This window comes from Arachis duranensis, chromosome 5, assembly GCF_000817695.3.
Source record: "Arachis duranensis cultivar V14167 chromosome 5, aradu.V14167.gnm2.J7QH, whole genome shotgun sequence".
Lineage (NCBI taxonomy): Eukaryota > Viridiplantae > Streptophyta > Magnoliopsida > Fabales > Fabaceae > Arachis > Arachis duranensis.
The window spans coordinates 99,112,107-99,169,350 of NC_029776.3; the positions used below are offsets into that span (position 1 = coordinate 99,112,107).

Below are 57,244 nucleotides of genomic sequence, written 5' to 3' on the forward strand. Positions count from 1 at the left end.
TCTTACAAAAGGTATTTTAATACTTAAATTAGTATTCTGTATTTAATGTGTTATATGTCGAAGATAAAATATCATAGAAACAAATTGAGTAATTTTTTACTATTGTTTTTATTGAAGAGCAGTTATAACAGATTAGGGCGTTACGATATCTAGTCGAATATTTGATTGCGAATTGTATTGTTGGGGTGAATTATAATTCATTAAACTGAATTATAATGTATGATGTCGAATTATTATTTTTGAGTTGGATTATAACAGTGATATCATTAAAAATCGCTATAAAATTGTATATTCAATTAAAAATGAGCAAACTAATTAATTTGGTTATTACTAGGTTTACATCATTTGACTAAGCTAGTTTTTTGTTTTCTAGAACTACCTGGTGAAAAAATTAGTTATAGTAGCATTATGTTTCTAATTGATGTGGTAAACTTTTTTTTGCAGTCAATGTTATTCTCCTTGTTTTTAATTGGATGTTATTAAAGAAAAATGAGTAATTTTTTTTATTAGATAAATTAATCTTATACTTGTGTCTTATTTTGTTTTTAATTTACAAACAGTCTTCTTTAAAAGATTGAATTGGTGTTTAAAAGATTGAATTGGTGTTTAAATAAATGGATGACATTCATAATTCACGAGAAATTGAAATAGATAAACATGACGGTATGGGTGTGCTATGCAGTTAAGTATAGAAATCCATTATGACGTTGTCATTGAATGGATGAAGAGAACGACATCTAGATTAGTTTTAGTTGAGATTTAGGTTATAAGAAAATAAAATGACATGGATTAAGATTTTTAATGGTCTTTGCTGAAATGAAAAGATTGTTTGTGTACTCTATTGATGATGGATTCAAGATCGTAAGTAATAGAAACTACAATAAATAAGGATTTTTAAAATGGTCAAAATTGTTGTTATAAATCGAAAAATTGTTTCTAAAATTTTAGGCAATATTTTGGCAACAATTTTTAAAATGTTGTATATACGGAATAATTTTTTACTTAAGGTAACAACAATAAAAAAAATTATTACCTTTATTACTGTAATAAGCAAGAGTTTTAACAATAATTTTTAAAGAATAATTTTTATTGTTGTCTGTCATTATACAATGGTTGAAAACCGTAATAAGATAAGTAACGATTTTTTGTCGTTGTAGTTTTGTTATTAATTTAGATAACGGTTTAAAAATAATTACTTTTTGTTAATGACTTTAACAACGATATACAAACTGTTGCCTTTTGTAATTTTGTTTATTTTCATAATAATAAATATTAATAAAATTAAAAAATTAACAATAATATTTAAAAGTAATAAAAATAATATCGACAATAACAATAACTTCATAATAATGTTAGAAGATAATAATAATAGCAATAAGGATAATATAACAATAATAATAACTATAGTAAATTATCAACAACTATTACTACTAGTAGTTAAAGGTATACGGTTTATAAGTTATAGTTTAATATAGATTCAGAGTATAGAATAGATTGTTTATATAATTCATAGTGTTAGGATATATATGTTATGATTTAGGGTGGGTGGGTGCATGATCTAAGTGTTTGAGTTTTAATATTTAGGGGTTAGGGTATATAGTTTAGGGTTATTTGACAATAAAATAAAATTAATAATATAAAATAGGGTGGGATATGAACTGAGTATTTGGAATTAATTTATTATTTATAATTTAAGATTTAAGAGTTAATCCTTAAGATATATATTTTATTATTTATAGCTTATAATTTAGTGTTTACATTTTAGGGTTGAGTTTTGGAAGTTTAATTAGAGGTTAATGAAGATGAAAAAGGGTAAATCATTTAGCGTTTAGGGTTAAGGTTATTATAAGGGTTATGGTTTAAGACTTAGTGTCTAGGTCTAAGAATAAAGGTCTAGTATTTAGGGTTTTGGTTTCAGGGGTTAGTGTTGAAGGTAAATGGTGTGGGTTTAAAATTTTGGACATAAAATTTAAGATTAATGAGCATGTGCTATTAGGTTTATGGGTTAATGTGTAGAGTTGATAGTTTGGGATTTAGCATTTGGGGTTGAGTGATGATGGTTTAAGGTTTAGGGTTTGAGGTTTACGATTTATGGTTTAGGGTTTAAAATTGAAGGCTTTATTGTGCAGTGCCGAGTGATAGGGTTTTAGGGGTTCGAGTGTAGCACTGAAAATTGTGCTTAGGTGTCAAGAAGTACAATAATAAATTGGGGGCCTGTTCTTGCTGTTTAGGGTTTAGGATTTAAAAGTGAAATTACGTTAATACTTCGTATATATTATATGTAAATTAAAGTATGTATTATTTAAATAAAAAATAGTAGTAATAAATTTATCTTTATCATAAGCTAAAGAGCAAGTTACTTAATTAAATTGTTTGGAATCCAAAATTACCAGAATATAACTTTTATACTGTAGACATATTTGCAACATTTACATATCTATAGAAATCGTTATAGGGTGTAGTGGTTTTAAAATTGAATGTAAACCGCTACACTCTGTAGTGGTTTATGTGGGATTGCGTAATAACGGTAGCCTCTCGTGGTTTCTTTATAATCCATGTTCTTAAAAAACCGCTACACCATGTAGTAATTTTTGGTTATCACTCAATCCCACATGAACCGTTACACTTCAAATTTAACACCACTACACCGTGTAACGGTTTTTATAGATATGTAAATGTTGCAAATACATTTGCAGCGTTGAAAATTTATATTCTGGTAATTTTAGATTCCAAACAATTTAATTAAGTAACTTGTCCAAAGATATAAGTATTAATATTCTTATTTAATTATTTTTTGTTGTATTTTATATATAACTATTGGTCAAAGTAATTAAATTCGAAGAAGGGAGTTATTCGAAATTTAATGAGTGAGCTTTTGGAAGGAAGTTTATATCGAAGTCTTGCGTTAAGGGACATCGAGTTAAATTTCGATTAACCTAGCAAGTCGAGAAGTTATTTGAAGAAGTGGATCGAAGGTTAAAGGTTTTTTTCAGCCGTTACATGGTCAAGCAAAAAAGCGAAAACAGTTACTCACGTTTTTACACACGTGGAAGTTACGTTTTAATTCAATCGGTTAAGAAATGGCTATAAATAGAAGAAGGCTTGAAGATACAAGGGTTGGAACTTTGTTTCAGAAATTACTCACACACACTCACATCCCAGCGACTTTCTGAGTCTGCTTCGAGTCAAATTTCTGTAGGGTTCCTTCCACTTGTTTTTATTTTCCATTTACATTTTCTGCAAACTTTACTTTTCTTGCAAATTTATCTTTGAAGCAACACTTAATTTATTTGTTCAAATTTACATTCTCGCATTGTTATTTTCGAATTCAAAGTCCTTTGATCTAATCGAAGACATTTTATTGCTCTATTTAAATTCAATGCAAACTATTTCAAATTCAGTCAAGTTTATTTTCAAAGTCTTTATTTGTGTTTTTTTAGTCTTTTCTTTAAATCTTGTTTAATTTGCGGGTCTTTGATGCACTTTTAGAAAATTGGTACTCGCAAAAGAGGAGTAGGTTTTGCTCCAAAACCATTAGAATCGAACCACCTTCGATTTGCTAAAAATCGATAAAACAAATTGGCACACCCGGTGGAATAGTTTTAAATTTAAGTGTGTCAAATGATTTTGGTGTTGCTTAATGTATGCAATTAAGGAGTGGAAGAATTATTCGCATGGCTGATGAAGTTTTGCATGTGAATAGTGGTTTGTCCGCAAATGATAATGCACCAGTAGTAGTACAACCTTCAGACGGTACTTCACGTTCGGAAGGTGTTATTGTAAGTAAAAGTGTAGTGGTTACAAGTGTACAGGCTGGTAATAATGGGCGTAATATTCGCCCACGTGGTAATTCAATACCAATACTGCCCCAAGTAACTGTTGGTTGGCCTCCTTATGGTCTTCATCCAGGTTATACGCCACCTGTAAGTGGTTTTGGCCCTTCGATCCGATTTGGAAGTGCAAGTGGAATACATAATGTTCAAATTCCACAACCACATTTTGAGTATTCTCGAGATGTTAATATGGGTTCTACATCGAATGCTTCTAATTCAATAGTAGCATTTCGACAATATGTAGAAGAAAGTCATCATGATTTAGTCAATTTATTGACTCAACAAATGACTACAATTCTGAATTCTATGATAGCTAATCATGAGACGAAGTTTGATTGTCTTGCAATGCAAGTCAAGCGAATTGCTCGAATTGTTGATTATGATGAAGGAAAAAGGCAAGACACAAAAGGAAATAATGAGGGATTTGAAAATTTATTTCAAAATAAAAATGATGCTTTTAGAAACAGAGAAAACCCTCAATTAATTCCTCAGGTCAAAAAATAGATGACGCTCTGGCTCGATTACGTGCTAATCAAGTCAGTGAACATTATCAGGTTACAAGAATTGTAGAAGATGTTCTTAATAGAGTTGGATTTAATATAGGGTTCATAAATCGACTCCACTTTGTGTCAGCTTTTTCTCATAATGTTCAAATGGCTGAGGTGCCGACAGGAGTAAAAAATTCCAAAATAATTACAAAGTTTACAGGAGAAGTTGGGGAATCGACTACTGAACATGTTGCTTGATATTTGGTTGAGATTGGAAATCTAGCCAATGATGAAAACTTGAAAATGAAGTTTTTTCCTTCTTCGTTAACGAAGAATGCATTTACTTGGTTTTCGAATCTTAGACCAAATTCCATAACAACATGGGCTCAGTTAGAAACAGCTTTTCATGCCCAATTCTACCGAGGAGAAATGAATGTGGCAGTTATTGATCTAGTGGCTTTGAAACGTGAAGATGGTGAAACCATTGATGATTATATGATTCATTTCAAAAATGCTAGGAGTAGATACTGTGTCTCTCCCTGAAAGTGAAGTGGTAAAAATAGCGGTTATGGGATTAGGATTTTACATGCAACGAAAATTGCTTAATGTTCATATACCTGACTTGGCTCATTTGGTTGAGAGAGGTCGTCAGGTTGAAATTCTGAGGAAAGAAAAAGAGAAATATAAGAATGATAAAAGGAGTTTGAAGAGTAAAATTTTTCCTAAAAAAAAAAAAGTCTCTTATGTGGCAATGGAGTCCTCCAATGAGGAGTTCAATTTAGAGGCAAAAGTTGATTTGGCCGAATTTAGGAAAGGCCGTCTTATGTTTGTTCTTTACTTAAGAAAATCCCTAATAGTGAGAAGTCGAATGATTTAAAACAGAAAAGTGGAAAGAGATATAGTTTTAATATTTTAAAATTTGATCAGATTTTTTATGTGTTGCTTAAAGATAAATAGTTAATTTTACCTGAAGACAGAACTTTGTTTTCGGTAAAAGATTTAAAAGAGAAACCTTATTATAAGTTTCATCAAGCAACTAGCCATTCGATTAATAACTGTGTCCATTTCAGGGACTTGATACAAGAGGCTATCATGGAAAGGCAATTGAAATTTGGTGATGGGAAAAAAGAGATGAAGGTTGATTCTGATCCCTTTGGTAGTGAGGCTAGTTTCGCTGAGCCATATTTCAGTGTGAATATGGTGGGAATTTCTTATGACTTCGATATGGCCCTGGGAAATTTCAAATTGGATGTCCGACCTGTTTATCCTGGGGCAGGAGATGGATTGTTGATTTCTTAGTGCAGCAGAATGAAAGATCGAGACGTATCTCTGTGTCCTTGATGTAATGCAGTTTTCGATGCTGAAGCTGCAACAACTTTTGAAAAAGAAAGGATAAGGAAGGAATTGGCACACAGAGAAGAGCAAGCACGTCAAAAACTTCCCATTCGATGAATGGAAGGACAAAGTTGTAATGGCTCTCAGAGAAACGCGACTGCACCTATAAGCCGTTCTCAAGCTTTGGGTATACAGTGGATTCGAAACTGTCAAGAGTTTCAGATAGGGATGCTTATTATAATCGTAACCCACAGTGGGGACATAGAAGTCCTCCTCGAGGTCGATATCCTTACTTCCGTGGCCAAGCCAGAGGGTGTCAAAGGGGTAGAGGAAGAAAGGGACGACAGCCATCCAAAGTATCTCTAGTTGACAAAGTCAAGGGGGCAACACCTTTCGTGCACTCTCGAATAGTCTTCCTGACTGATGGGGAGAAGTATCCAAAGGGAGTTCCCTCCCCTGTGAAGTTGGATAAAGGAAAAGCAGTTGTCACTGTTTCTGATGGTGATAATGATAAGGTTGCTAGTTCAGATGAAGAGTACTTCAAAGAAGGAGAAAATGAAATTATTAGTACCATTTCGATTATCCCAACTGAGTATCTGGGAGAATATGAGGGTAATCTAGTGGAGGATTATGATGTTGATGATGAGGAAGCCTTTTTGTTCGTTCGATATGAGGATGAACCTGGTTATTTTCAAAGGCCCTCCGAGAAGCAAAAATCTCATTTGCACCCACTACACATTGCCGCAACTATGAGTAGGATCAAAATAAATAAAGTCCTGACTGATGGAGGAGCAGCTATTAGCCTCCTGCCAGAGAGGATTTTGATGAAGGTAAAAAAATATCCTGATGATTTAATCCCTACTAATATTTCAGTAATAGACTTTAGTGGTGCTTCGACCCCTGCTAAAGGTTTGTTTACTTTAGAAGTGAAGGTTGGATCCTCTAATTGAAACATTGTCTTTGTTGTGGTATCCTCAAAGGCTAGTTATAACGTCTTACTAGGACGTGATTGGATCCATGAAGTTGGGGCTGTGCCATCCACTATTCATCAAAGTATCCTCCTTTAGACAGATGATGAAAAACCTGAAGTAGTCAAGGTTGATTCAAATCTGTATGTCGAGCAGTTACACGTCGACATAAGCGTGTATAGTTCTAAATTGAAACCTTTGAATGTTGACAGGGTCCTTAATTCTTTCAATTGTGAAGGGTGCTATCTAACTTCAGAGGGTTTAAGTGTGAAGCTTCGTTATCCATAACTCAGTATTCCTCTGACTGGGTGGGATTGTTCAGCATAAGTGGTGGTTCGAGGACGTTTTTCGATGGCAGGAGAACAAGACGTCTCAAATTATTTGGTAAATTTAAATAAATATTTAAGTAATTTTCTTTCAGTTGAAAATAAAGGTTATTTTTCTGATGAAGTCGAATCATTTAGGAATGTAATTTCATCTTCTTTTTATAGTGTAGATTCGATTCCTTCAATCGAATTTAGTCTTGGTTTAAATTCCTTTTGTTTTTATGATTTTAATAACGATGTTAATCAAATTGTTGCCGATATAGTAGAAGTACATTGTATTGAGAACAAGGTTGATGTTAATTCAGTAAGTAATCAAGTGTGTTTCGATCCCAGTGAATCTGTTGATTTGTCTTTTGATTGCATCTATGATTTAGAACCTTTGGATTTTGAAAAATATTCGGTAAAAGGTTATGAGTATGCAAAAGGGTTGAAGTCGCAGGAACCCTTAAAAGAGATTAATTTGGGATCTGTTGATGATGTTCAAATTACTTACACATGTAAGGACCTTACAGCCCCGTTTCGAACAGAATTATTCCATCCTTTACATGAATTTAAAGACTGCTTTGCTTGGGATTATCATGAAATTCCTGGTCTCGATCATTCTTTTGTGCAACATTGATTAGCGTTAAAACCGAATGCTCGACCTGTAAAGCAAACCCCTCGACGATTTGCTCCTGAAATTAATCAAAGGATTATAGAAGAGATCGAACGCTTGATCAAAGCAAAATTTATTCAAACTGCATGTTATGTATAATGGGTTTCAAATATTATTCCTGTAATGAAGAAAAATGAAAAATTAAGAGTATGCATTGATTTTCGAGACTTGAATAATGCTACTCTAAAAAATGAATATTTTATGCCCATACTAGATATGTTAATCGATTCTACTACAGGTAATAAAATTTTAAGTTTTATGGACAGTTATTTGGGGTATAACTAGATTTTCATTTCGGAAGATGATGTGTCTAAAACTGCTTTTCAATACCCTGGAGCATTAGGGATGTATGAATGGGTAGTTATGCCGTTTGGTTTAAAAAATGCCGGTGCTACATAACAACGCACCATGAATACTATTTTCCATGAGTATATTAGAAAATTTATGGAAGTGTATATTGATGACGTTATGGTTAAGTCGATTTCAGTAGCCCAACACATTGACTATTTGAGAATTGTTTTCAGTACAATGTGGAAGAAGGGATTAAAAATGAATCCTTTAAAATGCGCATTTGGCATTTTAGCAGATATTACGGTTTGAGCTGATGAATAGGATTCTTGTTGCTCTGGTCTTTGTTGGTCTTGTTGTATTGATTGACCGGAAGCAAATGGAAAAGTATATGTGGATTGAGCAGTTGCTTCAGCCTGAAATAAAACATTTAGCAGGTCAGGTTTTTCCAATTAATTTATCATATTCGAAATTGAAATGGAATTACCTGGGTTGGTTTTTTCCAAATTAGTGGAGGAATTATTTCATTTGTTAAGTCATTGTCTGAATCGGAAGAAGCAGCAAAAATATTTTGTGCTGACTACTCACTTTCTTTTAGGGAGCTTTCACTTGATGATTGAACCTGGTAATAAAGAAAGATTTGAAATCAAGGTATGTCCAAACAAAAATGATTGAAAGAGGTTTAGAAAAGTGTGATTGAAAGATTACCCATTTAGAGGTTCTTGTAGGAGCCTTTCGAATTTTCTTTTGTGGTTGTCTTGGTTGTGCTACAGCCTCAATTCTTTTCTTCGAATTTCCTTTTGGTGAACTTTCAATAGTTGGAATGGTCTTGATTGGCAGTGTTTTTAATCTCATCGAAGGTGCGACTATATTTGGAAAAATATGTAGTTCACCAGTCGAAGTAAGATTTGGTTATGTATGAACTATGCTCATAAATAAGGTGAGTGTAGTTTTATTTTTGCTGTTGGTTGGTGGAAAGACAGAGTTCGAGTTATTCTTTCGAAACCAACTCGACATGACGAAAAGGTTGTCTGTTTCGACAAAGAGGAATTGGAATGGTTTGGGAGAAACCAAATTGCCTGGCAATATAATGAGGAGCATAGATAGTTGCTTTGAATTGTTCTTTTTTGTATTAAGGCAATCCAGTGGGGATTATCTAAACAGCAAGCAAGTTTGCCCACTTTTTGTTGGCAATCTCGCTTTCTTGATCATCATTGGGAAATAGAAAATGTTCGAGCCATGAAGGACCAAAGTTTTGACGCAAAAAGGGGGTGAAATTGAGATCATTATTGTTGAAGCTTTTACAAGAGTGAAAGAGAGAAAAAAATAGCCCAGAAATGGTCTTCAGTCGACTGAGCATTTTGAAAATTTGGTTGAAAAGGGGCCAGATGGAATCCTTCAATATGTTATTTACTGGATGAACTGTCCCCATCCTTTTGCATGAATTTCTCAAAAGTTGCATTCAACCAAAGCTGGAGAAGCCAGAGGGGACCTCCTACATTAATCGGAGAGTTGTTTCGAAGGCGATTGACTAGGTGGCCAAGTTCTTCGGATAAGTGTCCCAAGATTAGCTTGGCCAAATTGAATGTATATCCTTCATGTAAAAGTCTGATTAACCTAACAAGTCGAGAAGTTATTCGAAGAAATGCATCGAAGGTATTGAGATTTAAAGGTTGTTTTCAGCCGTTACATGGTCAAGCAAAAAAGTGGGAACAATTTCTCAACTTTTCACACACGTGGAAGTTACGTTTTAATTCAATCGGTTAAGAAATGGCTATAAATAGAAGAAGGCTCGAAGATACAAGGTTGGAACTTTGTTTCAGAAATTACTCACGCACACTCACATCCTAGCGACTTTTTGAGTCTGCTTCGAGTCAAATTTTTGTAGGGTTCCTTCCACTTGTTTTTATTTTCCATTTACATTTTCTGCAAACTTTACTTTTCTTACAAATTTATCCTTCAAGCAACACTTAATTTATTTGTTCAAATTTACATTCTCGCATTGTTATTTTCGAATTCAAAGTCCTTTTATCTAACCGAAGGAATTTTATTGCTCTATTTAAATTCAATGCAAACCATTTCAAATTCAATCAAGTTTATTTTCAAAGTCTTTATTTATGTTTTTTCAATCTTTTCTTTAAATCTTGTCTAATTAGAGGGTCTTTGATGCAATTTTAGAAAACTGGTACTTGCAAAAGAGGAGTAGGTTTTGCTCCCAGACCATTAGAATCGAACCACCTTCGATTTGCTAAAAATCGATAAAAGAATAACATACCTTGTTATAATTTTATATATGTTATTTAAATATTTTATGTAATACATATAATGTTTAAATGTGCATCTCTGTTATTATAATATATTAAAGTTATTGAAAGTAATTTTATATTGATAATAAATTTACGAAGGTTTAAAATTTTAATTTCTTTCACGAATAATAAGGCATAATACATGTAAACTTAGTTGTATGCATATTTTTTGTAAAGCCTAACAAAGAGTACCCCCAGCAACCCCAGTCATGTAACCCAAATTGCCTTCTTCATCCTTTCCATAATCCCTCTTGTGCACGCCAAATCCATAACATCTGCCATATTTACTGTAAAATTCATACGCTCGTTCCTCACTTCGAAAGATCTTTCTCATCCGATACTACATTTGCACTGTTACTGCCACATGCATCATCCAATTCCTCATCAGACCTACACCCTTCATCCCTTTGGCTTCCTTCCATCGTGTTGCAAGCCTAATTTCCATTTGTGAATTCCATCTGATAAAAATCAATTGCAAGAACATAAAAACCAATTTCAAAGTCTTTGCAATTTGCTATACACTCATCATGCACAAATTATTCTTAAGTGAAAACCACACAAATACGCTACTTCACACATGGAAAAACTCAGCTACCCATGCCACAATATTTCTCAGCAAACCACCCCTTACTCAATGGAACATTATCCAACCCCTTCAGCAACACATCATTTTAATTTAATCATTCATATTTTAGAAGTTCCAAATAAAAAAGCAATTATGCTATGAAAGTCTAATTATTCTGTCCAGATTAAAAGCATAAATGGTTTAAATAGTTAAATGTTATATATTCCTAATTATTATGAGACAATCAATTTTACAAGATACACATACAAATGTCACATAAATTAATAATTGATCTGGTCATTATAACTCAGTGGCAACAAGCTATAATTCGGAAACTAGGTCAATACGTTAGAATTTTTATGACTCACAAATTATCAACACATAACTCGGTCGTTATATCTATAACTCATTCATTATACCTCAAGCTCGGCCGTTACAGTATTATCCATTTCATATTACTCGCGGTAACTTTCACCTATTACTCAGAGAACAAGTCTTGATCCATTACCTATAACTCGGCCAACTAAGCCTATACCTCGGCCCAAATTTACCCATTGATCTATTAGCTATAGTTTGACCCATATTTACCTCTTGATCCGTTAGCTATAACTCGATCTAATTATACCTATAAATCAAAATCCAAGTGAGATAATAAAGGTGACTTATCTTCAGTTAGAGAGAATCTCGACTATAATAGAATTATTTAAATATGTTCAGGAGTAATTACCACAAAATCGGGCTAACATCCTTAACAGCTCCGCAATACTAGAACTGATGAGTAATCGCCTATTACACAACATCTCTATAAATACAAAACCCTAATTACGTAAAAAGGTACGCTATTCACTATGAATAACATGCACCTCATCGTATACTTTTTCTTACTTGAGCATTTGAGTCTCTTTGCAGGTCCCAACCCCCTCCGATGTTCCTCGACACTGAAGTATAGATCGGCGTCTGTGCTCTTAGGATAGAAAACTCCATACAAATGGAAAAACAAGTTATACCTCAGCACTAGAAGGAGTTATACCTAGGCTCAAATTATTGTGCAGGAACATTTAGCATCCACCATGGGGACGAGTTTACTTAACCCCACTACCATCTTTCCACCCGATTATTTACCCTATTTTGTAGGTTATAATCAATGGCTGATGAGCAAACTCTACCTCCTCCTCTACCAACTTAGGCTGAGTTATTAGCTAAGAACGTTGCGCTCGAGACCGAGGTCCAAAGGTTAACTAAGTTGTTAACATAACAGCAAAAGAACCTGAATAATAAGAAAGATCGCAAGGATGCTCATAACGATGATGAGCATGTGTTAGGAACTTATACTCTAGTAGAAGTCACACATCCAAAGGCACTGAAAAGACATATAAACCCTTTTTCAAGGAAATCATGAAGTTTCAGATGCCAAAGAACTTCAACCTACCAACCACTCTAAAGCCATACGAGGGGACTGGGGACCCGAACATACATGTCACTAAGTTTTACTCAATGATGTTTCTTAACAGTGCTTCTAACCCAATATTATGTCGTTATTTCCCCACATTTTTAGATGGTGCTACTTTACTCTGGTTTTCATCTTTACCTGCAGGTTCTATCTCTATTTTTCAGGAATTGGCCGACCTCTTCACCAACAATTTTACAGCATCCAAGTTCTATGTTCATGATTCTGACTACCTTAGCACAATCAAACAAGGTCAACATGAAAGTCTTCATGACTACATGATGATGTTCAATAAGATAGCAATGGAAATCCCTAACCTCAACCCTGACATCCACCTCTATGTTCTTAAGAGTGGTCTTCACCCTAGCAAGTTCCACGAGACTATTACTGTCGCCAAGCCAAAGACTTTAGCGGAATTCCGAGAAAAAATAGTCGGACAGATGAAAATAGAAGAACTTAGACAAGTTTGGCGGATCAATAAACCAACTCAATCAAAAGAAGACGACCAGAAGGACCTTTGTGAATCAATAAATTGATCGGCAAGGAATTTATACCCTTCAAGCACTACTAGGTAAAGAACTATGACTCGAAGATGTACTCTTTTTTCCACTCACAAAAATTTGTCTACACTAAATTTTGCTTGGAGGGATTTTAATAAGGCACTTCATCCTATACTTTCTATGTTAAGAAAGTAGTCCTCAATAAATAGTACATTATTTTTAACTTCATCATTCTTTATTTTTATTCATGCCTTTAGTTTGACTACTGTTTTTGCTACGCTCTACACATATTATGGAAAACCAATATTATAGTCGGCATACAAAAACAAATAAACAGCTATAAGTTGGAATCAAATAAACAAACTGACAACTATAAGTCAGAACCAATCCTACAAACTGGCAATCATAAGTCAGAATCAATGCAACAAACCAGCAACTATAAATCAGAATCAATCCAAGCAAACCAACACATATAAGTCGAAATCACTTCAAACAAACTAATAATTATAAGTTTGAATCAATCAAAGCAAACCGATACTTATACGTCAATGTTAGTCTAACAAACAATCACCTATAAGCTCATTTAAAAATATATTGAAATAAGCAACACATTTTCCAATGACAAGCTTGTCCAATTTTATTTTCAAGGTTATCAGTTGATCTTATGGGCTAATCCTCATATCTCTAAATTATAACACAACCGCATCTCTTTTATATCCTGCCGAGTTATAACTTAATTTTCATAAAAACTCAACCTGCTTCTCTTAAAAATAAACAAGTCAAGCTTAAGGGCTATGATCTGGTCATTATAATTCGGTGGCTACAAGCTATAATTCGGATATTAGGTCAAGACGTTAGGATTTTTATGACTCACAAATTACCAACACATAACTCGGTTGTTATATCTATAACTAATTCATTATACCTCAAGCTCGGCCGTTACAGTTTGGTCCATTCCATATTACTCGCGGTAACTGCCACCTATTACTCAGAGAACAAGTCTTGATCCATTACCTATAACTCGGCCAATGAAACCTATACCTTGGCCTAAATTTACCCATTGATCTATTAGCTATAGCTCAACCTAATTATACCTATAAATTAGAATCTAAGTGAAATAATAAAGGTGACTTATCTTCAGTTAGAGAGAATCTCGGCTATAATAGAATCATTTAAATATGTTACATAGCAATTATCTCAAAATCAGGCTAACATCCTTAATAGCTCCGCAACACTAGGCCTGCTGAGTAACCGTCTATTACACAACATCTCTATAAATACAAAATCATAACGACGTGAAAAGGTACGCTATTCACTCTGAATATCATATACCTCATCTTATACTTTTTCTTATGATTGAGCAGTTAAGAAGTCGAAGCCAAGAGCCAAGCCACGAGCCGGCTTGCGTAGCGGCTAGGCCATGATCTCCGATGGTGCGCACGCGTACATTACGCGTCCGTGCACATTACAAGATGCCCCGTAGACGCGCACTCGTACATTGCGCGTGCGCGCCGATGTTCGAATATGATTTTTTTTAAGAGTCACGTGACTTGGGCGTGGAGGCAGTTGGGAATCCCATTTTGGGGAAGTGCTCTGGCGGGAAAAGCTTAAGAAGACCAAGGGAACAAGGGTTAAGGACCTTTTAGCTCATTTTCTAGATTCTAGATTTTTGGAGAGATAGTTAGTTACACTTGTGGAGAAGGAGAGAGATTCAAAGCTCTCACTAGGGTTCATCTTCATCCAATTTCTGAATTTTCATTCACTCTTTGGTGAGATCCATTGCAATTCTCACTTCATTTTGTTCATGTCATAGATCTTCTTCTCCAATCTCAATTAGTGTTTGTAATTGCTTAATTCTCATAGATTTTGTAGTTTGGATTTAATCAATTCCTTTAGAATCTCATTTCCATTGTTGTTCTTTGTTAAGTGTTGTTAGTTCCTTGTGTTGAAATACTTTTAATTCTACTTTCTTCTCAATTTTACTATGGCTTTCACTCTTGCTCACCAAATGTTCGACGAAATGCCAACACTAGTTATGGAGTAAAAGTTTCTTACTTGGCATAGGGTTTGGGCCATTAGAAGAAGTTGAATAGTTGTGTCAATTGTTGATTTGGAATTAGGGATTGCTAATTGACTTGGAGTACACTAAAGCTAGATTTCCATAAGGAAAAGCTAGGACTTGTGACTCAAGTTGATTACTCTCATTTGACTTTCCTCTATGCCTAGGGGTTAACTAAATGAAGCAAGGCCTAATTGTTGTCATCATTGAAAGAACTATAAGGATAGAATTTCTAATGCCAACCCTAAGCCAAGTCTTCTAAGGATTGATTGTTTATTTTCTATTTTGCTAAAACCTTCAGAGAATCATAACAAGGCTTTCTAATCAATAAGGTGCACACTCTAGCAATTCCAAGGGAGGACGACTCGGGAGACTAATACTCTCGGTTATAGATTGTAGGATGGTTTGGTGCGAAGTTTAAGTGTCGATTAGGCTATACTCACGATCATACTCATCATTGAATTCTAAATCGATATGCTAAATTTCGTTTATCACAAGCCACGACACTTTATCCAGGGAATCTCGTATCTCAGATCATTCAAATTCATAAGCCATGTAAATAATTCAATTATAATTCATCACATCCACATCATTCTCAATTGCATCTCGTTCATCATCATACATTAAACATATTCAATCCTTATCCTTCATTATCACACCTCTCATTCCGTCCATCAATAGTTCCAATTCAAAATATAATTCATTCTTTTCTAACAATCAAACTTCAAACTTAAAACATACTCATTTTCTTAATAACTCTAAATCAAACCATATAACCTTTGAATCTAAATCTTTTTAGATAATCATATAAACAAAATCTCTAACTTTTATAAAATTTTGGCAGCACCTCCTCTAAAACAACTCGGACTTTGCCACCATTTTCGGGTCCAAACCTGCTTTCTTTTCAATTCAACATACCCTTCCTCATCATCATAACAGTCACCACAATAAATCTACCTTAGATCAACAATTATACTCATCCAATATTCAAATCCAACAACCAAAATTCAACTAAGGATCATAGTTCACTAATCCTAGGCTTCTAACACAAAATACCTCAAATCAATAATTCACCAAATTATTAGTTAATCAACAAGCACCAAACCAACCATGTTCATCAACAATAACATTCAACCATAATTCTCTCTAAATTAACATAACAACATTCACCATCCAAAATTAATAACTAATTATCCAATAAACTTCAACCAAATATATTCATCGACAAATTACTAAACATTAAACATACACCTGCATTCCAACTTATCCTATGGTCGTCTAGCCTAAGTTTTCACAGAACATTATATATTAAATACAAGAAACCTAAACCATATCTTGGCCGATTTTCACGTAACGACCAAAGCAAATTATTTAAAACCAAGGCAGCCTCTTCAAAATTCAACTAATCAGCTTCCTCCAAGTTCCAATATTCATAATTTCAAGCTCCAATTATTTATTCACAACATAATACACATTCATAACACATATATATCCAATTTAATACTCAAAGCTCAAATTCAAAGAAAATAAAATAGAATTATCGTATCCTCACCTTACCCAAACTTCACATAAGCAAGAGTGAACGTTTTTCTCAAGCTAATTGGATCCTGAAACATCAGAAATCAAAGAAATTCAACATTCCCACTTAAAATTTGAAAATTGGGGGAAGAGAAGAATGAGAGTGATTAAACAAGTTACCAATGAAATTGTTCTGGTAGAAACGTAGAGCTCGGTGCGGTGAACACGTGGCCGCAAACGGTGCGGCAATTGGAGCTTGGACGGAGAAGTTACGGGGATCAGAAATTTACCGTAAGGTTACGGAAGCTTTCTCCCCTCCCTGAAAGTGTTTCACGCTGCTGCATCCAAATGAGGGAGAGAAAGAAGTTCGGCTTCATTTATGAGTTGGTCCGGTTGAACCGATGGCCCGGTTCGGATCCGGTTCAACCGGTTCAACCTGTTCAGTCCAATCTTGGACCGTTTTCTTTGAAATTGGTGTCAAAATTCTTGTTTCGATGAGTTCTATCCTAATTTAATATAATTTTCACATTTATAATCTTCCTTATTAAAAAAATAATTTATTGACTAATTATCTACTAATTTAACCAGAGTTTACATCCTACCCACCTAACAAAGAATTTTGCCCTCAAAATTCAAATCTAGTTACCTGAAAAGAGATGTGGATAGTCCTTTCGCATATTTGATTCGAGCTCCCAGGTATGTTCCTCGATACCAGCTCGACTCCAAGCTAATTTTACCAATGATACTTCCCTTCCTCGTAATCGTTTAACCCTGGTGTCATCAATTCTTACCTGGGCTACTGGAAGTGTTAGATCTTCTCTCACTTGGATTGGTTCTGGTCCTAGAATATGACTTGCGTCAGGAGTGTACTTCCTAAGCTGAGACACATGAAACACATCGTGCAAATTCGAAAGATATGGCAGTAAGGCAATTCTATAAGCCACTGGCCCAATCCTCTTCAGAATTTCAAAGGGTCCAATATAACGGGGATTCAGTTTCTTAGTCTTAATAGCTCTTCCCACTCTAGTGGTTGGTGTAACTTTCAGAAAGACATGTTCTCCTGCTTCGAATTCCAAAGGCTTTCACCTCTGATCAGCATAACTCTTCTGGCGGCTCTGGGTTATAAGCATTCGACTACGAATCTTCTTTATCTGTTCAGTAGTTTCAGCTATCATCTCAGGCCCTAACAAACTTCTTTCTCCAGTTTCATACCAACATAGTGGAGATTGACATTTTCTGCCACACAGAGCTTCATATGGAGCCATTCCAATGCTCGCATGATAGCTATTATTATAAGCAAATTCCACTAATGACATATACCGATCCCAGCTCGCCGGCTGGTCCAAAACACAAGCCCTTAGCATATCCTCCAAGGTCTGAATAGTTCTCTCTGACTGACCATCTGTCTGAGGGTGATACGCAGTACTCAAGCTTAATTGAGTCCCAAATGCACGCTAAAAAGCTCCCAGAACCTTGATGTAAAACGAGGATCCCTGTCAGATATAATGGTAGAAGGCACGCCATGTAACCTGACAATCTCTTTGATATACATTCGAGCCAATTCTTCCATTGTGCAACTTATTTGGATAGGAAGAAAATGTGCTGATTTCGTCAGTCGATCCATAACTACCCAAATAGCATCACAACCAGATCGGGTTCTAGGCAAACTTATCACCAAATCCATTGCGATACTCTCTCATTTCCATTGTGGAATTTCCAAAGGCTGAAGGGTCCCTGATGATCTCTGATGCTCGATCTTAACCTTCTGACATGTTAAACATTTAGATACGTGCAATGCCACACATTCTTCATCCCTGGCCACCAGAACATCGCTTTCAGATCTTGATACATTTTGGTACTCCCTGGATGAATTGAGAACCCACTCTTATGAGCTTCCTTCAAGATACTTTGTCACAGGTCTCCAACATTAGGCACAATAATCCGGTTATTGAACCTCCATAAACCATCCTGACCTTCTGACACTCTCCACTATTTTCCCTGTTCAATTGCTGGTAATACCTTACGTAACGCCTCACTATCTCGATGAGCCTTCAGAAGTTCTAATTTTAAAATCACTTGAAATCTGCAACTGACTCAAACACAGGATTCCAGATTATTTTCTAATTCCCAAATTCAAAACCTTGAAATGCCTTTAGTAATTCTTCTTCTTGTAGCATCATCCAAGCTACATATAAAGATTTCCGACTCAAAGCGTCTGCCACAATGTTTGCTTTTCCTGGATGATAATTCAATTCAAAATCATAATCTTTCAGAAGCTCCATCCATCTCCTCCGACGCATATTCAACTCTTTCTGCTCAAAAAGATACTTTAAACTCTTATGGTCTGAGAAAACATGAAACTTAACGCCATAAAGATAATGCCTCCAAATCTTTAAAGCAAACACAACAGCAGCAAGTTCCAAATTATGTGTCGGATAGTTTATTTCATGCGGCCTTAATTGCCGTGAGGCGTATGCTACAACATTCTGGTGCTACATCAGAATGTACCCCAAACCTTTCAGAGATGCATCACAATACACTTCAAACGGTTCACTTGGTTCAGGTAATACCAATACAGGTGCAGTAGTCAACCTGTGCTTCAATGCTTGGAAACTCTCTTCACATTCCGGAGTCCAGATAAAAAGCGTATCCTTCCTAGTCTGTGAAAATTTCTTAATGAATCTACGATAATACCCCGCCAAACCTAGGAAACTTCTTATCTCTGTCACTGACGTTGGTCACTCCCAATTCATCACTGCTTCCACCTTAGCAGGATCCACAGCTATTCCCTGCTTACTCACCACGTGGCCAAGAAACTTCACCTCACTCTTCCAGAACTCACATTTAGATAACTTAGCGTACAACTTTCTGTCTCTCAGAATTTGCAGCACAGTTCACAAGTGATCAGCATGCTCTTCTTCAGTCTTAGAATATTAGAATAAACAAGAATGTCATCAATGAAGATAATAACAAACTTGTCCAGATACGGTCGGAAAATCTTGTTCACATAATCCATAAATACTGCCAGGGCATTAGTTAACCTGAAAGACATCACTGTATACTCATAATGACCATAACGGGTTCTGAAATCAGTTTTCGGAATATCCTCATCTCTAACCCTTATCTGATGATATCCGGATCGCAGATCAATCTTAGAAAACACACCGGCACCCTGTAACTGATCCATTAGATCATCGATTCTAGGCAACGGATATTTGTTCTTCACAGTGATCTTATTCAACTGCCGATAGTCGACACACAATTGCATACTCCCATCCTTCTTCTTTACTAGTAACACTGGTGCTCCCCACAGAGAAACACTTGGTTAGATGAAATGCTTACCTAACAGATCTTCCAGCTGAGCTTTCAATTCAGCCATTTCTAAAGGTGACATCCTATAAGGAGTAATCGAAATTGGACCGGCTCCAGGCACCAACTCAATTGCGAATTCCACTTCCCGGTTAGGTGGAAATTCATTAATATCATCCGGAAACACATCTGGAAATTCACATACAACCAGAATCTGCTCTAAACTTTGATCATCACCTGATACTCCTGCAGTTAATAACATAATACTCTGACATTCAGTTCCTGAACAGTTTACTATCATAGAATTCAAATAGTAACTATTCACCACAACCGGTGCTTCTGACCCTTCCGGCATAAACTATACTAACTTCTCAGAACAATCAAACAAAACATGATTCTTGGATAACCAATCTATTCCCAAAATGAAATCAAGACCAGTCATATGCAAACAAATCAAATCATGCACAAATTCACGCTGTTGTACTCGAAAGGAAACTTGTGGAAATTCAACATTCCCACTTAAAATTTGAAAATTGGGGAAAGAGAAGGCTAAGAGTGATTAAACAAGTTACCAGTGAAATTGTTCCGGTAGAAACGTAGAGCTCGGCGCGGTGAACGCGTGGCCGCCAACGGTACGGCGATTGGAGCTCGGACAGAGAAGTTACGGGGATCGGAAATTTACCGTAAGGTTACGGAAGCTTTCTCCCCTCCCTGGAAGTGTTTCACGCTGCTGCATCCAAATGAGGGAGAGAAAGGAGTTCGGCTTCATTTAATGAGTTGGTCCAATTGAACCGATGGCTCGGTTTGGATCCGGTTCAACCCGTTCGATCCAATCTTGGACCGTTTTCTTCGAAATTGGTGTCAAAATTCTCGTTTTGACGAGATCTATCCTAATTTAATATAATTTTCACATTTCTAATCCTCCTTATTAAAAAAATAATTTATTGACTAATTATCTACTAATTTAACCGAGGTTTACAGGTAACATAACTAAGACAACAACTTTCACACTAATTCTTAGAAGCATCATTTTTTGAAAGACTGGTTCAACCCTCGTGTTAGAATGAATTTGAACAACTTAGATACTATGCCACTGGTTGCAGCTGATATTGTCTCAACACTAACACTCTCCGAATTCTTTATCCTAATTACTGTCTCTTTTGGACATCTAAAAGAAAGCTGAGCTTGGAATAAACAGTATTGTTATCACCATGTTTCACACAAAATTTCAGTATTGCTGAAACATGGTGATAACAATACTGTTTATTCCAAGTTCAACTTTCTTTTAGACGTCCAAAGGAGACAGTAATTAGGGCCAAGAATTCGGGGAGTGTTAGTGCTGAGACAATATCAGCTGCAACCAATGGCACAGTATCTAAGTTATTCAAATTCATTCCAACACGAGGGTTGAATCAGTCTTTCAAAAAATGATGCTTCTAATAATAAGTGTGAAAGTTGTTGTCTTAGTTATGTTACCACCTTTTGTTATGTTGGAGGAAGAAGACGTTATGTTATTTAGAATGGTTTCGTTTAGTTTGTGTTGAAGAAAATAAACCTTCTTTTGACTTTATTTGGTTTGTGTTGCTATTGAAGCCAAATATTTGTGTGGTTAACATGTTCGGGTTCTCAGGTTTATGTTACCATTTTGATAAATGAACAGACCAATGTCAATGTGTTTTTAAGGTTTGCGTTAAAGTAAATATAGCTTCTTTTAACATCACGAATTATAGGTCAAATAGGTCCCCTAAGATACTATTATAAGGCAAATAGGTCCCCACATGAAAACGGCGCCGTTTGCATTCTTTGTCTAAGTGAGGACAAATTTGTCCTCCCCGAAACGACGTCGTTTTGCCCCTGGTTCCAATACGACGTCGTTTTGCCCCTGGTTCCAATACGACGTCGTTTTGTCCAGCGTGGATGGGGACCCAAATGTCCTAAAAGTGACATGTCACAGTTAACCTGAAACGTCACCACTTTAACCGGATCAAACGGTTTTAGGGACGTATCTGGGGGATATCTGAGAACCTCAAGGTCGAACTCTTAGTTAAATTTTGTGGGGGACAAAATTGTCGGATGATAAATTTCTTGGGGACCTATTTGGGGTATTACTCAAAAAAAAAAGGGGAGAAGAGAGAACGGGGAGAGCAAATGAGAAGGAGGAAGAAGAGAAGGGAGGGAACTGCACTGCTACCGTGTGGCCGCCATCCCGTGGAGGATGGAACCCAAAGAAACTGGTGTATTTTTTAGTACATCCACACAAAGAAAAGATGAATCGATTAGAACATCAAAAGCTTAATAATATTATTTTCGTTCGTTATAACTTGAAACAACAATAAAAGTATTTTTTCAATTATTTACCTACTTTGATATGCATAGCTCTTTTAAAAAGTATCGTTCATTAAGTTTTAATCTTTAGTTTAGTAACTAGATAAATTGATAACATAGGAACCAAATGAGAAAATAAAACTATGATCTAATTTATCTCGATGCATTTGATAACCATTCATATTGAATATTATTAGAAGATTCACCATCATTTTTAATTCCTTAAGATCAGAGGTTGATGCTCTACGAAATAATTTGACAAATATGTCCATTCAACCAACTTTAAATGATCTTGGTATGTTTTTTAATTGTTTGAATATTTTAATTGTTAGTTGCTATTATAAATTATTCTTGATATTAATTTGTTAAAAATACCTAAATGTAGATCAATTAAATTTAGAAGATGATTAAGATAATGATGGACCGAATAATAATATTATGGAAGATATAAATGCAAATTAAAATGAAAAAAATATTGGTCAAATTTTAAATTTGTTCTATGAAGATATAGATGCCGACTTTAAGATTATCCTTTGGATTTAATTTATCAATTGTATTAGCTTTTGTTTGTTTTTGTTCATTTAAATTGAGAAAAAGTATTTTGTATTAGTGACTAGTTTATTTTTTTTACATCATTAATTATATTTAAAAATTAATATTTGATAATTATTAATATATTTATAAACACATAACATGTACTTTAATTTTTTATTTTAATTTTATTGTTATAATTTTATAATTTTATATTTTTATTTAATTATAATCGAATTAGTCGAACAAATCAATGACTGACTGGTTAAATTAATAATTTAATGGTATAACCGAATTAATTATGTTTAACTATGTTTTAAAGAATCTTTTACCAACTTTAATTTAATTTTGATACAAATATTTTTATTATTATCTTAAAAGTAAAGAGGGTGCGTGTATATGTACGGTGTATTGTTCAGTATTTGGAAGAGTACATGCTTTGGTGTCCCAATATGATGTTGCTCAAATGCCTCAAATGCCTCTCTCCTCCAGTCTTTGATAAAAGATTAAATTTTAATTTATTTACATAGTAGCTAGCCCCGGAAAAGAGTATGTTGTGGACTATTATTTGAACCACGACTCACCACTCAGCATATCTCTGACATCATGCACGTACCTGTCAACATGGGAAGGAATGAAACTTCCTTATGCAATTTCATCGGATTAGGTTTGACTAATTTTCTTGGCAAATGCTTATATCTGTTGAAACACATCTTCTAGTAGATCTCTCTCTCACTTTGGAATATTATTGAAATTTGAGGATATTGCTTTCGTAATTACACTTGGCTCAGAGGATGCATGGAATATGAGTTTAATTTTGAACTATAAAAAATTGAGTTGTAATATTAGAAAAAAATATTATTTATTTTATTTAATAGTTAAATAAATGATTATTTATATTTATAAAAAATAAAAATATTTTATATTAAATCAAAATTAAATTTGTATTTACACAAAATATTTTTTGTGTGACAAAAATATTCTATATTTAAAGAATTGAAGTGTCATGTCACACAAAAAACCTCTTAATAGATACAAATTTATTTTCAATATAGTATGAATATATATATCAAATTTTTTTTTATGAAAATAAATGATCATTTATTCATTAAACATTTTAAAAAATGGAGCATAATCGACAATAAATAACTAAGTTAATTTTGTTTTAATTTATTTTTGTTCCTTTTCATCACCCTTTATTCCTCTCACCACCAACAATATCACAGCCCGTGGTTGCCGATAACCATTACTGACCACCATCGGCCAAAATTTTAAATGTAGGAACATCGAAAGGAAAAGATGACAGATCTGTAACAAAAAGTAAAAAGTAAATTGTCTTATTCAAATTTATTTAAAAATACATACATTTACGACTTTTAGATATTATAAATAAGAGATCAATTATATTTTTATCCATATCTATGTTTCGGGTGTTTAGTATAAGGTACTTACTCACACAAGAAAAGTCATATCTAGCAACTCCAAACACAAACCGACATCCGGTGAGAAAAACAGAGGAAAAATGGATTCAGTCTTAAATTACCTAAACCCCACCGCCATAATCGGAATCCTTTCTCTAATAATAGTCTTGCTCTATATACTTCTCTTTCGTCCCTTCAAACCTGGTGGTAACCTCAAAGAACCTCCCATGGCAGCTGGTGCGTGGCCTATACTGGGTCACCTTCCATTGTTGCGCGGTTCACAGCCACTCCACACGACTTTAGGCACCATGGCTGATAAATATGGACCTCTTTTCACCATCAAGTTCGGCGCTACAAAGACCATAGTACTCAGCAACTGGGAAATGGCCAAAGAGTGTTTCACCATAAACGACATGGTCGTTTCGTCTCGCCCCAAAACCGTTGCAATTGAGAACCTTTCTTACAACTTCGCCGTTTTCGGTTTAGGACCGTACGGTCCATACTGGCGCGAGCTTCGAAAGATCGTAACGCTAGAGCTACTCTCGAACCGCCGCATAGAGCTACTAGGCCACGTTCGCGTCTCTGAAGTTCAAGCTTCCATTAACGAGCTCTATAGTCTTTGGTCCAGAAAGAAAAACAAGGAGTCTTATAACTCTGATGATGACGGTTATGTGTCGGTGGAGATGAAAGAATGGTTTTCGCAACTGACCTTCAACTCGGTTCTTAGAATGATTGCTGGAAAGAGATACTCTGATGATGACGGCCGGCGGCGAGGAAAAGGCGAAGAAGTGTTTAAAATTAATTGAAGATTTTATGCATCTTTTGGGGTTATTTACTGTGGGAGACGCTATTCCTGCGCTCAGGTGGATGGATTTGGGAGGCCATGAGAGAGCCATGAAAAGAACTGCTAAGGAATTGGACAGTGTTTTGAATGAATGGTTAGAGGAGCATAGAAGAAGTTTCGGTGAAAAGGCTACCAGTGAACGTGACTTCATGGATGTTATGATTTCCATTATCGGAGAAAAAAAGATTCATGGGTTTGATGCTGATACTATAATTAAAGCCACAACAATGGTATGAGTTTATTTTTAAGTTGTGTACGATTTTATTAGGAGTTAATAATCAACTGATATAAGTTCAATATATTAAAAATTAAAAATGTACTTTAAAAATTTAGAAATACGTCCTTAAAATTGGATAAAGTATATTTTTTGTTGTTTAAGTTTGTTAAAAATTTTAAAAATATTCTTAAGTTTTATTTTGTTTTAATTTTGTCCAAAAAATTTTCGACTTGTATCAAATATATTTCTAAAAGCTAATTTTTCAAAAAATTTAGGATCAATTAGCAACAATTTTATAAAAATAATCATCAACACAAGTAAATTAGAGATAGTTGTTATGCATTATTGTTGGATTAGTCTTAATTTTTTTGAAAATTTGGCTGTCAGCAGTATATTTAATGCAAATAAAAATTTTTTGAAAAAAACTAAAAAAAACTTAGGAATATTTTTAAATTTTTTCGCAAACTTAAAAAACAAGAGACATATTTTACCCTTTAAAATTTATGTTAACTTATATCTTATGGCTTATTGTTATTGTTTGTCTATATTTATTTAAAAAATGTTATGTGCAGATTTTAAATTAGTCACCAAATTAATTATTATATATTTATATATAAATATATGTATTTTATATTTTAATATGCATTTACACTGAATTATTTTGGTAGCTAATTTTTTTAGGTATGCATAGCATAGTTGATATTTATTGTTTATTCTGTTGCTTGTTGATTATAGTATAGCTTACATACAACTCTAGTCAAACATAGTGTCAAAAGTTAGTTTTATTTTTATTCTAGTGTTATCTCTTACTTCTATTTTTCTAAATTAGAAAATAAGTAAAGGAAATTATCAATATATTGAAATTTGAGAATCAGTACAAAGTTGTGTAATTCAATTAAAAATGAGTAAACTAATATGGCTATTGTTGGTTTTACACAATTCGACTAAGTGTCCTGTTTTTCAGAACAATCATGTTGAGAAAATTAATTAATTATAGCAGCATTTTTTTCTGATTAATTTGGTAAACCTTTTTTGCAGGCAATGATCGTGGGAGGAACTGATACAACTGGTGTTACTCTTACATGGGCACTAAGTTTGTTATTAAGAAATCCTCGTACACTAAAAAAAGTAAAAGAAGAACTCGATAGTCAAATTGGAAAAGAGAGATGCATAACGGAGTCAGATTTAAACAAATTGGTGTATCTTCAAGCCATAGTGAAAGAGACACTAAGATTATATCCAGCAGGTCCTCTTGGAGGACCACGTGAATTCACAGAGAGTTGCACTTTAGGTGGATTTTATGTTACAAAAGGATCTCGACTAATTACAAATATATGGAAGATTCAAACTGATCCTAGTATTTGGTCAGATCCCTTGGAATTCAAGCCAGAGAGGTTCCTCACAACTCACAGAGACACAGACCTTAAGGGTCAGCATTTCGAGTTTTTGCCATTTGGAAGTGGTAGAAGGATGTGTCCTGGAATGTCGTTTGCACTTCAAATGGTTCACTTTGCTTTGGCCAGGTTCTTGCACTCGTTTGAGATTTTGAAACCATCTTCTGATGAAGCAATTGATATGACTGGTATCCTTGGACTGTCTTATGCTAAAGCTACTCCAATTGAGATTCTCATCAAGCCATGTTTGGCTCAAGCTTGTTATGAAACCATGTAATCTTTAGTACTTAGTAGTATATGCCGGTGTTCGTGTGGTACAACTATATGAAGCTATGAAGTATAGTGCAGAAGATTTGATTTGGATTCCAGAAAATGATCTGATACCAGACAATGTTATAGCCTACACCTTAGCTTGTGAAGTTGGATGATGATCTATTGAAATATCTTAGTGTGGTTAGTGGTCTAATAAGTAGCAAGTGCTTTTGGTTATGTTTGTTAAATTTTGGCTTGACTTTATACTGAGTTAATATGATTGTACTCTATCATATTACTATTATACTCCACTTTGATGAGTATTAATATACAAAAGTATAGCTATCGATAAAATTTCTTTTGCAATTGTTGAAACATTGGTAGCTGTTGAATAATGGTAATTAGCCAAGTAACTTCTCACTACATAGCTGTTTATCACTTTATTGCATTGTTCAATGCTAACAAGTTAGCAACATAGGATTAAAACCCTTCATATAGGCTATAACAGGATGGTACCAAAGTAATGGAAATTACATTCCTCAATCATCATTTCAAGTTACAAGATTAGCAGCTGCAGAATTTATAAGTTCTACTAATTGTGGGTTTGAAAAATTTATCTGTTCTATATAACATTTTGGAGGTGCATTTACAAACCAAAATCAGTGTTGTTAAGATATAGTACTAGTTTAAGAGGAATCACCAGTGTTGATATTGGCATTAGGTTCCTTATTTAAAAAGATTGAGACATACTGCACGATGGACAACCAAATAGAATATAAAGTTGATAAGATTACAGAACAATTAGTAAGGCATGCAAATTTTAACTGTAAACTAATGGATTTTAACCTGGTCTGTACATAGTGTTTTCCATTTACTAGCCAATGGTTGAGGACAGTATCATCCTGCCTACATGAGTCATATGTTAGCTAAATCTGAATGCAATTTAGCTAAATTTTACACACTCTTTTTATTTTTTAAAGAAACAGCACCTTATGCACTTACTAGCACGTATCTTCATAAGTCCTAAGTGTTCTCTTCCAAGTTACAGAAGTAAAGGAAATTGGTTCATATAAATGAATTTGAACTTACAATTGTCTCAATTAATCAACACTGCATAAAAGGAATGGCTTGTATTTGAAAATTGAAATTTTACAAAGGAACACGACATAGAAGAAAAAAAAATATAAATAAAAAACTTACGAAAGGGTAAATTAAATTGTTCTTTTGTTGCTTGCTTATGTAAATAAATTGGAATATAATTATACAAAATTGGGGATTTCTTTTAAATAAATAAATTAAATTCCATATTTATATGTGTTCATGCTCTGACCCATCGCTTAGCCAAGCCCAAAACGAATAAGGTTGAATCAATAAATATTTACTTGGATCGACACCTACCCGACCTCATAGCTTCTACAATCTGAATCATTAACTAGCTCCTACAATATTTTCTATTTATTTAAAAATGAGATTTCAACAACTTCTCTATCAAAACAGAGTAACTAACCCACCATTAAAGGTGGAACTACTCAAAAGATAGTTATTAACTCTACGATGATGACGAGCAGGATCAGTAGTTGCTTATTTATATTTAGTTTTATGTACTTATGAGTATGTTATTTATGTTTATTTATGTTTAGTTTCATGTATGCTGGCTTCATTATGTGTATGACTTTGTCAGTTTGCTTATTCAGATTTTCACTATTTCATGTTTGGATGACACATCATACATTGAATGACAAATATTATAAAATTAGCTTCATGTACTCAAGAGAATCACAAACATAATGAAATTAACTTTACTCAAGAAAATGACAAACATAATGACATTAACTTTACTCAAGAGAATCATAACTACATAGAGAAACACAAAACATAAAAGGCAGAACAATAAAGCTTGATCACAAGGATGACATGGACTAAAATAGAGACAACAAAAATACAAAAGGAGCAACAGAAACAAAACCAACAACATCATGACAGCTATCCATCACATCCGGCCATGGAGCCTCGTGAGGCCAACTCCTACGAGTGTGTCCTAGCTATCTGCAGAGACCACAATAGTCGGACTGTCATAAGATGGCCAAAGTCCATCTGGAATAGGCGACAAAAATCCCATCCAGTATACACTAAACACCTTACTCATGGTATAAACTTCATGATGTAGCCCAGTTCAGTCGAGACTGAGCACAGCATGCGATCGCATGGCAGCACAGGTAATGGAGAGCCTGAAAGTACCTGCAATCACATGTGTGATCGCTGAGAGAAATCCAATACTTACCGAGCGAGAAGTTATTGGTAGGAGTCGTCTTAGCCACAGTATACTCAGATTGATGCTTATCAAACAGAGTGACGATGAAGCATCTCAAATCTCTCAAGTTGCACTCTATTGCCTTCACTAGAGCTTGGCAAAACTGGTGCCCAGTTTCCAATTGCGCCTCTGCCGTCTGTCCTCGAATGACAAAAAGTTCTGCAAGCCTTCCGTATGTGGACTTCACCAATACAGTGACCGGCAGATTTCGTGTGCCCTTCAATACATAATTAACGCACTCGGATATGTTTGTCGTCATGTGGCCGAACCGTCTGCCTCCATCCTGGTGCTAGATCCACTTATCGTACTCCATCCTGTTCGCCCAATCGCACATGGCTGGATTCTCAGTCCTCATAATATCAAAACTAATAGTCAAATTCTGCCTCAGTCTTAGCATAAGCTGCATTCAAAAGTAGCCATCTCGCATCCTGACCCTTGAAACTGAGGGTGAAATCAGCTGCAACATGACGAATGCAAAACGCTCTATATGCATGAAGTGGTAGCCAACCACTGTCAGGTGCCTCCACTGCAGCCTTAATGTCATTGTGCCTGTCAGAGATCACCAAAATATCTTCTTGTGGGATCACATGTTGACGCAAGTTAGATAAGAAAAAAGCTCAGGACTCCGCATTCTCGCCTTCCACAAGTGCAAAGACAATGGGCAAGATATTCAAGTTACCATCTTGTGCAATAGCTAGAAGCAAAGTGCCGCCATACTTTCCACACAAATGAGTCTCGTCGATGCTGACTAGTGGCTTGCAATGTATAAATACCTCAATGCATGGAGGAAATGTCCAAAAAAGACGATGAAAGTACACTGTAGACTCATCAACCTGATCACCGACATGTACCAGAAAAGTCTTCAACAACGTTACGGTTCCATCCATCGTGGATTGCACACCAAGGATCCAACAGGACAACTCGACATACGACTCTTTCTAATCCCCGTAGATCTGTGCAACTGCCTTCTGTTTTACCATCCACACCTTCCTGTAACTAGGCTTGAATCCGTAGGTTGCCTCAATAGCTTCTTGCAACACTTTTATCGTAACCGCTGCATTGGGTCCAACCAACGAAAAGATCCTTGCACAAATGAGATGATGATCGAGCTATCAGTGATCGCTCAAAATCGATGTGGCCAAGCAAGTGTGAGGTCCGTTGTACCTTCTAACCTCCCAAGTACTCTTTCGCTGCCGAAGTATGATGCGAATCATCCACGTGCAACCTTTCTCGAACTCCTTGCATCTCCCATGATACTTCAGATGATCTGACTCTATCACCCGGTACTCAACTCTACGACGGATGCTATAATTCTTTATGCTCAACACAGCTCCCTCTTTAGTCTAGAAAGATTGTCCAATCTGAAATTCCCCAGAAGGATTTTTTTTGTGTAATCCTTGACCTTCAAAGATAGGATCTATGTCCGATTGCTAGCAGACGGCTTACATGTTCAGCGTTGAGAAATGTGGAGGGTATTGTTGTGACCCAGAACTGGATGACCCCTGATGTGTAGGTAAGTTTCTAGGAGTATCCTCGTCACTATCCCCCACGATGTGAGCTGGCTCATCGTCTGAATCATCCTCTCGCATCGCATTTTCAACCCGATCCGATTCACCGTCACCTAAAATACCCAAAATCATACGGGGTGACCTAGCTATCCCAACTATAATAGATGGAAGATCAGCCAACAGACAACCAGGTGCAATGATATGCATCAAGGTAGAAGCACCCCCACCGTCGTCAACTGAGGATTCAGCGTTGATGCCCCGTAACTATCGACACCATCTTCCAACTTGGCATACAGCTTGTCTATTCTCACTTCTGGAAAACTGCGCCAACAATGAAATAAAACCTGCATGTCTTCGTCTGGCCCTATCACAAACGTTTCATATTGCACACCAGTTGACACAACCACAATTAGAATCTTTTAGAAATACCTTCTTCACCCACTTAACTCCACACAACCACGCCTTTTGCAATATACTCGTCTTTAGTTCTGACAAAATATTTGTTGGCTGGATAAAAACATTCACTGGTTCGCTATTAGTGAACTTAACACCGTGTCTTTTATTTTTTTTTAATTTTTCAGAACAATGGATTAGAACAAAAAAACTTTTCTCACTATTCATTTGTAAATTTGTGAAAATGACCCTCTACCATCACACCACTTCCTCCTACTTACTATTTATAGGCATTTTTGTGTAGGCATAAACCATTATATCCCTCCCGCGATTTATGCATTGTTGGACTTCGAAAAAAACTGCTGGAAGGAGTGTCGCAATTTTTTCTTTTTTTTTTATTTAAACGTAAACAGTTATACCCTCTGGTGGTTTATGTGTATTGACAATCGACAAATCCCTTATCACGATTTCCATAATAATATAAAAGTTTCATTTGCCTATGCAATATTTAAATATTATAATTTGATAAAATTAAAATGTAAATGATTTATTCTGATAATTTACCCAAAAAAAAAATCCAATGTTAGTCCCAAAATAATTGGTACCAACAAATCAGCCCCCTATAGCACCGACAGACACTCACTCTCAGAGTCGAGATAAGCCTCAATGTAATCCATGAAATTGCACTCGAGTCTCATAGTAGTCTCTGAACTTAAAAGTTCCTCAGAGTCATCCCCGAACTTGCACTCTGGGACTCAAAGTGGTCCTTCCGGCAATTTCAACACACGTGGCGCAACCGGAAAACCTAGCTGGCAGCGTTGGTGACACGTGGGACTCACAACGGCTAGCTGATGTGGCAGAGTAAACTCTTCCGACTCAATTTGGTCCCTCAGGTGAAGTTAAAACCCTAATCCCCTTTTTTGAAGGGCACATTGTTCACTCTGCTGTCTCCTCGTCGGTGCTGTGTTCTTCTGTTCTCCCTCTCTGAAGCCCGAAGGTTATGGCTAGCACGAGCAATGCAGCTGGGAGCTCGAACAACCCACGATCGTTTGGAAGCATCATGAGGAGAATGAATAGAAACAGAGAAGCTCGTTTGTCAAAAATGAAAAAAAAAATCATGGGAAGCCTGGTTTCTCTAAAAGAGGTAAGCCAAAAATGAAAAAAAATGTGGTTCCTCTGTTTTTTTTATATTGTTGTTAATCTAATATTTACAAAAGTTCAGGCCCTTTTTTTCAATTGTAATTGGTGGGTATGAACGCCTCTGTTCTGTTCTCTGTGCTAGGGTTTGATCACTACTGGCTTTCGTAGTGGTTTGGCCAAGAAAATTGTAAAGTAAGAGTGTTTCTTGTGTTTTGATGATATGAAAATGTGTTCTTTATGTGTTAGGGTTTACTGCTCTTAGTGGAGGAGTTTTCAAACTATTAATGTGTTTCAGGACAATGACTCTGATCAATGAATTTGTTAAACAGAGTTTGCATGATCACAGTAGAAGTAAAGATCTTTTGGGAGTTGAAATTTTTTGTAATTCTGATAATGGATTCTGAATTTGACTAATTTACCTAATTGCCTTTCTTTGTATTGGGTTGGTTTAGTTAAACTGAATGTAATATGTAATGCTGTTTAGTTAAACTGAGTGTGTGATCATAAAGGATTCTTGCATACATAAGTTAGAGTAATATAAAGTAAGTTTTTCAATTGCTAATGAAGTTAACTTAGCTATTGGAATAGTCAAATTGTTTGATGAATTTGGTCTGGACTAGTGGATTAGTTGTGGAAAAGGGTATGTAAATTTGAATGGTTTGATCCACCAAGATTGAAGTTAGTGTCTCGAGAACTGCTATCCTTAGTTACACCAAAATAATGTTCTTGATTTCACACTTTCTTATGTTCACATGACACAAATCATTAGCAACATGATCAAAATAAAGGTGAAATATCATATAATTTAACAGTTAACAACTAACAAAGTTAGGCACTCTATTCAATATCCCGGTCCACAATAACATTTTCTAATAAAAATTTTGAAAAAGAAAACCACAAAATAATAGAAGACTTAACTTATATTGTTAATTTGAATATAGTGATAATATAGCATAGTAAAATATTAGAGGAAGAAGGAGAAGTAGAAAAGTAAGGGAGTCGTGCTTTTGTTGCCAACTGTCAAGTAATGAAAAGGAGAGAGTGAGAGTGATGATGAAAATGGTAGAAGAAGATTAGGACTGAATCAATGCTATGATATGAAGAAGATAACAGATGCTATTTAATGAGCTTTCATTAACTACTATTTACCATTACTATTTCTAGATGGTTTTTTTTTTGTTTCATCTCCACCTTCAGTGTTGTATATTATTTTATTGTTTTTTAACCTCTCTAGTTAGTGATTAGTTTAGTTCCAAATTTGGCAGATTTTCTTTATTTCTGTGTGTCTTTTTTTGTTGGTAATAAGTTGTAGTTGTATATATATTTCCTTCAATTGCAAAAGAAAAAAAAGGGTATTGATCTTGGGTTTTGTGGGAACTACATGGAGAGTGAAGTTTGGTGCCTGTCCTTGTGATTTATTTGCCAGTTTGATTTAAGGCATATATTGCTGATTATATATGCTGAATTAATCCTGGACTGATTATATGATGTTAATACACTGGGTTACTGTCTATATATGTAGAATTAATCCTGAACTGATTATATGCTGCATGATGTTCTGTCAATCTATTGTTACTCATTTATCCTGTTCTGCATAATGTTCTGTAACAGTGCTGTGTAGGGACTAGTTTGATGTCACTTACATAAGTCTAGGGACTAGTTTGATGTCACTTGAACAACTCTAGGGACTATTTTGATGTCACTTATATAACTGTAGGGACAGTTTTGCTGCCCGAAAACAACTATCTGACCCCTTCTTTGGTATCTAAAACAGGGCCTTATAAATATAGTTAAGGAGGTTTTTTCAGATGTCCATCACAGATTCTGTGTTTGGCATCTGTGGAAGAACTTCAATAAGCAATGGAAGGATCTCCAGCTTAGAGGGCTACTTTGGGATTGTGCAAGGTGTACTAGCCAAGATGGCTTCCTTGATATCATAAAAAAGATTGAAAGGGTTAATAAAGAAGCCTGAGAGTATTTGAACAAGTGACCCTATGCAAGGTGCAACACAGGGAACTGCTACAAGGCTTGCAAATTTCATGAAGTTTGTGCCCAACCATGGATTCAAGGCACCCAGATACAAAAAAAATGAAGATTATGATGATTATGCTTAGGAAAAGCAGGCTGTTTTTTTTTTGTATCTATTTTGCTGATGTTGTTTACAATGCCTAAAACATTGTCCCAGTTTTGGAGATTTTAGTATTTGAATTTTATCAGGTCAATATGTCAACAACTTTGATATACTTGGTGTTTTGCCTCTATAATATCTTTTTTGAATCAAACATTACCAATTTGAATTATGAATTATGACTTTATTGAATTGAGTTTTCTCAGCCTTTTGTTTATATCTTATCCTCTATTACAAACTTAAGAGTAGTTCAAATCCTGTCCATTTTTATTTCATTGAAAAGAAGTCCAGGAACAAAAGTATGCATATAATCAAACACTTTAATTTCCATTTCTTTCAAACAAAAGGATAGGAACAAGTACATGAACAATGAATGCATATAACATGCATGTCATTTGTTTTTTGCTAGATACAGTTGACCCTGCTGTCTATCCAGCTTTAATACAAGAACACCAATTACAATCAGCAGCATGAACACAAACATCAAAATTCCCTCCATTTTTAGAACCCTAATTTCAGCTTCTAATTTACCAAATTTTTAAGCCATCTTCATCTTCCATTCTTCATCATCAATTGAATGTCTTGTTCTATCATCACATGGCATGGCATCTTCCAAAACTTTATCAACCCACATAAACAATCCACACCATTTCTTACTCACAGTTTGTACATCAAAGAAAATTCAATCAGCACAATTTATATCCATAAATACAGCAATCAACAACAATAATACTTACATTGTAGTTTGGGCAACCCAAGAACGGTCTCCCTGGATTAGAATCCGTCCCTGACCACCGCAGCACCGGTCTCGACCCGCAGGCACACTATTCTGGCAAACGAGCTTCTCTGTTTCTGTTCATTCTCCTCATGATGCTTCCAAACGATCGTGGATTGTTCGAGCTCCCAGCTGCATTGCTCGTGCTAGCCATAACCTTCGGGCTTCAGAGAGGGAGAACAGAAGAACACAGCACCGACGAGGAGACAGTAGAGTGAACAATGTGGCCTTCAAAAAAGGGGATTAGGGTTTTAACTTCACCTGAGGGACCAAATTGAGTCGGAAGAGTTTACTCTGCCACATCAGCTAGCCGTTGTGAGTCCCACGTGTCACCAACGCTGCCAGCTAAGCTTTCCGGTTGCGCCACGTGTGCTGAAATTGCCGGAAGGACCACTTTGAGTCCCGGAGTGCAAGTTTGGGGATGACTCTGAGGAACTTTTAAATTCAGGGACTACTATGAGGCTCGAGTGCAACTTCAGGGACTACATTGAGGCTTATCTCCTCAGAGTCTCACACATAGCCGAAAATTTCGACCGTTGCCGCTCCTTCACTTCTCCGATATGCTACTTAAACTTTGAATTCTTAAATGAAATGAAATGTTCTTAAACTCCAAATTATAAATAAATTTTGAAAAAGGGAGTTCCAATCATGCTACAAGATTAGTTGTTAGTGAATTGAGACAAAATATCATAAGTGTTATCGTTATTACGGGGCAGTATATTGGTGAGAAAGTTTTCATTCCTCGAATGAATTTAATCTCATCTGATCCAGTTTTAGAGAAGACGATTTCCTATTGGACTTTGTTTTGCCATGACCAGTTTTAAAAGTCAAGGGCAACCACTCTCTCATGCCGGTTTGTTTTTGTCAAAACATGTTTTCATTTATGGATAACTCTGTTGCTATAACAAAAAATGCATGAGATACTACTAAAACTGTCATGTGTCAAGAGGTTTTTGAGAAGATTTGGAATATCGTGATATGATAATGCAGTGATTTTCATGAAGATCATGCTTTGAATGTAATGCAAAGCTTTACTTTTATTTTCCCTTGCTATTCATATTGTATTTTCTTAAATGTTATTTGTAGAATTAACAATCAAGAAAATAGATCAATGTTCATAAATAGTATTGATGTTTTTCTAGTTTCACACATCCTTCGTTATATATATAATTGGTAACTGGGTAAGTAATGTTTCAGCAAGCAAGAAAGAAATAAGACTACATTTGGGGATATATATAATTGAAAGTTAACTTCTAGTCCCTTCCTTGCACCAGAAGAAAACACATAAAAGTATTTGAACGAAAGATTTTAACAAATAAAAAATGAAGAAATATCTCCTCAAACCTTGCCATGAGTCATTTCCATTTTGTGCCTCCCTTCACCATAGGCTGCAGACAGACATCTCGATAAACAGGTTCATTTGCAACTTCAATGTCCTAGCTCCAATCAACCCTTCTTCTTTACTTGTTGCAGCAATTTAGTATTTGTCCAATTAAAAGTGGTCACAGAATGGACATGTTCAACGCTTGTAAGACATCCTTAAACTCAAAATCATGTGTTTCTTTGTTGAACCTCTCAACCAGTTTGTACCTCGCATCATTCAAATAGAAAGACTGAACAGTTTCTATTAGCCATTCCGCCTCAGAGTCGGTCAGCTTGCTGGTAAACACAACATCCCCACGGATAAGCACCAAGTCCCTGGTCTCAGTAAATTCTTTGTAAAAGGTCACAGTAAAGTAGGGGGCTGCTTGTGTTCTCCTGGCCTTGTAATCTTCAAGACCTGTAAAAAGAATGTGTGGAGTCTGGCACTGCAAAAAAAGAATGAATATGCATCTCAAGATCAAATTGGAAGAAGAGAAGCAAATAGAGACAACAAAACAAATAAATCGTTTGCATCAACATGGCTGAACTGCACAGTATATTCAAGTTTCCATTAGCTATCTGAATAGATTGGGCTGATAGAATTTCTACTAGTAACCTAAATTTTTAGGATATACATAAAGGTCCAAGGTTAGTATTTATCCTATGTATCAAAAGTCAAAACTGTTTAGACTCTCTTTTAAAAAATCATCAAAGTTTTGTAACACAGTTTTGATTCACAAGTATTAAATAAATTTAGACTAAATGATAAGCGAGATAAATTTTTTATCAAACCTTGAACAAACATTGTCGTATAACCGCTTTCTCTCCACACAGGAATGACAAAATATCGGCTGCTAAGGATAAACAAAGCTGAGGTGAGAACATGACTTCTGGAATGGTACAAATATCGTGATACAAATCTTAATAACAACCATAATAATAATTAAAAAGAAAAAATAATACCATTCTGAAGCTCTATGCTCTAGCAGGTTATAAAATTTTGCTTTCATGGATGCTCCAATATGACCTCTTCCCAAGTGATACGGAAATAAAACAAGCCAAATCATATTATCATAAATAAATAAACAAAACTCTTCAAAAGAAGATATAAATTGTTACACAACAAAATAGCTTTATGATGAATTGCATTCCATGATTCCATCAATGCTAAGAAAAGCTAACTCGAGGTATTCAACATAACACATTAGGCACAAGCAAAAGCATTTTTTTTTTACCAAGTTCCACAAATTCCAGGAAAAAGAATAAGAAAAAAAAAACAAATATAGTAAAAGCAAAAAGCACAGACAAACAAGAGGGTTTTGAGTTTAATCTGATCCTTATCTTAATGCATATAAGTCCATAAGGAAAAGAACAAAGAACTATTTGCTAATTGAGTAATGAGTAGCCCGAAAATTAAAGACTTGCATCATCCCAAATAGAAGCAATATCATCAAGGTAGCGGTCCTTCAATATTTCAACATCTACAATGGAATCCAAGGGCTTTGTCTGCAAAGGAGTGAACCCATTGGCGAACTTTGACATCCTGCAAAATCCAACCGAACCCCATTTTCGAAAATCTCTCGGAATCTCCGGTTGCTGCAATTTCTGGGTAGTTGCTGCAAAGAAAGGGCATTTAAGCAGAATCGGGCTTCGGGTCTTGGACAAAGAAGTTATGGTCCTTGAGATTATTGAAGATACCATTTGCATCGTAGAATTTAGAAATGAGAAAAAGGAACAAATTTGACGATTGAATGAATCAGTGGCAGTGTTTTGTTTTCAGTGGTTAAGCTTGAAAAATTTAGTAGAAGCGATGGTTATGACTTATGAACTTAACTTGGTAAGAGGCCGAGAGCTTGTGATGAGTTCATTAAATTTGTTGAACAAATTTACAAAACAAAACGTTTCAGGCCTTATTTTGGGCCTATATCCAAGTTAGCCCCCACGTGGGCTTGCACATAACATACATGTTGACCAAAATCAAGACCAAAGATCAGTTATGACAACGAAAACATCCCCAATAATATTAAATTAGGGTAACGAATAATTTTTTGTCTTTAAGGTTTGATAATAATTTTAAACATATTTTTAAATTTTATTTTGTTTCAATTTTTTTTTAAATGTTTTTAATTTGCATCAAATATATCTCTGACAGCTAACTTTTTAAAAAATTTAAGATCAATCCAACAAGAATACATGATAATTGTTTAATTTGTTTGTATCGAAGGTTGTTCTTATATAATTGTTATTAAATTGGTTCTAAATTTTTTGAAAAATTAGTCGTCAAGAACATATTTGATTCAAATAAAAAAATTTTGAGATAAAATTAAAACAAAATAAAATTTAGCAGTATTTTTAAAATTTTTGCTAAACTTTAACTACAAAAAATATATTTTATCCTATTAAATTATGAGCAATACTAGGAGGCCAGCAACTTTTGTGATTGTTAGCCATCAATTAGCAATTAATAATGATTTAATGGTGTGAGATTACATCAATTGGCCATCCAATGGTGAGAGATCATTCACTTTTCTTTTGATGGTTAAGTGCTGGCCACAAAATACAAAAATTGATGGCCTCCTAGACTTTCTCTTAAATTATTAGTAGTACCCTAACAGTAAAATTAGTTTATTTAAAAAAAAAAGAATTCAAAAATTTAGTATTGAAATTTTCAACTCTTAATTTATAAGAGACATGTTAGAGAATTATTAGAATTTATTATTTTTTATTAGCAGTTAGCTATCATTATTTAAAAGTGTAGGTTAAAATATATTATTAGATTACAAGACTATAAAAATTGAATTAATGGACAAAAACAATAAATTTTGATAGTCTTTTATTATTTCTCAATTTATAATACTTAATTTAGTCTTCCCACAGAAAGAAAATTTTATGACAAATAAGAACCATAAGAAAAAATGTTGAGTGTATTTTTGTTTTATTTTATTTTTTGCTTGTTTAGGGTATAGTCTCTTGTTTATTTCATGGAGCATTCCAACCTTTGTTTGTTAATGAGAAATGCGACATAAAAAGAGTGAGAAGATAAACAAAATGGATATCCAGTAGCAGAGTTTAGTTCACACAAGGTGGCATGCCCCCAAACTTTTTATAAAAAAATTAATAATATTTTTTTAAAAGATAAAAAATAGTTTAATTGGTTTACATACTTTACTATGACTTAAAATACCCAATAAATTTAATAAGCAACACTTTCTCTACTTTTGAGTTCAAATATAAAAAATTAGATATTTTTATTTATTTAATTTAATATTATTTTATATTTTATTATTTATTTAATTTAATTTTTTATATGATAAAAAATAATAAAATATTCAATAAGTATTAATATTATTGTATTTGTATAAATTGATAAAAAAATTAATAAATATTATAAATTTTAATATTTGTCCTTCTAACTTCTTTTTTTACATATTTTACAGGATATATATTCAAATTTTTATATAAAATAATCATGAAAAATCAAAGAATTGATGTATTTTTAAGAGGAATGCTAATATTTAAGAAGGAAAACATATAACTTTTACAATATCAACACCTGTAGATAGTTCTTCTACTTTAATGAATCACGAAGAAAGTGAGATACAACCTTCAAAAGTTCAAAAGTTACATCTGATGAGTTTGACCTTAATTTTTTGGAACAAGACCTTGAAAACGGCTTTAAATTTGGCAATATCATCCAAATATTAGACGAGTTTATTTTAAATGGAGTTCATATCAAAAGTTTTTTGACAATTATTTTCTATCATGGTCTCTCCAAAAATTTGTTTCAAGTTTCTCTACTGGTTGTGTGGAATAGAAATGCTTGTCCTTTTATGAATGAGAAAAGAATTTCTTATAGTTCTACTATGAATAATTTCTACGTAAAAAAAAATAGCAAGCTAAAGTGTTTAACTCAGTATTGCCCTTTCACATAACATGATATCACTTTGCATTTGCAACTTCCAAAAGTATCATTTTGGAAATGGAAGAAGTTTGAAATGAATTTAATTAAAGCTGCTAAGCATGCAAAAGATATATACTTGATTTAATAATGAGGCTCAAATTTTTCTAGTGACAATAATATAATTATGATTCTTTATTTATTTGAGGATAAACAAAAATCTAAGTTTGGTATTGTGATTTATGAGCATTTTTTAGTAGTTTCTTAGTAAATTATGTTAGTAAAGTCAGTGACAATCAATTAGGCAATTAAAAATCAATTTCAATTAAGCAATTAACAGTCACACAACAAGAACGGAACCTATTAACAATTATAAAAAATTTGCCGATTGAATGAATCAGTGGCAATGTTTTGTTTTCAGTGGTTAAGCTTGAAAAAGTTTAATGGAAGCGATGGTTATAACTTATGAGCTTAACTTGGTAAGAGGTTGAGAGCTTGTGAATTTACAAAACAAAACGTTTCAGGCCTTATTTTGGGCCTATATCCAAGTTAGCCCCCACATGGGATTGCGCATAACATACATGTTAACCAAAATCTAGACCAAAAATTAGTTATTGACAATGAAAACATTACCAATAATATTAAATTAGATTAAAGTATATTTTTTATCTTTAAAATTTGATAATAATTTTAAAAATATTCTTAAGTTTTACTTTGTTTTAATTTTGTACTAAAATTTTTCGATTTACATCAAATATATTCCGGACAGCTAAATTTTCAAAAAACTTAAGATCAACCTAACAATAATACATCATAATTATGTTTGATTTGCTTGTATTAAAGGTTGTTCCTATATAATTGTTGTTGAATTGGATCTAAATTTTTTAAAAAATTAGCCGTCGGAAACATATTTGATGCAAATCGAAAACTTTTAAAACAAAATTAAAATAAAATAAAATTTAGAAATATTTTTAAAATTTTTGCTGAACTTTAGAGACAAAAAATATATTTTACCCTATTAAATTGTTAGTAGTTCCTAACAATAAAATTAGTTTTTTTTTAAAAAGAGTTCGGAAATTTATTATCAAAATTCTCAATTATTAATTTATAAGAAACATGTTAAAGAATTATTAGAATTTATTTTTTTGACTAGCAATTAGCTATCAATATTTAAAAGTGTAGGATAAAATATATTATTGAATTACATGACTAAAAATTAAATTGATGACTAAGAATAATAAATTTTAATAATTTTTTATTATTTCTCAATTTATAATACTTAATTTAATCCACAGAAAGAAAAATTTATGACAAATAACTGAATAAGAACCATAAGAAAAGATGTTGAGTGTATTTTTGTTTTATTTTATTTTTTGCTTGTTTAAGTATAAGTTCAGTTTGAATTGGTTTTTGAAAAAAATAAGTATTTTTTCATCTTTTTAAAAAAAACTTTAACAGACAAATTATTTTACAAATAGATAGATTTTAAAAAAAAAATTTAAGTATTAAAAAAATCTTTTGTTTTTATTTTTTTTAAGATGTATCCAAATAAATTTTAAATTAAATAAAAGTACTTTATTTTAAAAAAAATATATATTTTTTTTAACTAAAAAAACCCAATCCAAACTATCACATAGTCTCTTGTTTACTTCATGGAGCATCCCAACCTTTGCTTGTTAATGAGAAAAGCGACATAAAGAGTGAAAAGATAAACAAGATAGATATCGTTGTGTGGAATAGAAATACTTGTCCTTTTATAAATGAGAAAAGAATTTCTTCTAGTTCTACTATGAATAATTCCTACCTAAAAAAAGAAATAGAAAATAGCAAACTAAAATGTTTAATTCAACATTATTGCCCTTTTACATAACATGATACGACTTTGCATTTACAACTTCTAAACATTTCATTATGGAAATGGAAGAAGTTTGAACTGAATTTAATTAAAGCTGCTAAGCATGCAAAAGGAAACACATAAAATTATTTGAATGCAAGATTTTAACAAATAAAAAATGCTCCTAGAGCCATGAGTCATTTCCATTTTGTATCTCCCTTCACCATAGGCTGCAGACAGACATCTCGATAAACAGGTTCATTTGCAACTTCAATGACCTACATCCAATCAACCCTTCTTCTTTGCTTGTTGCAGCAATTTAGTATTTGTCCAACTAAAAGTGGTCACAGAATCGGCATGTTCAACGCTTGCAAGACATCCTTAAACTCAAAATCATGTGTTTCTTTGTTGAACCTCTCAACCAGTTTGTACCTCACATCATTCAAATAGAAAGACTGAACAGTTTCTATTAGCCATTCCGCCTCAGAGTCAGTCAGCTTGCTGGTAAACACAACATCCCCACGGATAAGCACCAAGTCCTTGGTCTCAGCAAATTCTTTGTAAAAGGTCACAGTAAAGTAGGGGGCTGCTTGTGTTCCCCTGGCCTTGTAATCTTCAAGACCCGTAAAAAGAATGTGTGGCATCTGCACTGCAAGAAAAGAATGAATATGCATCTCAAAATCAAATTGGAAGAAGAGAAGCAAATAGAGACAACAAAATAAATAAATCGTTTGCATCAACATAGCTGAACTGAAACGGTATATTCACGTTTCCATTAACTATCTGAATAGATTGAGCTTATAGAATTTCTACTAGTAACCTAGATTTTTAGGATATAAATAAGGGTACAAGGTCAGTGTTTATCCTATGTATCAAGGTCAGACTCTATTAAAAAATCATCAAAGAGTTGTAACACAGTTTTGATTCACAAGTATTAATTAAATTTAGACTAAATGATAAGCGAGATAAAATTTTTAACAAACCTTGAACAAACATTGTTGTATAACCGCTTCCTCTCCACACAGGAATCACAAAATATCGGCTGCCGAGGATAAATAAAGCTGAGGTGAGAACATGAATTCTGGAATGGTACAAATATCGTGATACATATCTTAATAACTACAATAATAATAATTAAAAAGAAAAAATAATACCATTCTGAAGCTCTATGCTCCAGCAGGTTATAAAGTTTTGCTTTCATGGATGCTCCAATATGACCTCTTCCCAAGTGATACTGAAATAAAACAAGCCAAATCATATTATCATAAATAAATAAACAAAACTATTTAAAGGAGACATAAATTGTTACACAACATAATAGCTTTATGATGAATTGCATTCCATGGTTCCATCAAAGCTAAGAAAAGCTAACTCAAGCTATTCAACATATCACATTAGGCACAAGCAAAAAGCATTTTTTTTACCAAGTTCCACAAATTCCAGTGAAAAGAATAAGAAAAAAAAAACAAATATAGTAAAAGCAAACAGCAAAGACAAACAAGAGGATTTTGAGTTTAATCTGATCCTCATCTTAATGCATACAAGTCCATAAAGGAAAGAACAAAGAACTATTTGATGCATGCTAATCGAGTAATGAGTAGCCCGAAAATGAAAGACTTGCATCATCCCAAATAGAAGCAATATCATCAGGGTACCGGTCCTTCAATCTTTCAACATCTACAATGGAATCCAAGGGCTTTGGCTGCAAAGGAGTGAACCCACTGGCGAACTTTGACGTCCTGCAAAACCCAGCCGAACCCCATTTCCGGAAATCTCCCGGAATCTCCGGCTGCTGCGATTTCTGGGTAGTTGCTGCAAAGAAAGGGCGTTTAAGCAGAAACAGGCTTCTGGCCTTGGACAAAGAAGCTATGGTCCTTGAGATTGTTGAAGATACCCTTTGCATTGTAGAATTCAGAAATGAGAAAAAAGAACAAAGTTGACGATTGAATGAATCAGTGGCAATGTTTTGTTTTCAGTGGTTAAGCTTGAAAAATTTTGTAGAAGACTGAAGAGGATTTGCATATCTCTGGATGCATCCTATACCTGCCATGATAAAAAAAAAATCAGGAAAAGAATTCAGCACAAATTCAGCACAAAGTTTCAAATATTTGATCAAGTTGAAACTTGTCCCATGTAGAATTTATCTGCTTCCCACACGTTCTGTCCGTTCAAGCGTAGTGGCAAGAATAATGGGACTCATCAGTAACTGAAACTACATATCAACAAGCACCTTGTAAAATATATAACTATCTTTAAATTAAAACATTTCACCGGTCACTTTTAATTTGAGAATTAGTTGTATTTGGTATGAAAATTTTGATTTGTAAATTGGAAACCGGCAGTTTCTACCTACATATATATCTATATCTATATTCAGATATCATTATTGGCCAATTATCAAACAGATCCAGCAATCAGAAGTAATTTCCCTAAACAATGAACAACAAATAAAATAATGAACAGTGAACCACAGAACCAGCAATCAGAAGCAATTTCCCTAAGACCTTAAACGATGAACAACAAATAAAACAATGAACAGTAAACCAGCAATCAGAAGCAATTTCAGTAAACAACAAGGTTCTGAAAACCGGACCGGTTATCAAACCGCTCTAGTCACTAGTTTACTGATTTATTGGTCCAACCGGTTCAACCACGGTTCAACCGGAATAACCGTTTTCTAATAAAATAATAAAATATAAATAAACACACTAAAACAAATTAAAGTCCAATATAAACTTTAAATTATCATCCCAATTTAAAATACTACATCAACCAAAATCTTAAATCTTGTCAAAGTACAAATTCAAAAGTTAAATAATCTTTGATCTCATCAATTAATAATATAATACTCATTATATTATTAAGACAATCACAATTTATGCACAATTTTAACAAAATTGTTAGCACAAAATTAATAAAGATTAATAAGGATAAACATAAGACCGATTATAATGAACAAGTCATAGTTTCAAATTCATAAAAACTGAATGATTTATAAATTGCATAGTGATAATATTAACATTGCCAACTAATAAATGGATATTAGAGCCTTAAACTCTATTTAACAAGCTGTAACATGACCTGAAGTGAACATGGTGGATGATCATGAACAAGCTCTACTGAAAAAAACAGATTGAAGAACCAAAAAGAAAGGAAAACTTGGAATGCTAGAATACTGTGTAATTGCTATTTAGAAAATGAACATATTAACAATGCTATAGACTCCTTTTTAACAAAACTATTCTCAATTGATATACCAGATATATATTTCCTATAACTATTCAGAACTTAACTTCACAAAATGATTTCACTATCTTTTGTACCCTTTACAAAAATAACAAATTAACCAATTTAGTTAATACACAACTCCAGCAGGTAATCTGCTTCATACACTCCTCAAAAGCGGTCCAAAATCATTTGCAATAGCAGTGAACTATGCTTCATAAACAACTCAAATTGTCAAAATCAGAAACATAAGGACACTATTTAGAATCTAGAGAGGCATACAAATTTCAAGAAATGCATAATTGGCAAAATTGATCAAGCATGGCAAAGCTAAGTTATCAAAGAAAAATTTTAATTCACCACATAAACACAGCACAACTGAGCACAAAATACACAGAACATCAATGAAAAAGCCACAGAACATTACAAGACATCACAACAGCAATGACCAGAGCTAATTAATCAATTAAATATTCAATAATCAATCAATCATTCAATAATCAATATAATTTCTGAACGAAAAATAAAAACAAAAGGAAACAAGCAGTAGCAGTGAGCAGAGAAGCCATTGCCTTCTTTGATCTGAGCAGTCTGGGCAGAGTATGAGGAAAAGTGGTTGAGCACGACGGACAACGGCGACGAGGCGACAAGCATGACAACGGATGGCAGCAGACGGCTCTGCAGAGGTAGACAGACGGAAGCTCCTGAAAGCGACGGACAGCGGCAGAAGCTACTGTAAGCTAGGGTTTCTTTTTGGGAGAAGAGAGCTTCGTTTGAGAGAGTGAGAGTTGAGAGGAGTTGGAGTGAACAGAGGTTGGAGAGCTTAAGAACGACGACGGCGCGACGGACGGTGTCTCCCTCCTTGCCGCGGCGGTGGAGGCTACTGCTAGGGTTTTGTTTTTTGGGGGGAGAGAGGTTCGTTTGAGAGGAGGACGAGGCTATTGAAGGCATTCCACTTTTTATTTTTATACAAAACGCAAAACGGCAACGTTTCAGGAAAACCGGCCAGGTTCCGCTTCGATCTGACCGGCCGGTTCAACAGTTTTTGAGCGGTTTTGTAATTACCGGTTTTATAAGTTAAACCAAACCATAAAGACATCTGGTTTGCTGTTAAACCGATCGGATCTGCCGGTCCAGTCCGGTTTTCAAAACATTGGTAAACAATGTACAACAAATAACACAATGAACAACAATAAGAAGTTGTTGAACATAATAAAACAATGAATCAATAATGTTCAATCAAAATAACCTTTTTATAGTAAAATAATATAAACTTTAAAATATCATCCAAAATTAAAAGTACTACATCAACCACAATATTGTAATCTCATCTAAATACAAACTTAAAAGTCAAATAAATAGCAAAGGAAAAATCAAACATGAAATGCCAACATCAAAATTTGTCATCAATAATCAAAATCCGCAAAAATTTGCTCCAGATTTACCAACAACCTAATAACAGATATAGAAGATATAGTGAATGAAAATCCTGTGAGCAAAAATTTAAAGGTTGAGCTAAGGAGAGCTATGAAAATAGCGATAGAAGGCTAGAGAATAATGACGAAGCAGTTAGCCAAGCCAACCAAACTCACTCATCGGAGGTGCCAGAAGAAAGCAATATTGTTTTTAAGGACCATGAACTATTGGAGGAAGATCAAGAGAACACCAGTAAGCTCCAACACACAAGCTGTATAGGTAGTGAAGATCTTATCACAGGCAAGGAAACAAAGCACTAGACAATGAAGCAAGATGATGAGCAGCTGAGAAAGATTAAACCGTGAAAATCAAATTTATTCATTATTATCATCTTTCAACAATACATGATTTCACAATTTAAAACCTTATTCACCAGCTTCTCTTCTAATTCATCTGGAATATGCGCAAATGCACTTTACAGTATCCAAATATCCAAATATAATAACTCAATAATCTCAAGTTCTCAACTCTCAAAGACAGCAACAGGTATACAACAAAAAATTAACAACGAAAGACAGAAGCAGAACCATAATAGAATCAAACAAAATCAGTCAATCACTATAAAAAATGAAATTCAAAATAGAAATTAAAGACAATAGAACTACAAATTATCAATCCTAAACCACAGACAAAAATAATTGAAGAAAAAAATGAAAAATCAATAAATCACAAATTAAAAATTATTAATTAACAATATTCAACCATTATTCAACCTAGGAATTCATAGATTAATTAACAATTATTCAACCCATAAAGCCATAACAAGTTCAGATATTATTCAACAATAATTATTCAACAATTATTGTTAAAAAAATAGTAAAATACCTAGAAGAATAGAGCTGGCAATGGAGGCATGAACAGAACTGGCGACGAAGGCAAGAATAGAGCTTGCGACGGAAGAGCAGAGCTTGCGACAGAAGAACAGAGATGGCACCGGTGCGGTGGAACAGAACTACGCAACGGAGGCAGGAAGCGAGCCCGGCGACTGTGCTTCCACTGCTGAGAGTCTGAGATGTTAGCTGAGTGAGGGACTGAATGAGCTTCGAAGCTCCAACCGACAACAGCGTCAGGAGCAGTCCAGCGGCTGAACGAAAGGGAGGGATTGAGCTCGCCGGTGTTGAGAGGAATGGCCAGCTCGAGGGTGATGGGAGGGATGAGAGAGGGAGTGTGTGCTGCGCCGTTGGAGAGTTGGAGGGAGTTAGGGTTGGTAGGATTGGGGGTGTTTTACTGAATGCTAAACGGTTTCGTTTTGGCATTTTTGGGCAAAATAAGAAAATCGGCCGGGTTTCGATTCGGTTCGATTTACTAGTTACCGGCCGGTTTATCGGTCCAATTCCAGTTTTTAATTTTACGGTTTTAGAATATAACAGAACCATAATTCTCATTGGCTTGTAGTTCAACCGATTCGACCGACCGATTCGAACCGGTTTTCAGAACATTGATAATTATTGAGCAACAACCAACGACAATGAATCAATCATTATTGAATAGAAATTAGTCAAATTACACACCTGACTTGGAGGCTTGGGCTCCATATTTGACTTGAATCGATGGCTGGGTTGCTCGGTATTGTGCTGTGCTGCGGGTGGCCAGATCGGTCCTGTTGATGGCACCTGGGGTGGTGCACTGCTAGCTGCTGGATGGTGCTGGGTGGTGTAGTGTCCACGATCGCGACTCCGCGAGGGTGGTCATGGTTAGGGCTGGGTGGTGTTATCCACGAGGAGGTGTTGGGAGCCTGGGAGGAAAGGATCGACGGCACCGCGAGATGGTGGGAGGAAGGACTTCACCGGCGTTGGGAGATGCTGCAAGAAGGTGAGTTCGCCACTGGCCTTGGGTTTCGTCGAGTGAGACTGAGAGAGAGTACAGTGAGAGAGTGCGAGAGTGAGAGTAGAGAGTGGCTACGGCTAGGTTTACGTTTGGTGGTGGGTTAGGTTAGGTTAGGTTAGGTCATGTTTGAGGTTGGGGGTTGGTTTTTAGGGTTTTTTATAAAACACATAAATTGTAATATCATTCTCCAACATTAAAAATAAGTGAATTTACTCAGAATATATATAAAAAAGAATTGCAAATTCAAAAACCATTTTTTCATCTAGTGGTAGGAGGAGTGGGGTGTTTAGGCTTTAAGGTAGCGTTTGGTGGAGAGACAGAGACGAAAAGACTGAGACTGAGGGACAAATACTAAGAGACAAAGATTGGAATAAATCTCAGTATTCTGTTTAGTACAAAGTGGGAGACAAAAATTGAAATAAGAATGAAATTCTAATTGAATTTGTACAAAGGGTAAAATTGAAATTAATTAATTGAAATGAAGGTATTTAAGGTATAAAATGTTTTTAAAGTTTCAGTCTCCATCTCTAAAAATTTTAGTCTCCTGTGTACCCACTTTTTAGAGGTACTGAAATACTGAAATTTTGGGGACAAAGACAAAAATTTTAGTACCAGTCTCTGAACCAACAAACATGATACTGAATCTCAATCTCCTAGTCTCTGTCTCAATACCTCAAAATAAATGCTACCTAAGTGCACATGCCATGCATTTATTAATTCATGCAAAGGTAGTGCTCTATGCTCAGTTGTTGTGTTATGGACTTGTGGTTCTGCTGACTCTCTGTTATCCTTTTCCTTCAACCATGTTTTTGTACATTAAAAATGTTTTTCTCACATATTTGTTTAACTTTATTACATTTTTACAGTGCAAATAATTCTGCAAAAACCAATATCCTTTATCCTCTGTAAATGTTAATAGTCATCCCTTACTAGTTTGCTTTATATCCTTGCTGAGTCCTTGAAATCTAATCCACTTATGAAGTATCTAGAGAAACTAAGGGCTTTGGCTGCAAAGGAGTGAACCCACTGGTGAACTTTGACGTCCTGCAAAACCCAACTCAATCCCATTTGCGAAAATCTCCCAGAATCTCCGGCTGCTGTATTATCAAAAACTTCATAGATATAGTCATCATTGATTAACTCTTCAATAATAGAACTCGTAATAGATACCGTAAGAGGATCTCTAAGGAATGTAAACAAGGAAGAAGTTAATGTTGAATAATTAGAATAGGTTTTGAGAAACCAAAATCTGAACATTGAAAAAATGATATTAATTAAAACTTACACATTCAACATAGGTTCTGGCTCCGTTTTTCTCAGTGAAGATTCTTCGACAACCTACTTTTCGGGTTTTGGAGGGCAGCTGTAAGAAACAGAAGAGAGTCCAAAGACAAGAACACATTGAATTCATTTCTGGATTCAACTGAACCACAATTAAACCATGTAGTGAACCGAAATTATCGAAATTTGTAAAAACAGTAAAACTTACACATCAACAGGTACTTCTTGTTCTGATTGCTGCACTGTTGCTTTTTCACAGGGCTATTGTTGCGTTTCCAGAGGGCTGCTGCATTAAACAGTAAACATTTCAATAATTATAACTATTATCATATTCCATTAAAAATAATAAAAAGTATTTTATGAGCCCACCGAACCAATCCCATTGATGCACTGAATAAAACATGATAAATAATGAAACAGCTAGAAAAGCATTGAACAAGATTCATGTGGTGAATAAATATTTATAAACTTACTCATTATCAGAAGTTTGCTGTGTTTGATTTTTTGGAGGGACATAGATGAAGTCATATTTGATCAACTCTTCTTGAACAGAACTTGGAAGAGACAACGCAAGAGGAGGTCTAAGAAATATAAACAAGGAAGAAGTTAATGTTGAATAATTAGAATTTGTTTTGAGAAACGGGAATTTTCACATTGAAAAACTCACATTTCCAAAGGTTCAGAACAAGTTTCTTCTCGAAAGTCAATGATTTGTAGCTTAGAATCAGGTGTAGTGCTAGTGACATTCAAACACGTTTTTCGTGTGATTAGCTAAACAAAAATTAATTACCTAAATCTAAAAGAGTAACATAAATATTTTTAACTTACACTGGTGGAGTTTTAAAACTCTTTCTTGGGTGTATTTTCTTTTTTCTAAAATATTTTACCGGGCGTTCTGGGGTATTTTCCTAAAAAAAGATAACAAATTAAAATTAGAAACCAAGATTAAAAGCAGAGGTCTAGAAACACATTAAATTCATTTTTGGGAACCACTGAACCGAAAGTAAAGCATGCAATGAACCAATTTACCTGGTATTGTCTGTGGCATTTACAGACGGTGTAGAGCTTGCTTGAGTCTGCAGCTGTAAGAGATGTTCGCCATCCAGATTTACAATCGGCACTCTAAGCAAGATAAATAAATATTAGTAATTGAATTTAGAGGAATTAGAAAAGGTTATAGCAAAAGTAAGCAAAGAAAGAAAAATAACTCCGTATAAGAAACTGAATCTTACGTCTGAGAGAATTTATTTCGTGCCTCTGTTGAGTCAAACTAATCTGGAGCAATGTTTGCTAACTGAGCTCCATCATTTCTTTTCTTTGATCTCTTTTCTCTTATCGTCTCCAACGCTTGTCTTCTTCTTTCCGCAGCGTTGTCTTTTGCTTGTTCAGTTCTAAAAGTTCATAAAATAAGTATCAAGAAACCTAAAACGAAAGTATCAATAAAAGAAAATATGATTTGAGAAACTTACTCCTTGTCAGATTGGGTTTGTGTTTTTGCCACCCTTTGCGGTTGTTTTCTTTTTATTATGGGTGTTTTTTCGATTTATTTTTCTCTGCAAGACAGACAAACACATCAAATTTATACCAGAGAAAAATATAAGCAAGAACAAGACACTAACAATCAAGTCAACCAAATTGACAGACACCACCGAATCGAACTCAATTAAAGGCCTGAACCGAAAATTAGAAGACTACTGAACGAAAGCAATTCATTTGCTGAACAAAACGTGATACATATGCAATCAACAAAACATTTAAGAGAAATTATGCAATACTTACTGTCTTTTAGATTTGCTTGTGCTCTCTGAATCTGTCGGCACATGCTTCCTTTTTTTACTTTGTTTTTTAACCATCTTCTATGGTTGTTTTCTTTTCTTTGTGCTAGTTTTTTCAATTTCTTCTTCTCTGCAATACATAAGAACAAGCGCATAAGAACAAATTTAAGCTAAAACAAGTTAAAATAAAATCAATATGAACATTAAACTTACTGATTTTCAGATTCACTTTTGCTTTTTGAATCCATGGGAATGCTTTCAGTTTCACTTATTATTTCTGAATCCGTCTCAACAAGCTTTTATTTTTTAACCACCTTCTTTCGTCTTGTTCTCTTTGCTGGTGGTATTTTTTCGGATTCAGATTCAGATTTAGATTCAGAAAACCTTTCTTCTTCCGAAGAAGAATCCAGATCGACAATTTTCTTTTTATTTTCTTTCTTTTTTCTTTCTTATCTAACTTCCTTGTTTTTGTTTTTTCCTTATTTTTTTCCTTTCTGTACAGAAGTCCCTAAAATAGAAACAAGGACTCAACTATTTAATGAGAAATATAATAACAATCATTTGAATCAACATGAGCAACCCACTTAACCGAATGATACTAATGTGCTGAATAAGACGCCATAAAACATGATAATTATTTAATGATAAAAAAATATTTTTGCATGCACAAGGACTCAATTGAACACACTAACAATCAGGTGAACCAAAGTGAGAAAGCCCACCGAACCGAACAAGATTCATATGGTGAATAAAATGTGACAAACATTTAATCATCAAGAAAAATGTTTCTGAATGCACAAGTATTCAAATGAACACACTAACAATCAGGTGAACCAAAGGGAGCAAGCCCACCGAACCGAACAAGATTCATATGGTGAATAATACGTGATAAACATTTAATCATCAAGAAAAATATTTTTGAATGTACAAAGATTCAAATGAACACATTAACAATTGCAAGTAGAACAAATAAATTAATTATAATCTAAAACACAAGTTTATTTAGTGAGTATAGTATTTTAGAAGCATTTGAAACCAAATTTTAGTAGAGTATTTACCAATGGTTCTGTTGCTTCATTGGAAATCCAGTCGAGCATTATTTGCTTTGTCTAATGGGCCACCCACGGTGTCGGAGGAGCATCAGGTCTGAACGGGCGAGGGAACTTGGTTTCATGGAAGTATATCAGCATTAACACAAAAACACAGCCATCAACGGACTGTTTCCTCCCCTTTCTTTTGTTTTCAATTTCTTTCATCAAGAAGTTGAGCACATATTTTGCCCAATTCCACTCCTGAATGTTGTCCACATGAAAGATTGGCGGCTTATGGATTGGGGAGGCCACACTTACCGTCGTCGGCAGCAAGAAGTACTTTTGTATGAAGACAACAAAAGTCCTCTTGAATTTTTCCGGTTCTCCTCCCCTTCAACGCTCATGTCCAGCACATTCCTTGTCTTCTGGATTCAGTTTGGTGTAATCAACCTTTTCATCAAAACGATTTCCTACAATATTTTAATAGCAAAATCATCCAAAAAGGCTCAGTTTAATTTTCTGTACACCAATGAACTAAAAATAAGCAAGAAGTAGAAAGTGTATTACCGCCGTTGTTTATGCCCAGCGCAGCTGCTACTTTTCAAGGAGTTATGTATATTTTTTCTTGGAGAGTTTTCAAGCATCCCTTAGTGTCATCATAGCAATCAATCAATTCTCTCAAGAGGGTGTGAGAGGCATTCATTTCCAGGACATGTGCCAGGGCACCAATCCCATTTCTTCCACTATATCTTTCTTTTCCTAACTCATATCCCTCAACACTGTTGCTATTGCCTTTGTTTGGCATCTACAAGCATGAGTTTTCTGCAAGTTTTGAAACAGAATGCAAGGATATATTTATAATACAAAATAGATATTATTCGAATGAAAGCGGATAAATATATTTAATATGCTTACGTTATAGTGCGGCTTCTCCTTCTTTGTCACCATTGTCTTGTTCTGTTTTGCTATAATGAAAAACTTTGGTCAATACTTCACTCAATACACCGATAACACAAGCTTGTATATCTTAATCAAGTCAATTAAAATGTCATAGGCCACTGAACCGAAACTTATTCATGCACAGAATCAAACATGATAAATAATGAAATAGCTAGGAAATGATTGCTGCATGCTATCACAATAATCTTAAACCCTGAACAAAGTAAAAGGAGGCCACCGAACCGAACAACATTCATTTGGTGAATAAATCGTTATCAACTTTTAATCATCAAGAATAGTATTTCTCCATGCAAAAGAAATACTGAATAGTGTAACAACCAAGTACAAAGCCCTAATTACACTATCTACTGAACTGAATGAAAACAAGAACAAATATCATTCAAAGCCCTATTTATACTGTAAAAATGCAATCACAATAACCCTAAACCCTGAACAAATCAAATATCAAGTAAATCAAATTCACAAAGGCCACCGAACCAAATAATGTTCATGTGGTGAATAAATGGTGATTAACTTTCAATCAACAAAAATAGTATTTCTCCATGCAAAAAATACTGAACTGAATAACAACCAATTTCAAAGTCCTAGTTAAACTATCCACTGAACTGAATAAAAATAACAACAAATTTCATTCAAAATCCTAGTTATATTGTAAAAATGCAATCATAGTAACCCTAAACCTTGAACAAAGTAAAAGAAGACCACCGAATCGAATATTGTTTATGTGGTGAATAAATAGTGATCAACTTTCAATCAACAAGAATAGTATTTCTCCATGCAAAAGAAGTACTGAACAGAGAAACAACCAATTTCAAATCCCTAGTTACACTATCCATTGAACTGAATGAAAATAACAACAAATTTCATTCTAAGCACTAGTTATATTGTAAAAATGCAATCACAATAGTTCGATCTACTAAACGAAGCAAATCAATCCAGTAAACCTAAAATGCAACTAGGAGAAAATGCGTCATTGCAAGATTTCAAATGAACAGTAGTTTTTTTCATACCTTTGGTAGTCTCTGTTGCTGTTTTCATTTGTTTCTGGTTGTTCCTTGCCAAATATTCTCATGATTCTTCTCCATAGTAGTGGTTTTCACAGAGAACATGACTGAAGTTTGAGTGATTTTGAGAGATATTCGAAGAGAATGAGTAGTTTCGTGTTGAGGAAGAAGTAATATTTTTTCATCATGAGCGCGAAGTAACGAAGGATTTTCGGACGTCTGTTTTCACTCGTCATTAATACGCATGATTCTATTTGGACTTGGGTCAACTTGGTTACATGAATGTGTAGGACAATATTATTGTCAGCATAATTAACACAAGAACTATTCCTTTTGCCATCTTAATTACCTTTGAAAAGAAATAAAGATTTACAAACTATTTATATAGGCATACAACAAAACATAGCATTTTGTAACAATTGTTTTTAGGTTTAGTTACTTTGTTGGTCCTATAGTTTTGCGAAATTTTCAATTAGGTTCTTATACTTTTTTTTCTTTTAATTGAGTCTTTGTATCAAATTTTTTTTAATTGGGTCTCTACACATTTTTTTCCTTTATTTAGGTCCCTATACCAATTTTTTTTAGTTGGATCCCTATAAAATTAAGCTAATTACTATTAAGAAGGATTTAATTGAAAAAAAAATTTAGTGTAAGAACTCAATTAAAAAAAAAATATAAGAATTTAATAAAAAATTTCACAAAACTATAAGAACTAACAGAAAATCCAAATAAAGTTGTTACATTTTAGTACACTTTTTTTTAAACAAAAGTTGCTCATTATTGTTACAAAATACGAATAATGAGCATAATTGCATTTATGTTCGTTATTATTATTTTGTATCGAGTAGTCTATGTCATCCAATGTTTTGATGCGGAAAAGAGTTACAATAGATAAAATTATATATAATATGTCACTTTAAATATATATAAAAAATAAGATGTACATATTTGCACAAATTTTTTTTTGAGGTCTGTTATACATACAAGTCTTTTTGTCTTATAAATTATACAAGTTGTCATAAATCCAAGAAAAAAAATATGCGCTCTTTCAACAACATATTCACTCTTCGTCTTCTTTCTCAATCAAAATGCAAACCATAAAAAAAAAAAACACGCGCTCCTTCCACAACATGTTCACTTTTCCTCTTCTTCCTCAATCAAAATGCAAACCATCAAGATTCAAGAGACATTCAAAACAAACTACTATGATTCTGCAGAAACGTTCCAACTCTTCGCGAAGAGTAGAAAAAATCAAGAAAAAAAGATACAAATCTCCATAAAAAATTACCAGAAAAAGGAAGAAACATTATTCAAGGTACTGTTTTACTGTTCTTCTAGGTTTTTCTTCTAGATTGTCTCTGCCATGTGCCTCATCCTTAACCAGCAAAACATTAAAAGATTTCAAGAAGAAATATACTGTCTCTCCCTGTTTTGTCTCTCCCTGTTTTGGGTGTATTTGTTAAATCCTTTGGGTGTATTTCTGTAATTGTTTGGGTGTATTTCTGTAATCATTTCTGTTACCGTTTGGGTGTATTTCTGTAACTGTTTAGGTGTATTTCTGTAATCGTTTGGGTGTATTTATGTAATCGTTTGGATGTATTTCTAAAGTTCCATTATCTTCAAAACGATTTCAAAGCTTGATTTCAGAAATCATGAAAATCGAAAAAAACAAAACAAAGAGAGAACGCATGAAGGAGATCCAACAAATTTGGCAAGAAACTCGAAAAAAGAAACGAAATCTTTTAAAAAATGAAAGTTATATATTTGTAGTTAATTGATTTGGATTGATTTAAAATTCTGTTAAAAAGACACGTAACAAGCAGCGTATTTAATGAGTGAATTTCGTTTAAACTTATAAACTTTGTAAATACAAAACACTTGTATATAGAGATTAATCCTTCTTTTTTAATCAAATTGTGGCTAAGCAACCCAAAAATATGGGTGCGTCTTAAATGAGCTTAATAATTTTGTGTGATTAGATACATTTTTAAAAAATTATAAATCTTCTTATTAAATAAAATTAAATAAGTATCAAGTAACATATTTTTTATCAAATAAAATCAATAAGTATGAACTAACATTTTTTATTAAACTAAAACAACTTTATATTAAAATGTTTCTTTTTATTACAATATACAAAATAATTAATTTATTTATATTACTTGACAGATGATAGGTTATTTTATATTAGCATTAAAAACATCTCAAGTATTTATTTTTTTAAAATATTATTACGCAATATAGAATTATACAAATATTATTAAAAAATATATTTATTTAAAAAATACATATTAATTACATAGAAAGTTTATCTTTAAGAATAAAATTTAATATTTAATTTTTAACTTTGTTATTTTTTATTTATACTTGTCTCACTTAATTTAATTAAGTTAGATTAACAACTAAAGATCAGTTATGATATAAATTTTATTGTTAAACCATCATAATTAAGATAGGACATACTATATTTTTGTAATTAATTTTTTTTTCATTCCATAATTTTTTCTTTTTGTAGAAATGAATGTTTAACTATATTTAAAAAAGTGAAAATAATGTTGTTTATTTTCTATTTTTATTTTTTTAGAGTATAAATTAAAAAATTAAAAAATATTTGCTTAAAAATTTTGAAAAAATAAAAAATCAATATTTTTATGTATTATACACAGTATTTTAATAAAATGCATGTTTATAAATATCAAGATAAAAAATTGTAATATATAATAATATATTTTTAG

General features: G+C 34.0%; 3 protein-coding genes and 1 pseudogene across 4 annotated transcripts; 1 reads left to right on the forward strand and 3 right to left on the reverse strand.

Annotated features, from left to right (window-relative positions):
• The first annotated feature begins 23,915 nt into the window (after window positions 1–23,915).
• On the forward strand, window positions 23,916–26,915 carry LOC107491394 (cytochrome P450 82A1-like; annotated as a pseudogene).
• A 9,025-nt stretch (window positions 26,916–35,940) lies between these two features.
• LOC107491393 (uncharacterized) lies at window positions 35,941–43,833 on the reverse strand. Of its 2 annotated transcripts, XR_008009528.1 has the most exons (5): window positions 43,552–43,833; window positions 43,085–43,164; window positions 42,914–42,972; window positions 42,209–42,579; window positions 35,941–36,272 (listed from the first exon to the last, which is right to left on the reverse strand). XR_008009528.1 is itself a non-coding variant. In XM_021143353.2 (4 exons), exons 1-4 carry the CDS (start codon window positions 43,831–43,833, stop codon window positions 42,275–42,277), a joined length of 726 nt encoding a protein of 241 aa, XP_020999012.1. In that variant the 3' UTR covers window positions 41,846–42,274. The 2 variants fall into 2 exon arrangements, 1 of the variants encoding a protein (XP_020999012.1); XM_021143353.2 differs by lacking the exon at window positions 35,941–36,272 and having other exon boundaries at window positions 41,846–42,579.
• LOC110281371 (uncharacterized) lies at window positions 36,045–38,047 on the reverse strand. Its single transcript, XM_021143354.2, has 4 exons — window positions 37,624–38,047; window positions 37,162–37,241; window positions 36,997–37,049; window positions 36,045–36,649 (listed from the first exon to the last, which is right to left on the reverse strand). Exons 1-4 carry the CDS (start codon window positions 37,903–37,905, stop codon window positions 36,339–36,341), a joined length of 726 nt encoding a protein of 241 aa, XP_020999013.2. The 5' UTR covers window positions 37,906–38,047; the 3' UTR covers window positions 36,045–36,338.
• LOC127747694 (uncharacterized) lies at window positions 43,825–46,106 on the reverse strand. The gene is made up of 2 exons (XM_052261859.1): window positions 45,728–46,106; window positions 43,825–43,973 (listed from the first exon to the last, which is right to left on the reverse strand). The coding sequence occupies exons 1-2, from the start codon at window positions 46,104–46,106 to the stop codon at window positions 43,903–43,905; spliced, it is 450 nt and encodes a 149-aa protein (XP_052117819.1). The 3' UTR covers window positions 43,825–43,902.
• Window positions 46,107–57,244: the final 11,138 nt, after the last annotated feature.

Excerpts from the sequence above, each read along its gene's own strand:
- LOC110281371 (XM_021143354.2), bottom strand. The coding sequence starts at position 37,905 with ATGCAAATGGTATCTTCAATAATCTCAAGGACCATAACTTCTTTGTCC. Across the intron at positions 37,050-37,161 it reads GAGCATAGAGCTTCAGAATG|CCGATATTTTGTCATTCCTG; the intron begins GTATTATTTTTT and ends TATCCTTAGCAG. Across the intron at positions 36,650-36,996 it reads CGGTTATACGACAATGTTTG|TGCAGTGCCAGACTCCACAC; the intron begins TTCAAGGTTTGA and ends TCATTCTTTTTT.
- LOC107491393 (XM_021143353.2), bottom strand. The coding sequence starts at position 43,833 with ATGCAAAGGGTATCTTCAACAATCTCAAGGACCATAGCTTCTTTGTCC. Across the intron at positions 43,165-43,551 it reads TTGCTTCTATTTGGGATGAT|TATCACTTGGGAAGAGGTCA; the intron begins GCAAGTCTTTCA and ends GTTTTATTTCAG. Across the intron at positions 42,580-42,913 it reads TACAACAATGTTTGTTCAAG|TGCAGATGCCACACATTCTT; the intron begins GTTTGTTAAAAA and ends CTTTTCTTGCAG.
- LOC127747694 (XM_052261859.1), bottom strand. The coding sequence starts at position 46,106 with ATGCCTTCAATAGCCTCGTCCTCCTCTCAAACGAACCTCTCTCCCCCC. Across the intron at positions 43,974-45,727 it reads GACTGCTCAGATCAAAGAAG|GTATAGGATGCATCCAGAGA; the intron begins GCAATGGCTTCT and ends TTATCATGGCAG.